Source organism: Polypterus senegalus, chromosome 2 (genome assembly GCF_016835505.1).
Source record: "Polypterus senegalus isolate Bchr_013 chromosome 2, ASM1683550v1, whole genome shotgun sequence".
NCBI classification, from domain to species: domain Eukaryota; kingdom Metazoa; phylum Chordata; class Cladistia; order Polypteriformes; family Polypteridae; genus Polypterus; species Polypterus senegalus.
In genome coordinates, this window is record NC_053155.1 from 13078841 (window position 1) to 13150929 (window position 72089).

At 40.9% G+C, this 72089-nt stretch overlaps 2 protein-coding genes across 2 annotated transcripts; both read left to right on the top strand.

The window, feature by feature from the left end:
* The first annotated feature begins 4999 nt into the window (after positions 1 to 4999).
* LOC120524166 (olfactory receptor 10A5-like) lies at positions 5000 to 26914 on the top strand. Its single transcript, XM_039746047.1, has 2 exons — positions 5000 to 5131; positions 26255 to 26914. The coding sequence occupies exons 1-2, from the start codon at positions 5000 to 5002 to the stop codon at positions 26912 to 26914; spliced, it is 792 nt and encodes a 263-aa protein (XP_039601981.1).
* Positions 26915 to 49952: 23038 nt separating this feature from the next.
* Positions 49953 to 50909, top strand: LOC120524167 (olfactory receptor 5F1-like). The gene has a single exon (XM_039746048.1). It carries the CDS (start codon positions 49953 to 49955, stop codon positions 50907 to 50909), a length of 957 nt encoding a protein of 318 aa, XP_039601982.1.
* Positions 50910 to 72089: the final 21180 nt, after the last annotated feature.

The following is a 72089-nucleotide window of genomic DNA, read 5'->3' on the forward strand; positions in this document are numbered from 1 at the left end:
GCCTGCCAATAGGAATTCGCCAGGCTGATACAGTAGAGCACTTTAAAACACTGCTGAAAACACATTACTTTAACATGGCCTTCTCATAACTTCACTGTCATTAAAATCCTGATACTCTGTATATCCAGCTCATAACTATTCATGGTGGCTCTAAAATCTGTACTAACCCCTACTCTCTCTTCTGTTTCTTTTTCCGGTGTCTATTTTGGTGGTGGCTCACCATGATGTTCCAACAGTGATGGATTAAAAGCCAGAAGTCTGAATGACCATCATCATCAAGAATGTCCAAAAGAACCCTAAATACAAAGAGGACTATTTTATTTATGTTAGGTGGAATGCCCAGAGGGGACTGGACGGTCTTGTTGCCTGGAACCCCTGCAGATGTTGTTTTTTTCTGTCCTTCCTGGCCATCGGACCTTACTCCTTTTCTATGTTAACTAATGTTGTCTTATTTTAATTTCTTATTTTGTCTTTTATTTTTCTTCATTATGTAAAGCACTTTGAGCTACTTTTTTGTATGAAAATGTGCTATATAAATAAATGTTGTTGTTGTCCTCAGCCTATGAGGTACCTGACTGATCCGCTCGCATTTACACATGAATGCATGATCAACCAGGCACCCCTATTAACCCTGGAGTGGTGATGGCATTGTCACCCGTTCAGAGCCTGCACGCTCCGGGGCCTGATTGCTTATTTAAAAATTATGCTTCATCACAGATCCCCTATCACAATTCTCTGTCAAATTTACAATTGATTTCTTTCCAATAGATGAATTTAGAATGCCAAAAGAACAAACAAAATTGCATGAAAATACTCTTTGCCAAGCCCCCCATTGCACAGCCATTTCATAAGCAATTTTGAGGACACCAGTCCCCAAGGTCCCTCCACTTTCCCTCTGTCGAGATTAGATGGATCTGACCATATTAATCTAAAAGGGGGACTCTCGTTTGGATGACAAACAACAGGAGACCAGTGCTTGATTTGCGCTGGAACCAGGGCTAGCTCTATGCATAGTCCGAGCAGGCAGCGGCCTAGGGGGTCCTAAAACCCCTCCTTGAACCTCCCCACCCCATTCTGGAGATGAAAGCCAATCCTGGGCTCAGCTGTTTCACATGAAATTTTAAGAATACCAATCTTTAAGAGACACCCCCAAACTTTTCGATTTGATATGTGATCTCAAGGGTTCTGATCTCCAATGGGGACCATCCTCTTCCTCCTTCATCAAGTTTAGTAATGAATCTAAAAGGAGGATTCTCTTTTGGATATCTCTTTTTAGGCTCTAGCAATCAACACTGCCTAGTTGCGCAATTGAGCAGGCTTGGCTAGAACTGACCGGATCTCAGCTCTGACACTTCTGAGCTCTGTGGAACTCCAAATGCACTCTGGGAATATTTGTTTTTAAAATTTTTTATAATGTTTAAATAAATAGCATTTATTACAAAGTTTATTTAACATGCTGACTGCCACAGTAAAAATAGGCAAATTTGATCCATATGCCAATGTAAAATCAGGATAGTTTTTTAAAAATATACAAATAAAGTATATTTTGTTGTTAATTCCTTGACAGCTGAATATTCTGAAAAGCACACAAACCAATGGTTTTACACATATATCAATATGCTTGCTGTGGCTGCTGTTGGCGCCTGTTCGGTGTCTCTGGTGGCAGAGGTGGCATGGGGGTGGCCCTATGGCCAACAGGAATGCGTGGTGGGTCGGCTGCGTGGTTGTCTTTGTGCCACAGGTGGACAGCAGTGACAGTCATAGTGTCACACAATCTGGTCTGTACCTCTTGTTATCATAAATGGCAGTCCTCCCAGGTGAACGTTGCCATAGGCGCATCAGCTACACGACTGTGTTCAGCACCACGAACGGCTAAGGAGAGATCAGCAGATGTTGGTACCTCACTTTCGTTTTCAATCTCCATCTCCACATCACTTGTATCAAAATCAGAGTCCAACAAGTCAGAGTATGATTTAGCAAAAACATCACCTACTGACTATCTTGCTTTGCGCATTCACTTTGGTCCATTTTAATAGTTGTTTGTTTTTATCCTACTCATTTACTTGTAGAGCATCAAAGTCAAATCAATGAAGCAAACTTTCCTTCTAGCAAAGAGAGTTAATTAATTAATTAAGTGAATTTATTAAAATGTAATGGCAAGTTTTTTCGCAGTTTACAGCTGATTACCATCCTCTACCCCAAATTTCAACAAAAATTGACATCCGCCCTGAACGAGTTAAAGAAAAACTCACAACAAAAATGTATTTTTAATGAAAAAAGTTTATTTGAGGTACATTGCAGTTAACATGTGGGTTTAAAAGAAGGAGACATTAGTGGTCACAATGCCTAAAGGTGATTGAGACAGAGTTACCGATTTACTGGCACTTTGTAGATGCTCCATATGTGCGTTACATGTATAGTTTAGCATATATTTACAGTAGGATATACATACATACCGCATGTCAACATGCCATATTTGAATTTGAAAATCAGTTTCATTGCAACTTGCTAGACCACCCAGATCTCCAAGCGACACCCCACCCCACTCTCACTCATCGATTTTGATATGCAATCGCGAGGTCACTGACCCTCATCCTTTGTCAATATTGGTTACAGATCAGACCGTATAGATCTAAAAGTGAGACTCTCTTTTGGATATCTCCTTTTTTTGGGTTCTTGCAACTAACACTGCCTAGGGGCACATCATATCCTTGAACTGACCCGAGTGGTGCTGACTGGATCTCAGCTCCACACCTCATCAGGTCTGTGAGTGAAAAAGAATGAGACATTATTGACCACAATTACGACTAAAGCCGCTTGAGATGAAGGTATCAACTTACCAGAGCTTTGCAGTTGCTCCCATTGCGATTGCGTGTGACAAGTACAGTTTAGCATATATTTACAGTAGGATATACATGCATACTGCATGTTAACATATTTGATTTAGAAAATCTGTCTCATTGCAATTTGCTAGACCACCCAGATCTCCAAGCGACACCCCACCCCACCCTCACTCATCGATTTGATATGCAATCGCGAGGGCACTGCCCCTCCTCCTTTGTCAATACTGGTTACAGATCTGACCGTGTGGATCTAAAAGTGAGACTCTCTTTTGGATATCTCCTTTTTTTCAGCTCTTGCAACCAACACTGCCTAGGGGCACATTGTACCCTTGAGCCGACCCTGCTGGAGCTAACCGGACCACAGCTCCACACCTCATCAGGGGCCTCATGAATAAAAGGTGCGTACTCACAAAAATGTTGCGTACGCCCGATGTATAAAACCTAAACCTGGCGTAAAGCCACACACATTTTCACTGTAGCTCAATCCTTGGCATACACAAGTTCTCCGCTCGGTTTTGCAGACTGGCGGCACACAGTGTCAAAGCAGTACTACTTTTCCTGTGTGGTTTCCCTTTCTTTTTTAGATCCACATCCCTGACCCGGCTTTATCAAATACACTGAAATTAACTGCATATTGTTTATTAGTTTAAGGCATCTGATTGTAGTTAACCAGTAACAATATAATGGTCCACAGGATGGTCAAGCTATTCCAAATACCATAGCTGCTTTAGCATTGTTACTCTCACTGCACCTTCTTCTTCTTCTTTCAGCTGCTCCTATTAGGGGTTGCCACAGCAGATCATCTTTTTCCATATGACTCTCACTGCACCAGTCGGAGTATTTATCCCACTGTATCTGAGTGGGGAATTACAGCTCTACAGCAGCTGATCAGAAAGAGAATTATCGGTATACAGCATCAAGCACACGCTGCCTTAGCCATGCTGACTATTTGAACTGCTCTCATACGACAAACACTTCAGAGCCTTTTCTGTACGGACCTCGCAGTTCAGAAACAGTTTCATCCCAAGAACTCTAAACGCACTCAATCAGTCCATCAAGTGTTCGTTGTAGAATTATTTGTACTTATAAGTACAATTACCTCACTGTAAACCTGCACTACAGTTATAATATTGCACAACCTGAGCCACTTTATAAAGCCCGTATTTACATATGATGACAATATCATTTTTAAGATTAAATACAGCAAAATATGTTTATTACATTATACAAATAAAATGTTAACATCATTGAAATAATCTATATTATTAATAATTAAACGTGAGGACGCGATGGAGAGCGGTAGCGAGGAGCTGGCGCACCGTTCAGGGATTGTTCCTGCCTCGCACTGTATGCTTGCTGGGGCTGGTGCGACACTGGAAGGATAGATGGATAGAATAATTAAACATGTACTATGAAGATATTTCAATGTTCCTTAAAAGTTCTTAAGAATCGGTGTTCTAAGCTTACAGATGGCTTAACGTCTATTACTGAGCTGATTGTGTGGTGATTGGGTACTTGGAGAAAGAAAAGGAAGGACAGGAATTGGGGGTTAGTAGGTTTGAAAGTGACAGTACTGCTGCAATAAATTATTTAATCGAAGGTTGCGTGCGCCGCAGCAAGCATCTTGCGTGAGGCAAGAACAATCTCTGGACGGGGTGCCAGATCATCACTATCACTGCGCCACCATGTTCCCATGTTTTAATAACATGTGTCACGCATGCTGCGAGTAGGAGGAGGCTCGCGACGGACCCGAAATCGCTTCGAAGGACGTTTGCCGGTAGGGAATGACGGGGTACTAACCTTTCTGCTCTCTCTTCCAGGAAAAAAGACGCTCCGCCATCGTAGCCTGACCGCACCACGTCCACTTCCGCCCTTCCTCCGCCATCTTCCCTGACGTCAGGAATCCCGTCATCCCTCACGCCTCCTTCCCAGCATTCCTCCACTTCCGGTTCCTCCTATATAAAAATGGCCGCCGACGCAAGTGAAGGCGTCGCGCATATGAACAATTGTTTTTGTTGTTTATGACAGTTGACCTTGTTTATTTTGCTTATTTACAGTATACGGGGCCGGAAACCCCAACCCTTTACGCTGTGTTCTGTCCTTATTCTTTACTGTGGCGTAGCCGGCAGGATTTACTGCACCGAAGAAGCAAAAACATGACTGAAAGGCAGGACCTCAACACCGTACTGCAGGGCATGAACGCCCAGATCCAGTCCCTGCAGCAAGCACAGGCTACTACTACCCGGGAACTGGGGGCCGCGAAGGCAAAATTCGTGGACGCCGAAAGGGTAAGGGCCGACCCGCCTCGTCCACAACCTCCGTCCCTTGTCCCGATGACGGAGGCGGACGACATTGAGTCCTATTTGGGGATCTTTGAGAGGACGGCCACCCGGAACGCAGCGAGCCTATTATGACCTCCCTGAGGAGGAGGCCGCAGACTATAAGCTCCTGAAACAGTAGATCCTGGCACGCTACGGCATTACGCCGAGCCAGCAGGCGAGTGAATGGCGGAGCTGGCAGTTTGACCCCGAGAAGCCGGCCCGAGCACAGGCCTTCGACTTCTGGGGAAAAATGGGCCGGTGGCTGCGGCCCGAGGGCCCCCAAGCCCGGAAGGTTGTGGAGCAGGTGGCCTGTGAGGGCCTGGTCAATGCACTGCCCGGCTCCCTCGCCCAGCAGGTTCAGCGCCACCCCTATACGGACATGCCAGGACTCCTAGAAGTCCTGGAGCGCCAGCTCGCGGTTTTCCGAGCCGGGGGGGCAGAAAGGCAAGCTCGCGGGAACCGGCCGGGACGGGCGGCCACCCCCGAGCCCTCTCGACACGCTGCAGAAGCACCTCCCAGACCCCGACAAAAGCCGGCCTCTCCGCGCTGTTACAAGTGCAGGGAGACCGGCCACCTGCTACCAACCTGTCCGCTGAACACCCCCATGGAGCCGATGGACTGCACCTGGACCTCGGCGGAAAGGTACTGTACTCCACCGCACCCCTTGGAGTGTCCGAACACGGGAGTGGTGTTGGTAAACGGGCACTCAGTGGTGGCTCTCTTTGACTCCGGCAGCAACATAACTATTGTCGCTCGCCGTTATGTCTTACCGGGACAGTGGCTGAGCAAACATGTACGAGTCACATGTGTACACGGAGAGACCAGGGCTTAATGTTCCGCAGCATGCTATCTTTCCTGGAGGGGAGAATTGTCCAAACTGTTGGTCGCGGTGTTGCCCGAACCCCCCTTTCCAGTGATCCTGGGACAAGACTGGTCACAAAGAAAAAGCGGTAAGGCACGCACCGCCTCCTGGGAACCTCACTGGGTCTGGTTATGGAGGGACAAGGCACCCTTCCCGCGGTCTCCACGCCATGCACTGAGGCAAGCCACAATGGCGCATGCACAATGGGGGAGGTTTCTCAGGCGTCGGGCTCTGAACCGGGACCTCCCACCGGCGAAGGGACGAGCCAAGGAACACATCCCCCAACCTCTCAGTAGATCCCCTGAGCAGCTTGGACCACCAATTTCGCTCCACGCCTGCATCATTCAAAAGAGAACAATGGAATGACGATTCCCTGCGGTTTGCCAGGAATGCGATTGTTCTGCCAGGCAGCTCACAAGCTGATGGTTCCATGCCATGCGGGCCCTTCTTTGTCTTGGAGAATAATCTGTTGTATCGGGTGGCAACTCACGAGGGCGAGGTGCGGAAGCTGCTGCTAGTTCCGCGTACCTTCCGGCGGGAGGTATGCGAGCTAGCTCATGCACACCTCTTAGGCACCCACCTCGGGGCCAAGAAAACGTTGGAGAGAATCAAGCTCCGCTTTTACTGGCCCGGGATCAACGAGGAGGTCCGGCGCTTCTGTCAACCCTGTCCGGACTGCCAGATTCGCCAGATTCCTAGGAGGGACCGTGCTCCTCTCGTCCCGATACCCTGATAGATGTACCCTTTGACCGGATAGGGGTCGACTTAGTAGGACCCCTGGAACCCTCCAACCGTGGCCATAAGTATATATTGGTCATGGTTGATTATGCAACCCGGTACCCAGAGGCGGTTCCCTGCGCTCCACTACCACCAAAAACATCGCACTGGAACTAGTCAACCTCTTTTCAAGAGTGGGTATCCCTAAAGAAGTCCTCACGGACCAGGGTACTCCCTTCACTTCAGATACGTTCAGGAAGGTTGCCAAATTACTGAGAATAAAGCACCTGAAGACGTCTGTCTACCACCCCCAAACAGACGGACTGGTAGAACGTTTTAACCAGACGCTTAAACAGATGCTTCGCAAGGTAGTCAGCGCTGACGGCAGGAATTGGGACCAACTCCTGCCGCTGGTGCTCTTTGCCTACCGGGAGGTGCCCCAGGCCTCTACGGGCTTCTCCCCTTTTGAATTATTATATGGGCGACAGCCTCAGGGACTTTTGGATATTCTAAAAGAAGGCTGGGAGGCTGAGGCCCTTCCCTCCTCTAATATATTGGAGTATGTAGCGCAATTGCGCGACAGGCTCACCAAAGTCAGGCCACTCCTTAAAGACCACGTGACTCATGCGCAGGCAGCGCAGGCCCGGTGTTACAACCGCAACTCTGTCCTCCGGGAGTTCCGCCCGGGGGATCGAGTGATGGTACTCGTTCCCACCTCCCACTCCAAGCTACTAGCTCACTGGCTGGGGCCATACGAGGTTAAGGAAAGAAAGGCTCGTCGACTATTTAGTCAAGCAACCTAATCGTCGACCGAGCGAGAGGATCTATCACGTTAATTTGTTGAAGCCATGGAAGGACAGGGAGTAGACTCCCGAAACACATAGATCCCTCTCCCTATTCGCTAGCACGGCTGCTCTTAACCTCAGTGACGAGCTAACACCCCTACAACGGCGGGAGATTACCCAAGCCATCTACGCCGTCCCCGAAGTGGTGAGCGAGTCACCAGGCTGGACCTCGCTGATTGCCCACGATATAGTCACGGAACCCGGAGTAGTCGTCTGGGAGAGGCCCTACAGACTCCCGGAGGCAAAACGCGCCGAGGTGGAACTGGAGGTACAGCGGATGCTGAACTCGGACATTATCGAGGAAAGTCACAGTCCCTGGTCCAGCCCGATTGTCCTCGTTCCTAAGCCGGATGGGTCCTGGAGATTCTGTAATGACTTTAGACGTCTAAACCAGGTATCCAAGGTCGATGCCTACCCGATGCCCTGCATTGACGACCTGCTCGAGCGGCTGGGTGCGGCTCGATATCTGACTACTCTTGATATGACAAAAGGGTATTGGAAAATTCCCTTAACGGCATCTGCAAAAGAAAAAACTGCCTTTAGCACCCCTAGCGGACATTGGCAATACAAGGTCCTCCCATTTGGGCTGCACGGGGCCCCGGCGACCTTTCAACGTCTGGTGGATAGAGTGCTGAAGCCCCACCAGTCCTATAGTGCCGCCTACCTGGATGACGTCATCATCTATTCCGGCACCTGGGAGGAGCATCTATTGCAGCTCTCTGCTGTCCTCGCGACACTGGCTAAAGCCGGTCTTCGCATTAACCCCCGTAAGTGTTTTTTTGGCTTGAAGGAGGCCAAGTATTTAGGCTACCTTGTGGGACGAGGACAGGTGAGACCCCAATGTTCCAAAGTCAAAGACATCCTGGAATGGCCCCGTCCGAATACCAAGAGACAGGTGCAGGCTTTCTTGGGGCTAGCGGGGTACTACCGCCGGTTCGTCCCCCGTTTCTCCGAAAGGGCAGCACCCTTGACTAGCTTGACGAAGAAGGGCGCTCCCCTGCATGTGGTATGGAACGACAAAGCGGAACACACATTCAGTGCTACCCTTTATCCTCCAGACCGACGCTTCGGACACAGGCCTGGGCGGCGTGTTGAGCCAAAGGGTTGATGGTGTCGAGCACCCCGTGATGTACCTAAGCCGGAAACTGCTGGACCGATAGACCAGGTACGCGGCGGTGGAGAGGAAAGCCCTGGCTATTAAGTGGGCCGTGACTTATCTCCGGTATTACCTGTTGGGTCGCGAATTCACTCTGGTGACTGATCACGCTGCGCTTCAGTGGATGTCCCTCCACAAGGAGTCGAATCCGCGGGTCACCAGGTGGTTCCTGGACTTGCAGCCCTATAAGTTCACGGTTACTTATCGCCACGGCGGCCTTCAGGCCAACGCCGATGCCCTCTCTCGCGTCCACGACCTCTCGGTTAGGTCTGCCCAACCAGACGGTCTTGGGCTGAGGGGGGGGTTGTGTCACGCATGCGTGAGTAGGAGGCCGCGGACGGACCTGAAATCGCTTCGAAGGACGTTTGCCGGTAGGGAATGGCGGGGTACTAACCTTTCTGCTCTCTCTTCCAGGAAAAAAGATGCTCCGCCATCGTAGCCTGACCGCACCACGTCACTTCGCCCTTCCTCCGCCATCTTCCCTGACGTCAGCAATCCCGTCATCCCTCACGCCTCCTTCCCAGCATTCCTCCACTTCCGGCTCCTCCTATATAAAAATGGCCGCCGACGCAAGTGAAGGCGTCGTGCATATGAACAATTGTTTTTGTTGTTTATGACAGTTGACCTTGTTTATTTTGCTTATTTACAGTATATGGGGCTGGAAACCCCAACCCTTTACGCTGTGTTCTGTCCTTATTCTTTACACATGCTTTAACTCCTATCATCATGAAAATGATATCAATTACGTATCAATTATGACGTTCTACTTTAATGACAAAATAAACTATGTGATTAAAGTGTAAATTTCGAGATTAAAGTTGACATTTCAAGCTTTTTTCCCACTGTGCGCCTATTTTTTTTTTTTCTCTCTGTACTCTAATATGCTTCCTTATGACTGTCAGACTGTGGTCTACGACTCGCCTTTTCATGGTGACTTTGATATCTGACAACTTCTTATTTATTTTGGGTACTGTGTGACTGTTTAAACCAACAAATAGCACATTTTTCCTTGCCTTGACTTGGTATTCGCTGAAATTCTTCTGTTTCCCCCCGTGCTTTTACCATTGCCTTTTCACAGAACGTTGAGCTTAAGGGCTACTTATATTGATTTGCTTTTTCAAAGAGGCGTAATTCTGGGAGGAGTATTGGAGTGGCAGCAAGTGTGTTAATGTGCGTTACTTTTCACGCTGACCAGGATATATGTAGCGGAAGATCGTGGAAGTTGGTGTTCGCAGTGATTTATGCATCTGTATTTTTTTGTGCCTACGCACATTTCCTCTGTTGTACATACGCCATGTTTTAGTGTGAATTCTACACACACCATTATGCATGAGGCCCCTGGTCTGTGAGTGAAAAAGAAGGAGTCATTAGTGACCACAATTACGCCTGAAGCCAGTTGAGGTAAAGTTATCAACTTTCCAGAGCCTTGCAGATGCTGCCATTATGATTGCATGCGACAAGCACAGTAGGGTATACAGTACATTCAAACTGCATGTTAACATATTTGAATTAGAAAATCTGTCTCATTTTCCGCAGAGAGCGGATCAGCGAGCGGAAGCAGAGAGCGGATCAGCGAGCGGAAGCAGAGAGCGGATCAGCGAGCGCGCAGAGCGGCGCCTCCCACAGGCACGTAGCCCTTCGAAAGCACCCGAGCAAGTTCACCTGAGGTAAAGCCGGCAGCTGACCAGTAGAAATAACCGGCAGTGAGAAATTAAAGTCGATCGCTCAGCGGGTGGTGGAAACTTAAAGCGACGGTGATTCAGCTGAACATGGAAAGTGCCGAAGCACCTATAAAACGGCAAAGATGACTTCAACACTTAATGTAAGTTCTATCTGCTCTCTGCACATCGAGGGCACGTTTATATGTTGTGTGTCCTGCAGTATGTACAGCTCAGGTTTTTCTGGCCGACAGTGCAGATAGCTTCACCTGCCAAAAATGTTTAGTTAATTTAGAGTTGGTTGGGAAAATACGCGAATTGGAGGACCGCGTTAGGAATCTGATAACGATTAGGCAAACCGAAAATTGGATCGACTCGGTTTGTTTAGACAATTCGGCTACATCTGATTCGGCTTCAGTCTCTCCAGGTCCCACTGTAGTCAGTGCGAGGCCGAAATCAGCAGCACCAATTCAGCCAAAGGGCGAGTGGGTAACAGTAAGACGGGGGTCTAAGAATCCAAAATTTAGTCCCCAGCACCCAGGTCACCAATTGGACCCAGAACAGGTTCTCAGCTCTCCAGCGGCTGTGGAAACTGAGAATAATAAAGTGCTCATAATTGGCGATTCCATAGTGCGGAATGTTAGAATTCCAAACTATGTTAAACCAGCAGTTAATGTTAAGTGCCTTGCAGGGGCCAAGATTTCTGGCATAAAGGCCGCATTGGACCGTGTTGCCGACGATGAAGTATCTACCTTATTGCTGCATGTCGGCACTAATGATATTTATTTACAGCAATCTGAGGTATTAAAGCGGAACTTCATCTCTATGCACCAAAGCTAAAACAAAATGTCGGAATTTAATTGTATCTGGTCCCTTACCAAGATTATATAGAGGGATGTGATTTATAGCAGATTGCATTCCTTTCACTGCTGGCTAGAAACCTGGTGTGCAAATAAAAGCATAGCATTTGTGAACTATTGGGATGATTTTTGGGAAAGGCCTGGATTTTTCAGAAGAGATGGTCTTCATCCTAACTGGAGGGATCTTATGTATTATCCCAAAATATGGCAGCAAAACTGCCTGGTTGACTGATTAGAGCACCATCCAGGCCGCAGTCATGTGATCTTAAATCACAGGCTGTTCTTTATCCCACCTGTTATTTTCCTGAAGCTGTTACCCATAATCCCTGTTGTGGGGCATCCAGTAAATTTAGTCTTGATACAAACCATAAATTAATTGATAACCAAAAATAAGGTGTATAATTAGACCAAGGGATAAAACCAGACACTCCACCAGGGGCATCTGTAATAGAAATTTAATTCAAATTAAAACAAAAAATATATCAGCAGTTCAGAAAGAACCATGCAGTTTTAAATGCTGTTTATTGAACATTCGCTCTCTTGGCACTAAAGCTGTTTTGGTAAATGATATAATATTAAGTACAAAATCTGATCTGTGTCTTCTTACTGAAACCTGGCTTAGTAAATGTGACACTGTTCCCTAGCTGAGGCGTCACCAGATGGATACTCGTTCCTTCATAAGTCTAGAGATTCTGGTCGAGGAGGAGGCCTTGGAATAATTCATTGTAACAAAATGCAAATCACTCCTAAAAATTTAGGCAACTTTACATCCTTTGAGGCATTCATTTTAAATATTAAAACAGATTCCAACACAATTATAGTGCTAGTCTACAGACCACCAGGGCCATATTCATTGTTCATGACTGAATTTAGCAACCTTCTGTCTGATTTGGCTATAAATTATGATCACGTAGTTCTGATGGGGATTTTAATGTACACATTGATGTGGAAACTGACACTTTTAGCAAATGTTTTACTTATTTGTTAAATTCAGTAGGATTTTGTCAGATTGTCAAAGGTCCAACTCATAATCATAACCATACATTAGATTTAATTATAACTTACAAAGTTGAAATTCAAAATTTAAATATTACTCCATTAAATGTAGTTATTTCCGATCACTTCTTAATTACGTTTGATTTAGTTCTGCCCATGCCAGCGCACTCACAGATTAAAACAAAGACAGTGCGACATCTAGATTGTAATTCTGCTTCAAAATTTATAGATACCTTGAGTAAGTCGAGTGTAATTGTGGAAAACCATTTAGATCAGTTAACATCAAATGTAAACGTGGCAAACAATTTAGATCAGCTAATATCACATTATAATGTGACCTTGAGAGATGCTCTGGACACAGTGGCTCCCCTAAAACAAAAGTGATCAAAGCACATAGAAACTCTCCCTGGTTTAATGAAAACACTCGAGCTCTTAAATTAGAGTGTCGAAAACTGGAGCAGATGGAGAACAACAAAGCTACATGTCTTTCAAATTGCATGGACAGAGAGTGTAAATAAATATAAAAAAGCCCTCTTTAAAGCTCGCTCAGAATACTATTCTACATTAATAGATAGCAATAATAAAAATCCTAGGGTACTTTTTAGAGCAGTGGCTAAATTAACAAATGGGAATTCAGATCAACAGTGCAAAATACCAACAGATATTAGCAGTACAGACTTTATGAACTTCTTCAATGAGAAAATTAAAAATATAAGATCCCAGATCTCAGCATCACAGTACAAACCAAATACTAGCTTAGCAGACCCTGTCACATTGCATTCAGCACTTTAATAATTTTAATCCTGTAACTCACCAGGAAGTCTTAACTTTAATTACTAAAATGAAGCCCACTACTTGTTCCCTAGATCCAGTGCCAACAAAACTAGTAAAAAGTGCAATGGATGTTCTTGCAGCCCTATTCTAACCGTTATCAATAGTTCATTACTGCATGGCACAGTACCTGATGCACTAAAAGTGTCAGTCATTAAACCTTTACTTAAAAAGTCAGACCTAGACCCACACATACTAAATAACTATAGGCCTATTTCAAATTTACCATTTCTCTCTAAAATACTAGAGAAAGTAGTCGCCAGTCAGCTTCAGTCACACCTTACGCATTACAATTTATTTGAGAAATTCCAGTCTGGCTTTCGCACTGGTCATAGTACAGAAACGGCACTAACACGGGTTGTAAATGACATTCTGATATCCTCTGATGAAGGAAATTCCACTGTAATTATGTTGTTGGACTTAAGTGCAGCATTTGACACCATTGACCATTCATTTTACTGCACAGGCTAGAAAACGATGTTGGGCTTACAGGCCCGTGCTCGCTTGGTTCAGTTCTTATTTATCAAATCGATTCCAGTATGTACAGAAATGTGTAGACAGTACTCCATCACTATACACAGAAGTTCAATATGGTGTCCCGCAGGGCTCAGTACTGGGACCTTTACTGTTTTCACTTTACTTGCTTCCACTGGGATCTCTCATTAGGAAACATAATGTTAATTTTCACTCGTATGCAGATGACATCCAGTTATACCTTTCATTTAAATCAAATGAAGTTTCTCTGATGTTGTCTTTAATTAGTTGTGTTAGTGAATTAAAGGAATGGATGAATGAGAACTACTTGTCTTTAAATACAGATAAAACAGAGATGTTAATTGTTGGAGGGAATGACGCTGATCACAGCAATATTTTGTCGTCATTTAACTCAGTTGGAATCCCAATTAATTTTACTGAATCAGCCCGCAATCTAGGTGTTATCTTTGACTCTAGCATGTCATTTAAAGCATATTACAAAGTCGTCCAAAACATGTTTTTCCATCTTAAAAATGTTAGGAAATTAAGGCGCTTTCTATATAAACAGGATTGTGAGAAATTAATTCATGCATTTATCTCTAGTAGGATTGACTACTGCAATGCGGTGTTCTCAAGATCTCAAGATGCCGGTCTGCTTAGGATTCCAAGGATTAATAAAATAACAGTGGGAGGTCGAGCTTTTAGTTACAGGGCCCCTAAACTGTGGAATGGTCTTCCTGCTTCCATAAGAGATGCCCCTTCAGTCTCAGCCTTTAAATCCCAGCTGAAGACTCACTACTTCAGTTTAGCATATCCTGACTAGAGCTGCTGATTAACTGTACATACTGCATCTCTGTTGTTAGTCATTAGCACTATAACATAAGTAACATGATAATTATATTTGAATACTAACCCTCACCTATTCTGTTTCTTTTCTCGGTACCCAAATGTGGCCATTGGTGCCACGGCCCACCTGCCAAGTTGTTTGGCTGCCTATGGTAAAGTCATCCCTGATGGAGGATCACAGGAATCATGGGAAAGAGGGGTCCTTTCATCGGAGCAACGTTTCAGCCGTGGCATGGCCAAATGGGGAGGCAGCTAGATGGATGAGGTCTCCAGGACTCTAAAAATATCCAAACCTAATTATGTCATACCATCTACCGTTAATACGTACTTCTAAAATTTTTATTATTATGCTGTCTTAAGGAATTGTTCTGTTGTGTATATTGTATTGTATTGACCCCCTACTTTTGACACCCACTGCACGCCCAACCTACCTGGAAAGGGGTCTCTCTTTGAACTGCCTTTCCGAGGTTTCTTCCATTTTTCCTACAAGGTTTTATTGGGAGTTTTTCCTTGTCTTCTCAGAGAGTCAAGGCTGGGGGGCTGTCAAAAGGCAGGGCCTGTTAAAGCCCATTGCGGCACTTCCTGTGTGATTTTGGGCTATACAAAAATAAACTGTATTGTATTGTAAACTGTATTTTGCTAGGCCAACCAGAAAGATGACATTTTTCCAACAGCCTGGGCTTACTGCACTGAGCACATGTTGCGCTACTGCAAAAATCCTAGGCTACTGGAAAAATATGACTTCCCATTCCAGATGGCATCGCACATGGCAAAGCACCGAGCCCAACTGCAATGAGACAGATATCCATTTTGCCTACAATGTAAACTTTAAGTTGTAAGTGTTTACATTTTTTCAGGACATTATATACATAGGACTGGTGAAGGTGATCATATACTATAAACAATGACAATGTGATGAAGGTGAACATGTTTTATAGGGTTATCGAATACTACATCTGGTCCAAAATTTGTATATAATAAGAAAACAGGTGTTGAATATTATTTTAGAATTTTAAATTGCAAAATCATGGAACAAATTTTCCATGGAACTCTTTTTAAAGGGAGGCAAAAAGTAATCACAACCATTGTAAAAATGACAGGCTCCGGTAGCTGAAAATAGAGTACACCCAATGGGAAAAACCAATATAATTAATCTCCGGTGTCTTCTGAAGGGGCCAATCCTTAAGGAGAAGACGGCCTTAAATAAGGTGCCATCCTCCCAGAAGAGGCGACTTTGATGAAGCTGTAGTTTAACTGAAGGGCGCCTCGTAAGACCAGTTACCTGTTTTTATAAAATACCATAAATCACCTCCAGACAAATGCAGCTTTCTTTGTTAATTTTTTATTTGAGGATTGCTAAATTTGCCCTCGTTAAGAGAACCTTAAAATATTTTTTTCATTTCTAAACTACAAACATCAGTGCCTTGATCTGCTACTGACAGCACTCACTATAGTGACACCAGTAGTGATGCTTAAAGGACAGCCGTCCACTGCTCTGGGCAGTCCGGAAATCTGTGAAAATTATCTGAAAACTGAAACGTCTTATCTGACCTCAATATATCTGCGGCAACATTTAAAATCCAAAAAGGGTCTACCAGACAAGAGCCTTCTTCAAAAAGGTAACATATTTAAATTAACTTTCTATAGAGCAATACCAAAAAGTGAAAATTTATTGAACAAGGGTTACAAGATTTGAGTCTATTATTGTAAATGAAGGAGCTTCCTAATAATTCAGAGGTATTTGCACTGATGCTTCCGTTATTTAACTTAGAGCCAGAATACAACACTATAGTACCTTAAAATGCTAAATAAGCATATTTGGGATAAAACAAAACAGGCAATCTTCATGTATTTGTATCTTATAATCTCATCTTTATTCATTCCATCCATCCCTCAGTCCACAGACACACACTTACACTGATTGGCACAGCTACATTTTCTTTTATTAATACGAAAAGCACCTACTGCAGTTGCCTGTGTCTATCTGACTGTTTACATGAAACAACTCAGCTCCCAGTGGACTGATATTGTTGAAATCTGACACAGCTCATCTCTAAGGAAATGTGTCCGGACAGTTGAATTTTCATTGAGATATTTCGAATATTGCGCGCTGCACAAAGTTCCAAAATTTCAAAATCTCCCATTGAAAAGAACTGGCGAATTTGCAAACTTGTGTATCTTAAAACAGAGAAACGTTCTGTGAAACTTGGATTACTTTACCGTTGCAGATTTACCTTGAGAGAGGTCGTTTAAGATTGAATATTTTTCCTCCTTTATTTTCCTTCCTATTTTATTATATTTTCCTACTGGCAGCAAGTTACAAGTTAGTGTAACGTTAGGTGTGTGCGTGTGCACAAGCTTATAGTACGGACACTCACTTCTCCTGGGGCTTGAAGTAAGTTAACCGTAAAAATAAAGAAAAACAAAGGTTACGTATCTTCAAATTAATGTAAGAGGAAAGGAATTATATAATCAGTATTTGTATGTTCTCTCCATTTAAACCACACTAAAAACTACCTCATGGCTGCATTATCTTCAAATTGTATATTTTTTCTGACACTTCGAAGCTCAGCAACTACTCTATGTCTTGGTCTGAAGCAGGCAACAATTTTATCCTGAGGTTTAAGAAAATATTTTAACTATTCATTTTCAAAAATGGTATGTTCAATAAATTTCAGCTACAAATAGCCGCAAGCTCTAATTGACAACTAACAACTGCACATCAATCGGTGCCATATTTACATCACTTGAATTGGAATCTGCCATCTACTGAGCCACCACAGGCCTATTTAGGCTACAATTTTAAATACATGACATTGGAAACTACTCTGTTTTTAATGTAGTCTACTAACGCATATAGAAAAGGGGGATCAGAAAATTCCCAGAATCAGTCAATACGTGGCAGTAGGGTGTAGTTATCTAATATGCCACTAGGCATCGTATACCAACAGTGTGTTTAATCAGTGTTCTGCGTAGCATCGTACTGAATTGATCAAATATGTATTTCTGTCATTTTGTTTATAATCGTGAATGTGACTTGGGAGATTTTGTTTCTTTCAGCCACAATGACAGATTTTCAGGAGACAATTATGATCACGTTTTTCGACATTGACTGACTTGTTCCCCATGGACAGACTGTTAATCAGCAGCATTACATTGAACTGCTCAGACGTCAACAGGGAAGCATCAAACAAACAAGCAGTGGCGCACCCAAAAAATGCAGTTTACTCCAGGGCAATGCATCTGCACACACCATCAAAGAGTTTTTAAACAAAAAAATGTAGTGGGTTTACGTGTTCTTCAATAACCTAGTTATTCACAGAAACCTGATTTCTAAAATGCCATATAAACCTGTTTTATGATTTGAGAAACTGGGTTATTGGCCTCGGAGAAAACAGGTAGATTTCTCTGCGAATAAACTGAGTATGTGGCCGTGTAATCTGGTTACAGTTAAGGATTTTGCATTCTGCACATGTCTGTTGCACTCTTTTAGCCCGTGCATGTATTCGCTTGACACTTTCAGCTGCCCACAGGTAGAAGCAACCACAAAATAAATTTACTGAAGCAAATGTTTAAGTGATTGTTTTTTTTCTTCACCTGGCTGAAATAATCTGTCTCAATAATTCCTTAGAAGGAGAACAGGCCAGGAGAACATTACCCTGAAGAATTTTTTGATATTGGGTTGAATTCATGCGACCCTCGACTTTAACAAGGGCCCCAGACCCTGAACTAACCACACAGCCCCACAGCATGATGGAACCTCCACCAAATTTGACAGTAGGTAGCAGGTGTTTTTCTTGGAATGCGGTTGTTCTTCCGCTATGCAAAGCGCTTTTTGTTCTGACCAAATAACTCCATTTGTGTCTCATCAGTCCAAAGCACTTTGTTCCAAAATGAATCTGGCTTGTCTAAATGAGCATTTGCATACAACAAGCGACTCTGTAAGTGGTGTGAGTGCATAAAGGGCTTCTTTCTCATCACCCTGCCATACAGATGTTCTTTGTGCAAATTGCGCTGAATTGTAGAACGATGTACAGATACACCATCTGCAGCGAGATGTTCTTGCAGGTCTTTGAAGGTGATCTGTGGGTTGTCTTTCACCATTCTCACAATCCTTCCTCTGCATATGACGCTCCTGTACTTTTCTTGGCCTGCCATACCTGCTGGGTTTAACAGCAACTGTGCCTGTGGCCTTCCATTTCCTGATTGCATTCCTTACAGTTGAAACTGACAGTTTGAACCTCTGAGATCGCTTTTTGTAGCCTTCCCCTAAACAACGAGACTCAACAATCTTTGTTTTCAGATCTTTGGAGAGTCGCTTTGAGGATCCCATGCTGTCTGTCACTCTTCAGAGGAGAGTCAAAGGGAAGGAAGCACAACTTGCAGTTGACCACCTTAAATACCTTTGACCACTCATGATTGGACACTCCTGTCTGTGAAGTTCAAGGCTAACAAGCTCATCCAACCAATTTGGTGTTGCCAGTAATCAAGATTGAGCAGTGACAGGCATTCAAATCAGCAAAATGACAAGGGAACCCACATTTGTGCACAGCCAGCTTTTCACATTTGATTTAATTTCATACAACTAAATACTGCTTCACTAAAAATCTATTATGTAGTGCCTTTCATATCTATCTATCTATCTATCTATCTATCTATCTATCTATCTATCTATCTATAGCATCTTTCATATCTATCTATCTATCTATCTATCTATCTATCTATCTATCTACAGTATTCTAGTTGTGCTATTTTTTGGTGAAAACTTGCTATTTTTAAGCCGTTCTTGGGATATAATTTTTTTAAGGACCCTGCATCCATCCCTGCATGTAGGCCCTCCAACCTGCAGGGAAAAACCTGGGTAATGGTTGCAGCAAATCGCTATATCAGCGCATGTTCCTAACACCACACCACCACCTGCAACCCTGCTGTATATTGAGATGTGGCTTCTCTCTAGACAGGCAGTCTAGACAAGCCATAAAAACTGTAAAAGAAAGTACCATTACACATTAAGGAGATCCCTGTTTAACAGCAATGATGCTCATTATCAAAACAAAAATAAAATGCAAAAAAATTGAATGTATTTGTACAGAGATCATTAGCAATCGAGGATAGTGTGATCCTATAGGTAGTCTGGCTCTGACAGTTCTGGTTTATGGAGTCAATGGCGACTTTTGGTCATGTCATTTTTTTTTACTCGGGTGACCAGAGTAAAAACCGCAGACCCAAGGCATTGTTATTAGTTTTTGAAGGGTTCTCCTCCACTCTAGGACTGGAAGAGGAAGAGAGATTAGTAGCTGCGTCTCCCTCCTATTTGTCTCCAAGTTTACCATGCAAGGTACGCACAGGCGCAGGTGTGTGACAATGTATGGAAAGTATGCAAGCTGAAGTGACCTTTCACAGGTTAAATTTAAAGCAGTAAATAAAGCTGTAATTGAAGTCCTTCAGATGTTTAAAGATTGGTGATAGGCAAGAATGAGTTGCTTAGGGAAGAAGGGTGATTTAATTATCATATATTTGATTTATCAACCCATTTACAATACTGTAGCTATGGCCTTAAAAAATGTTTTATGAAAAATTACCCCATATTTGAAATTTATTTTAATAAAACATTGTGGCCATGGTGAGGGGGTTGAGTCACTTCTTAAACTTCACCTATGGTTAAAATCGGCACTTTGACTCTTAAGATTTCTACATAGTTCTGCTTTTTTGCTTTCAAGTTTATAGGATAGCCATAGGCTCCATTTACGATTTTTGAAAATGCAATCTTGCTAAAATGTTGTGATTTTGTGCCTTCTGCTTGTGACACCATTGGCAGCGCCAATAGCAGCACTATTTTTAGCAAAAAAAAATTCTTGTAAGCCCCACCAAACTGGGATGAAGATTCAGTTTTTGGCGCCTCATTAGTTTGACTTCAGTTCTTTCCAGACTACATTCACTTCCCAATCCTTACCATTCAAATAATATCTCTCTACGAGATCATATATAATGTACTCAAACCAGAGGTTCTTCTTTAATCTAGCTCTTACACTTTTCTCATCATCCGTTTTTCTTCCTTCTCATCTGCCAGTTGAAATTTTGCCAAAACCGAAAAAGGTGTCGCTAGTTAAGCAGAGCCAATTTACGCTCCAAAACGCAGAGGTAGCCTGGCTCCCCACGCCTGATGTCACGCTACCCCCTCCCCTCTGGCCACTGTGTGTCTCTCAGATTAATGTGAATAAATCGGTACCACAAATTAACTATGATACTTAATGAGATGAAAGAAGTTGCAAAATAAACCGGAATGGTCAAGGAAATGACAGAAAAAATCCCGATCTAAATCCGTTAAGTAGTTCTCTCGTGAAAAGTGGGCATACATACAGACAGACAGATAGACAATGTATTTTATATATATATATATATATATATATATATATATATATATATATAAAATACCATATATATCAAAATACCTGCGGTGAAATACTGTCTGAATATTTTTATTAATAAAAAGTAAACATTTTAGACTGAAGGAAAATATGTAAAAAATTAATTGTTAAGGATCTCTCTGTATACCACGTTGTCAGTTTGGCCCTCTGGTTGTAATATGACTAAGCTGTGTGCTGAGCTCACTCTTGAGCATGCAACATACAGTTGGCCATGTGAAAAGCAATCCTGCCTCAAATCAATGCCAACCTTTTGTAGTGTTTGTCCCTGAGACTTTGCGAAGCAGAGCCTTACTGGAAATTGCATTGACGGTTCTCCAAAGGTGTAAAATATTTGCCCATTTCGGTACACTTGAAAGCGACAACCAAAGAATTCAGCGGCAGCCATCAACTCACACGCAAAACCATAGGTGAAGGGCTTAAGCATTTCACTCTTCTAGTGCTCCTGTGTAGTATAATTATCTCCTGTACCATCATCAGTCCACACTTTGAACTTCTCCCAGTCATTTAATACATAAGACAAAATGGATATCAAAAGTGAGCCTGATATGTCCGTGCAATATGTAACACAGAGAATGGAAAAGGCAGGCTCCATCTCCGGGCATAGACACCACTCGGTAAGTGATAGTTCTTTCATTGATGGTAATCACGTTGATAGACATTTTAATAGGGGTATAGTTGGAAGAATAAAGGGAATGATTACTTGATCAGTAAACAAAGTATAAAATACCTATACAATAAGTATAACAATCGTAATAAACTAACAATAAAACTGCGGAGAACACGTGGATTAAATAAAGGAAATGGGTATTTGAACAGTAAAGTAAGTCTAAAATAGCTACACAATAACTGTAACAATCGTAACAAATGAACAATAAAATAGGAGAGAACCCGTGAATTAAATAAAAAGGTTGCTTCGTTGGTGAAGCAAGGAAAAAGGACTTTCTTATATGTCGTTTGTTTTTAAAACAGTGCAGAAGCTGTGAGAAAGCTGCTTCCTTGGCGAAGCTCGTAAACGAAAGAAGACACCGCAGTGAACACAGAAGAGAACCCGTGGATTAAATAAAACCTACACAATAACTATAAAAATCATAATAAATGAACAATGAAACAGCGGAGAACCCGTGGATTAAATAAAAAGGCTGCTTCGTTGGCAAAGCAAGGAAAAAGGACTTTCTTATATATCGTTCGTTTATAAAACAGCGCAGAAGCTCTGAGAAAGCTGCTTCCTTCGCAAAGTAAGGAAACGACAGAAGAGACGGCGGGGACGCGGTAAGTGTTCGGCAAGGCAGCTGAAGCGCTGCATTATGGGATCTGTAGTTTATTGTGTTACCAGTGCTTCATATCCCCGGGCCATTAATAACAATAATACAGTATATAAAATGATCTTGCGGGCCGGATATAATTACACGCCGGGCCGGATGTTTCCTGCGGGCCTTGAGTTTGACACATATGGACTAAATAGAACTTGAAAAGATATATTTTTTCGTACATCGAGCCCGCGTGCTATTGTGGTTTTGCTTGCATGCCTCAATAAGTCATCCTCCCCTCGCTCTTACTTTTTACCGCTCATCTAATGAATACACTGAGTATGGCTTTACCAAAACAATCATTGATGGCGAATAAAGTATCCATTATTCGAGTATGTAGATCGGGGTATATATATACATATATATATATATACCCGCGTATCGCAGCTGAGACGTAGTGTGTTAAAGAAGCTATGAAAAAGAAAAGGGAACATTTTAAAAATAACGTAACATGACTGTCAATATACAGTAATTGTTTTGTGAGTTTTACTGAGTGTTGCTGTCATCAAGGATTTGATTATCATTATTTCTTTCAATCAGGTTCGTATTTGTAGGATGTGTTGTGTTCAAGTTACATTCCGTGTTTGTCAATCGTTGTAAAGATGACAGGTTTCATTCATCGATTCGTTTCTTACTGCATCAATAAACAGCTCGTCTTCTTCTTTATCTGAGACCCGACACACTGCATGCACGGGTTTTTTTACACTGTCTTCCTTTAGTGGGACATTGACTTTTCCACCGTGTGCTTTGTTTCCACAGTAGCTGCATTTATGAATATGCTTGTATGTATCAGACGCTTCATATTTTTTTGCTGCCTTTTCAATTGTGTAATTGTTTTTGTTCAGCTCTTTGGAACTGTTGCTTTTTGTCTGTGCACTGCGTCCAGTTCACGTGAGCCGCCGGTGTACATGCATCGAAGTTTCCCAGCTGTGCTGGTGCCATGTCGTGCTATGTCCATGGCTGTATTTAATGTTACCGAAGTCCCGGCACTTAAAACTTTCTCTCACAGTTTCGCTGAGTTTGTGCCAAACACCACCCTGACCATCTCATCTTCCTCTGCATAAGCACAGTCCTTCACCCGTGAATATTTACCCGTGGCAGTTTGATATTGGATTGCCGCTGACGGACAGCCTTATATGGGTAGGCACTAAATTACAAACGCCATAGGCAGCCTGTCTATGAACTTAATTTAAAGTGTAGGTTTACATCGTGCTTTGTTTCCGAAGTAGCAGAACTCATGAATATGGTTGTATATGTCACTTTCGCCGCTTCTTATTGTTTCGCTGCCTTCTCAATTATATAATGCATGTTTTCTTCAGAGCTTTTGGGCCTCTTCCTGGTTTTCTACGCATGCATGATTACGGGAAGGCGTGATGATGTCACACGAAACTCCTCCCCCCACGGGTTTCAAGCTCATCTCCATTACAGTAAATGGAGAAAACAGCTTCCAGTTATGACCATTACGCTTAGAATTTCGAAATGAAACCTGCCCAACTTTTGTAAGGAAGCTGTAAGGAATAACCCTACCAAATTTCAGCCTTCTACCTACACGGGAAGTTGGAGAATTAGTGATGAGTGAGTGAGTGAGTGAGGGCTTTGAGGTATATATATATATATATATATATTTATATATATATATATATATATATATATATATATATATATATATATATATATATGTACAGGGTGGTCCAGATCTAATTATGCAGATCCAGATCATCTGGATGACTTTGATTTATGTTCGGCGCAAAGACGATTCTTAATGTCATCAGTTCATACACTTCTCGATGGTCCGGGATTTTTTGGGTGATTTTCTATGTAATAAACGTAATAAGTTATAGCGTAATGAAAATTGCATAATTAGAAGATCTGGACCACTCTATATATATATATATATATATATATATATATATATATATATATATATACACAGTATATATTTAGGGCTGCTGTTGCTGCTGATTAAAATTTTTCATCAAATTTAACTACATATTAATCACAACTTATCGTATTTCCTTCAAACATATTCATATTTTTTATAAAGCAGAAATAACTCAGTGATGTATTTCTAATGCAAAACAGTTTTAATAATCTCTTGCCTATGCATTTTAAATCATTTCAGTTTATTGAACAGTTTTGTGTAACAGAAACAATGCGCAATGACCATCAAACCTCGTTTGAAATACTTCCACAAAGACAATGATGCGATAAATCTCTTGTCTGGAGTCCACATAACCAAAAAAGTCTCCAGCTATGCAAGATCATATTCAGGAAAGAACTTAGAGAATGGGTTTAGTAGACCATTTAACAGTCCTGCAGGCACAGGTTTTTTCTTTTGTTAATGAGTGACGTGGTATGCACTGCTCCTGCGTATGCTCAGTCATGTATTCTGTGGCCACCATGGAAACGAGTCTACTCCATTTTGTTTAATTTAACAACAGAGTCCAGACACTTACTCCAGTACCCTTTACTATTCCCTAAAGGAGAAAGAGAGACACTTACCCCGGATTTCTTGTTGTGGTGTCTTGTTTGCTGTCTCTAGTGTCTTTGGGGATAGAAGCGTCATTGTCATAGCTCCTATTTTGTCGAAACTCTCAGCTATTATTTCGCGGAGCTGAAACAAACAATAGACCGCTCACGGTAGCCTCACTATTCTCCTGGTTAGAGCCTGTAGGTTTTTCTTTATCACTTTGACCCCTCAAATTTACCTTTTCGCCTCCTGTTTCAAGGGGAGCCTTGTCGAAGAGAAAACCCCATGTCTTCTTGAGGAAGAACTCCTACTATTTGTGTGGGTCCCAGTCTCCCTGATTAAACAACATCCAGCTATCACCACAAAAGTCCATGCTCTCCTCTGGTGATCGCCAGTCCGCTGGATGTCAGTAAGTTCCCCATTTTAAGGTCTTTTATGGCTTATTTATGGCCCACTTTGTAGTATGTAAATTGTTTCTGAGTGTGTGGTATTTTTTTAAAAGGTTGAGGTCTAGTCACAATGAAAAGAAACTGCAGGTCCCTGCCAAAAGGATGGCCAGATATCCTGCTGACTATGCCAATTGTAACCAGTAGGAGGTGACTCCAAGCCCTACACCTCAGACACAATAATGCTTAACATAGTCACAGGTTCAACAATTGATTTTTTAATCCACCAAGCACTTCGTACAATACAGCACAACTAGTAATCACATGAAACATTGACTCTTTCCTCTCCTCAAATCGAGTGTCACCTGTTTTTATACTTGACACAGAACAGCTCCCAGTGATCAATCATGACTTGTAGGGAGCACTTATGGGCTTGTTTGAGAACCAGGGAGGTCCTCACTGACAGAGCCCTCTTGCAGCACCCAGGGACCCCAACAGGGTTACAATTTCTGACTCCAATTCCCATGAACCATCCAGCATACCACTGCCACCTAATGAATGGGGGAATGGAACTGTTCCTGGTTTTTGGCTTTTGCTGATCCATCCTCTGGCACCGTCCATGTTGTCAAGAGGTCATGCCATTGTCCAGCAGGGTTGACCGTCTGTCATCCACGGCACTCACATTACACATTTGATATCTACACCCCCTTCTGCTGTTCAATTGACTGATTCTGGGAATTTTTGAGTCCCCCTTTGTTTAATACTATTTAACTAGAATATTCAAGCAAAGAACCTGGCTGGTCCTTAAAATTAGAATAGTGGAAATATTGAGGTCCTAAACTTGAGTGGAAAGTCTTGAACTGAACTTATTTTGTAAAAAGAATTAATAAAAGAAGCATGAGATGCAAATGTATTTACCTTTTTCCATTGTATCCTTCCAGGTGCTACTGTTCATCTGAAACTATGAATTCCTCTCTTTCTTTATCTGAATTCGTTCTGGACTGCACCTTGAATTCCAGGCAGCAAACCTTCACAATTGCGATCCTTGGTTTAATTTATATGGTAACCCTATCTGGAAACCTCCTGGTGGTTCTAGTGATTATAATGAACCACAAACTACAAACACCAATGTTCATTTCCATTGGGACCCTGGCAGTGATAGACCTGGTTACCAGTACCAATCTTATCCCTAAAATGATGACGCTGCTCTTAACAAACTTTTCTACTGTACCTTATAATTTTTGTTTGCTGCAGATGTACATCATCCTGCATTTGGAGGTTTTCGAAACCCTTCTGTTGTCCATGATGGCAGTGGACCGCTACATTGCAGTGGTGCATCCACTTAGATACCCTTCTCTAGTTTCAAACAAAGTGATTTGGGTTGTGGTCTTACTGTCCAATGCTGTTGGTATCATGGTCATTACCCCGTTTGTCATGTTTGCTAAAGAGCTTCGTTTTTGTCACACTAATGTCTTGCCATATTGTTTTTGTGACTACACCACGATGGTTCGAGTGGCATGCAATGAAGATCCCAAGTATTTAATTCTTATATCTACAGTGGCCGCTATCCTTGGTGGAGTTCCATTGCTTCTCATCCTGTTCTCCTATGGCAGGATTGCTCAGGTGGCCCTCCGAATTTCTTCTACTGATGGCAAAAGGAAAGTTTTCAGCACTTGTCTCACTCACCTGCTGGTTGTGGAGCTTCTTTACATTCCTCTACTGACCTCGTACATATTCCCCGGGGCAGGAGTACAACTGTCTGCTGAGACCTACAATACCATGGTCATTGTGGGGAATATCGTCCCACCTATGATGAATCCCTTAATCTATAGCTTCAGGAACAAGGAGATAAAGAATGGCATTTACAGACTTTTTACAGGAAAGAGAACTTCACCTGATATGGACAAACATTAGCAGAATCCTGATCTCCTGCAGAGTACACCAAGTCTGGACATTTTATACATTAATATTTTGTTTTCTAAGAGATACCAAAATAAAAAATAATAATAAAATGGCAATGTTAAAATAAATAATCAAATAAAAAGTAGAACAATATATACAATTTGGCTGCCCCAAATCTTTATGATGTCTTTGACTCATTATTATCACAATATATATAAAATACCTTACCTTTCTTTGCAGAATCATTTCAAAATGGAGTATAATGACAATGATGAAGCTCGGTTTGGGAATTTCAGACTTGTCTTACTAACTCCATCCTCACACTGCATATCTTTTCCTACAATCTTCCATTGTTGTTTTCATTTAAAGATTCAGAATGAGTTGTAGAAAGTTTCCATGTGTGCCTATTTTGTAGTATCACAACACTTTTAACAGCCCATCCCATAAGAAGATGTTGCTGCTCAACAGTGGATTTTGGGTGTCTCATGAGATTTACATTTACTTATTTGGCTGACACTTTTATCCAAGGTGACTTACAACATTTATGATACGATTGGTGACATTTCTTTTAGTTTTCCAATCAGAGCACAGGCAGGTCATGGTACTGGCTCAGGGTCACACTGTGGTGTCAGTAGTGGGATTTGAGTTCACAGATTCAGAGTCTGAGGTCAAAAGCCATAACCATTGTGTCACACTGCATAGAGGTTCCCATTGACATTTCTTTTAAGAATCAACTTTGTCACAGATGTTTCTCCTAAACTTCCTCTGGAGTCATGGCTTCAGACAAAAAGGAGACACAAGATGCACTGGAGGTAAAAGAAGTCAAAATGGAGAGATTGGTTTGAAAAGCACGGTGTTTCTTGTGAGTCTCTTTCTAGTCTTGTTTCTGACTCTTTCGAGGCTCCGTGTTTTTCGTTATTATTGGACTGATGCCTTTATCCAAGGTGACTCATGACATTTCAGATATGATCAGGTCCATTTCTTTTGTTTTCCAGTTGGAAATGTTCTCTCAGTGGTGTCAGTAGTGGGATCTGAACCCATAACCTCAAGGTCTGAAGTCCAAAGCCTTAACCACTGTCTACCTTTGCTTCCAGAGTAAGTTAATTGGAGCACAACAATACTAACGAGAGCAACAAATCATATAATGTGGAAGCAAGGACCACAGTTCTGTATTCATAGTAAAGTGTTTTACAGTTACAGTAGGTCCATAAATATTTGGACAGAGACAACTTTTTTTTCTCATTTTGGTTCTGTACATTACCACAATGAATTTTAAATGAAACAACTCTGATGCAGTTGAAGTGCAGACTTTCAGCTTTAATTCAGTGGGGTGAACAAAAAGATTACATAAAAATGTGAGGCAACTAAAGCATTTTTTATCACAATCCCTTCATTTCAGGGGCTCAAAAGTAATTGGACAAATTAAATAACTTGAAATAAAATGTTCCTTTCTAATACTTGGTTAAAAACCCTTTGCTGGCAATGACAGCCTGAAGTCTTGACCTCATGGACATCACCAGATGCTGGGTTTTCTCCTTTTTAATGCTCTGCCAGGCCTTTACTGCTTTACTTTCAGTTGCTGTTTGTTTGTGGGCCTTTCTGTCTGAAGTTTAGTCTTCAACAAGTGAAATGCCTGCTCAATTGGGTTAAGATCAGGTGACTGACTTGGCCATTCAAGAATTTTCCACTTCTTTGCTTTAATAAACTCCTGGGTTGCTTTGGCTGTATGTTTTGGGTCATTGTCCATCTGTATCATGAAACGCCTCCGCCCAATCAATTTGACGTCATTTAGCTGGATTTGAGCAGACAGTATGTCTCTGAACACCTCAGAATTCATTCGGCTGCTTCTGTCCTGTGTCACATCATCAATAAACACTCGTGTCCCAGTGCCACTGGCAGCCATGCACACCCAAGCCATCACACTGCCTGACTCCACCGTGTTTTACAGATGATGTGCTATGCTTTGGATAATGAGCTGTTCCACGCCTTCTCCATACTCTTTTCTTGCCATCATTCTGGTAGAGGTTGATCTTGGTTTCATCTGCCCAATGAATGTTTTTCCAGAACTGTGCTGGCTTTTTTAGATGTTCTTTAGCAAAGTCCAATCTAGCCTTTCTGTTCTTGAGACTTATGAGTGGCTTGCACCTTGCAGTGCACCCTCTGTATTTCCTTTCATGCAGTCTTCTCTTTATGGTAGACTTGGATATCGATACGCCTACCAAGCCCTGGAGAGTGTTGTTCACTTGGTTGGCTGTTGTGAAGGAGTTTCTCTTCACCATGGAAATGATTCTGCGATCATCCACCACTGTTGTCTTCCGTGGACGTCCAGGTCTTTTTGCTTTGCTGAGTTCACCAGTGCTTGCTTTCTTTCTCAGGATGTACCAAACTGTAGATTTTGCCACTCGTAATATTGTAGCAATTTCTCAGATAGGTTTTTTCTGTTTTCACAGCATAAGGTTGGCTTCTTTCACCTGCATGGAGAGCTCCTTTGACCGCATGTTGTCTGTTCACAGCAAAATCTTCCACATGCAAGCACCACACCTCAGATCAACTCCAGGCCTTTTATCTGCTTAATTGATAAGACATAACGACGGACTTGAACACACCTGCCCATGAAATAGCCTTTGAGTCAATTGTCCAATTACTTTTGAGCCCCTGAAATGAAGGGATTGTGTTAAAAATGCTTTAGTTGCCTCACATTTTTATGCAATAGTTTTGTTCAACCCACTGCATTAAAGCTGAAAGTCTGCACTTCAACTGCATCTGAGTTGTTTCATTTAAAATTCATTGTGGTAATGTACAGAACTAAAATGAGAAAAACGTTGTCTCTGTCCAAATATTTATGGACCTAACTGTATTACCATAAGCAACAGTCCATATATTTCACTATATTTTTCTGAGTACACAATGTAGTGAGTAGTCAAGCAAAATGACCCCTTTTATTGGCTAACTAAAAAGATTATAATATGCAAGCTTCCAACATCTTGCCTGAAGAAGAGGCCTTGAATTCTCATTACATCCACAATGGCTAACATGGTACAACACCCTGGTATTACTGAGCACACAATGTAAAACATAATGTCAAGGCACTATTTGGAAGGTCTGAGCCCAAGGTGTGAGTTTGCTGAGATCTCTGCTGAAACCGAAGAGGGGACGCTTGCGAGGATACTGGGGTGTTTTTTCTCAGGAGAAAAACCTGAAGAGCGTGAAGCAAAGGACACCGTCTCGATTTTATTTTGTTCTGATCTCATTGCTGTCTAGGAGAAACCAAAAAGTTATTAAGGAGATCTCTTTCTTGATTTTTCATTCCTATGGGAAACAACTGTTTGCAGGAAACAACTGTTTGCAGTTTGCTATAACTTCTCCTCACTGCAAGTCGTAAATCATAGAGGTGCGCTCTTACATCCAATAGCCAATGGGTGTTCGCCTGACAGTACAACGCATACAATGCACGCAAACACTGAAGAATAATGGCAGCTGTGAAGAAAAAAGGAAAGAAGACTTTTGGACTGCGCAAACGAAGGAGAGGCTCATTGACTTTTGGAGCCAGCTAGGGAATCCATTCCCAGGAATTCGGGAATCCCGCATGTCATTCCTGGGGCTCCCGGAAATTACACCGTGAATGGGCATCTCACATGTAAATGGTTTTAGAATGAGCAACACTTATTTTTAATAAAACTACTGCAATATGTTGACACCAATAAAAGACTAACGTTATCTACAAGCAGTTCATGCTGTCATACAAGTACAGTTAGTTAGTTGCGGTAATAAGAGCGTAGAAAGCACATCGTGTCGAGCGTGCGGTCATCCAGGTGAATGCGCACCTTCATGCAGAGTACACCAGCCGCTGAGAAAGCACGCTTTGCCTCCACTAAAGTAGGCGGCACAGTCACGCAAAAAATGCTACCAAACTCCATCGTTTTTAAACTCGACAAACTCGGCCATTTGTACGAGGCTTTCAAGACAAACAACTGATGTTCCAACTGCCGACCGGACCTGAGCTCTGCTCCAGTTGGAAACTTGACACCAGCCTGTACTGTCAACAGCACGTGCCGCAGACGTCAATGAAGTGCAGAAGCTGCAGAGTGCAGACTCCTCTGGAGCTGGGAGACTGACTGCTGCTGGTCTGTTGTTGACTGAATTAATCTGCAACACACTACACCGTGGGCCAAAAAACTGTGCCTCTTAATTATTTTCAACTATAACGCTGTTATTTCTTGATCGATTTTTACACTTTTACACGCTAGATATGCAAGCTTGGCCGTTCCCAGAGCCAGCACTAATAGCTGTTTAATGTTTTGTGCTTAATTCCATGCAGTGATCTTTTTAGTTTTCTTCTGGTGGAGTCCATGCTGATCGGCTGCTAAAAGGAGACATCCTTGCGATACTTTTGAGGCGTAGTACGGCTTTTAGAATCGGGACAAAATGTCTTGAGGGAATCTCGTGATTAGCCGACCCTTGTGATTCACTGATTTAACTTGATAACCCTAAAGACAGCAAGATTCAGCTACAGCAATTGTTAAATTCAATGTGCTGTCCAACTAGAAGTCAAGATAAGTACTGCAAAATCTTAACGGGAAAAACCTCCTTATGTTGTAGCACCAGTTTAACTATGGAGTTTGGTTATTCTTTTCGCTGGATGTATATCTCATTCCCATGACGTAGTGTCATATACCTGATGGTGATTCCTTCTTCTATGATCTTACTACCTCCTGGCTGCAAAATATTTACAGTAGGCTTTTTCTGTGCAACAGAAAATCAAATTAAAGACATATAAAAATCGCTCAAGAAGGATGACATTCTATCTTCTTCATACTACCAACCATTAGTTCTGTTAAGATAACACCATAAGGAGATCAGGTTTTTAACCATAAAGTAGCATTTGGGAATTCTCATCTACTCAGGTAAATTATGCTGAACAGTCAGTCGGTCATTTGTTAATCCGCTTAGCCCTGAAAAGGGTCACGGGGGTCAACGTACTGTAACTGGGTTACCATCATATAAAACTAGAACATCCATCATCCAACCCGCCATATCCTAACTACAGGGTCATGGGGGTCTGCTGGAACCAATCCCAGCCAACGCAGGGCGCAAGGCAGGAAACAAACCCCTGGCAGGGCACCAGCCCACCACAGGGAACACACACCAAGCACACTTTACAATCGCCAATGCACCTAACATGCATGTCTTTGGACTGTGGGAGGAAACCCATGCAGACACAGGGAGAACATGCAAACTCCACGCTGGGAGAACACGGGAAGCGAACCCAGGTCTCCTAACTGCGAGGCAGCAGCGCTGCCCACTGCGCCACCATGCCGCCCAACCAGAACATTGTGAAATTAAAATAACTCATTTTTAATGTGCATATCTTCATATGTTCTGTCTGAAATCTCACTTTTTAAAATGTAATAAAATTAAATATATTGTATACTTATGAAATTTCTGTTGTTTGCTAAAAATAAATAAATAAAATAGCATATATACTCAGGTATAAGTAGGAAACCCGAAAAATCGATCATAAAATCAGACGCCCGTTTAAAATACTACACGTAAATGTTATTTTTTTTTTTACATCTTTTCGCCTCCTTCAATCTCGCACCAGTTTCTCAGATGCATCAAATTTTGTTGCAGCAGCGCAGTTGCCAATTTCCTTCGCTACTTCAACGACTTTTAATTTAAAACCAGCTTCATATTTTCTTCTGAGCGAACACTCCATCGTAGAAAAGGGATGCTCTTATGATAAAGGTGTATGAGGGAGTGAAATACAAAAGATTTTGCCTGCTCCTCAAATTAAACTTGGACTGAAGAAAAATTTTGTGAAAGCGATGAACAGGGAACGTGAATGATTTCCATATTTGAGACAGACGTGTCCATGGATAACTGATGTCAAGATTAAGGAAGGCAATTTTGTTGGTCCACAAATCTGACATGTCATCAGTGATAAGCGGTTAGAAGATCAGCTAGTGTGGCTAAAAAAAAGAAATCACATGGAAGGCATCTGAAGACTTTCTGGGCAACTACAGAGCATCAGAGTACGTCCAGCAGAGGCGTCAATCATACAAAGCCAGGAAGTGCAGCATCTCCCTAAAAAATGAAATTTCTGTGTTCACACATGGACTTCTTTCCTGCTAATCTTGGTGCAGTCATTGTTGAACATGGTGTAAGATTTCATCATCACATGGCAACAATGGAAAAATGGTATCATATCATAATCATTACTATTATTATTATTATTAATTTACTTAGCAGACACCCAAGGTGGTGTAGAATCTTATTACATCAAATATGTGACTTGCCTTATATATTCGCATATAAGTCGGGTCTTGAAACCCAAGACATCCATGATAAAATCAGACCCCGACTTATACGCCCGTTTAAATATACGAAACGTATATTGCCTCCTCCAATCTCGCACCAGTTTCTCAGATGCATCGAATTTTGTTGCAGCAGGGCAGTTACCAATTTCTTTTACCACTTCAACGATTTTTAATTTAAAACCAGCTTCACATTTTCTTCTGATCTAACGCTCCATCGTAGATAAGGGATGCTCTTACGATAAAGGACTACGAGGGCGTGAGATACAAAAAATCACAAATCGGTGCAAACATCACTTTGGAATAGTTCGGGTATTACCGTGTGATCACGTAGGCACAATAGTACCTGTGGTTACTCTCTCAGGTGAGCGTTAGCATATCGTATTCTCTTGGACCAATAGCGTGAGTTTCCTGCATTTGACTTATACGACCGACATTATAAAATACCGGAAATTATATATATTGGTGCCCCTTTCAGCTGTGAAGGGGGCTTCTGTCCCTCAGTTTCTCTGATACAAGTTGTCATGGAAGAGTGCCAGAGGATCGTATCACCTTCCAGGTTCACCTAAAGTATGTAGTATCCCCCTGGGAAAGAGAGGGGACACTGTCGCTAACAGTCATCACTCCTTTTTCATGTCCCTTGAGGGCAATGGAACCAGAGAAGCCCTATCCCTTCTGGTCTGCTAGGTATTAAAGGAAGATGTCCCCAGAAGGTGGCATCTCATTTGGAAATGAGAGCTCGGCTATCAGGGACGACTCTGAACCAGCACATTCTAAGAATGCCACTAGAGGGGAACAGAAGTCTATGAGCCAACTGTTTGTCAGGTCAAGTAGTTTTATTGTTATATCATTCATAAACAGTATTGTAGCACACAGTGGCATGAAATAATATTCCACAGGTCCGCCGTGCCACATATGCAACACATTTTGCACCAAATTTTTACTTACTTCAATAAAACATGGTTGGCCAGGTTGGCACCCCAACTGTTTTTCTGTCTCACTACTTGCCCCACTACAAAATCTAGAAGGTGCAAGCTCCACACTGGTATGAACACACCGAGTCAGAGGACCAAGAAACGTCACGAATACAGTCTCCATAAACTAATCCACAAAAATGCTAGAAAATGGTTTGTGTTGTCATTTGTTCATGAAGAAGTCAGTCAGCTCATGTGTTGGAGGCACAAAAATATCTCAGGAATCATTTTGTAATCACATATACATTTTTCTGGTGAGAACATTAGAACATTAGAAAAGTTGTAACAATTACACCCAGATGGCAAAGCTCCTTTTGGTAATAAAAAAATGAAAACACTAAATATAAAGTGTAACCACAAGGGGGAGCCACTGAGCCCCAAAAGCACAGACATAGTAATCCCTACCACAATTTGTCCTTTATATAACCCCTTAAGGGAACTGCTATATTTATGGCATAGCCTTTCTTTTTCAATACTGTTTCCTGTACCAAACTGGATCATAATATATATATATATATATATATATATATATATATATATATATATATATATATATATATATATATATATATATATATATATATAGGCCATTGTTCTTTTCTCTTCTTCAGGTTCACACAGCTCCTCAAAATAAAAATGAAAAATATACATTCAAAAAGTCACGTACATCATAAACAAACAGGACTATCAATCAAATTGTGGTCATCTAAGGTATCAACATCTGCCATGTCCTGTTAGCAACTAGGTGTAACCAATCATGTTAAAAGTTTTCTAAATTTGTAATGAACTCCTTTTAAAGAATAGTGACCTAATCAAAGAATTGTACAAATATAGCACTGAGGACATTTTTTTTACTTTGAAGCAATGTGACTAACATGTGGCTAACATGTAATACACTTGTTACCTCTTCGGCGATTTAGATAAAGAATAATGATTGATGATTTCTCCTACGTGTGTTTTATTGCTTAAATCGGGGCATTCCCGGGGCATTCCAGTGGGTGGGGTGTCTGTGTTCATAATTTTCTTCCACATATGAACACCATGAAAATACACAATACACAATTCTCTCCGTCCTTCTCCAAGAGCGTTGCCCTCTGCCTCCTGACTCTGACTTGATTTAAGTGAGGCAATGGGCTCTTCTTTTAACACTAGAATTACCAGAGCCTACGAAAAAATTCGTAATTCCGTCCCACCTTAAATCGCTTCTTAAATCCCTTCACACCTCTCCGCCAGCGTCCTTTGTCTTCTAAATGTGCTGATAAAGAGAAGCTTGGAGCAGCCGGCTATTCCATCCCCCCACCAATTTAGAACATGCCAAACTTCACTCAGCTCACGCCTTGATTGAGTATCTGGGAGTGAAGTGGAGTTTTAGAGTGGAAATAATAGATCGTTGTTTGGAACACACGCATTTCATGTCTGTTCCGTTTCTACAGTAATCTGTGTCAACACATTGTTAAAACAGAAACATTTTTTATATTCTAGTAGTAGATGACAAAATGTAGGCATAAACTATATAATGTATGAAGCCTGAAGTCCAAATATCAAAGAAACATTTTCACAAGAATAACACAATTGCGCTTTTATTCAAAAATATAACTGCAGAAACAAAAAGCCGCCTTAACATGCAACATTGACAGAAGTTTATTGTAACTGCCTCTGTGGTTCAATAGAATCTGCCTCTGCTTGGGAATCAAGAGGTCACGAGTTCAATCCTGCGGCACTCTGTTTTGAGAAGTAAACTGCTTTTAGTCTTACTGTTTTAGAATAAAAGCATACATTTGATTTCAGTCTGTAACAGCCGGTGCAATTTATGATCCTTGTAAAGGTTAGCTTTGTTTTTTTTATTCACTTTTCATTCTCTCAGTCGCGTTCAGAATCAATCCATACAACCCCATCTGACACGGCTGTTTTCACTAAAGCGCGCTATAGCTCTGCAGTGTACCACGATGCATACTAAAGCCCCCCCACCCAAGGCTGCTGACACACAAACGCTGGCGAAGCTGCCTTCTTCGTATCTCACCGTCACTTGCTTTTCTTTTTTTTCAGTTTTATTGAGTGTTCCTGCCAGTCCATGCATGTTGCTGTATGCTGTTTCTTTTGTACTCCAGGACATGCAGAAGAAAGAATGGTAAAGAGCAGTAACTCGGCACTATATGCAATCATCAGACACTCCCCATCTGCCCGTGTCGTTCAAACACAGGAACATATATTGGTGTAAAAATATAACAAAAGTGCACTTTTATTCAAGTGCACTTTTTCCATCGCCTTTTCCTGTGAGAACCAATGTACACACTTCTCTCTATGCTGTGGTTTCTATTACACACCTGAAAGAAAGAGACAATACATGTGAAAATATCCAGCATACAGCAACATGCATGGACTGGCAGGAACACTCAATAAAACTGAATAAAAAGAAAATCAAGTGACGGTGAGATACGAAGAAGGCAGCTTCGCCAGCGTCTGTGTGTCAGAACCGGGTGGAGGGGCGTTAGTATGCATCGTTGTACAGCACAGAGCTATAGCGCGTCTGTATTCTGTTTCTTTTGTACTCCAGGGCACGCAGAGGAGAGAATAGTAAAGAGCAGTAAGTTTGGCGCTATATGCAATCATCAGACACTCCCCATCTACCCGTTGTTTTGTTATACTTTTCAATACTTTTTATACTGCTCAAACGGGCATGTTCAAAAAATACACGTGTAATGGCACGAAAAGTGCACGCAGACACTTCATTTCGCAAACAAAACAAGTGCACTTTTATTCAAGACTACCTGTATAACCGAAGAAAAAAGAAAGCAAGTTACAGCAGGCGATTGATACGACAGCTTGTATGGTGCAATGCTAAGAAGTGCTGATTTTCATTGCATGCTATATAAAATCATCACATATTTAAATATTAACAGTTCCCACACCCCCAAGGACCGTCCTTCCTACATTTACGACACGTGTACTTGTTGCCGTGTACACAACTCTCTGTGCTATGGTTTCTATTACACTGAATGAGCACCTGACACTGTACTTTCTTCCCTGGGGGAAGGTCCCGCATCAGAGAATTTCCAGTTCCTGCATAAATTCACACCCGATCTGACGCTGTTCATTTTCAAATAATATTGCATTAGTGCGATTATATTTTCACATATATTGTCTCTTTCTTTCAGGTGTGTAATAGAAACCACAGCATAGAGAGAAGTGTGTACATTGGTTCTTACAGGAAAAGGCGATGGAAAAAGTGCACTTGAATAAAAGTGCACTTTTGTTATACTTTTACACCAATATATGTTCCTGTGTTTGAACAACACGGGCAGATGGGGAGTGTCTGATGATTGCATATAGCACCAAAGTTACTGCTCTTTACCATTCTTTCCTCTGCATGTCCTGGAGTACAAAAGAAACAGCATACAGCAACATGCGGGGACTGGCAGGAACACTCAATAAAACTGAATAAAAAGAAAAGCAAGTGACGGTGAGATACGAAGAAGGCAGCTTTGCCAGCGTTTGTGTGTCAGAACCCGGGTTGGGCGTTAGTATGCATCGTGGTACACTGCAGAGCTATAGCGTGTCTTTAGTGAAAACAGCCGTGTCAGATGGGGTTGTATGGATTGATTCTGAACACGACTGAGAGAATGAAAAGTGAATTATATAGTTTGTGCCTACATTTTGTCATCTACTACTAGAATATAAAAAAACGTTTCTGTTTTAACAATGTGTTGACACAGATTACTGTAGAAACAAAACAGACATGAAATGCGTGTGTTCCAAACAACGATCTATTATTTCCACTCTAAAACTCCACTTCACCCCCAGATACTCAATCAAGCTGAAGTTCGTGCACGTTCTAAATTGGTGGGTGGATGGAATAGCCGGCTGCTCCTAGCTTCTCTTTATCAGCACATTTAGAAGACAAAGGACGCTGGCGGACAGGTGTGAAGGGATTTAAGAAGCAGTTTAAGGTGGGATGGAATTACGAGTTTTTTCGTAGGCTCTGGTAATTCTAGTGTTAAACTAGACCTGGGAACCTCTACCTGTCTCCTGTGAATGTCGTGAGGAAATGAAGGTTGTACTCCCGCTGCAGTGCCCGCTGGTGGAATCCAAAGACCCCTACAGGGCTGTGTCTTCTGACTCCAACTCCCATGCCACCTAGTGGGTGTCTTAATCTGCTCAAGCATTGAGAAACACTGCCACCTGTCATGTGGTGTAATGAACTGCTCCCTTTAAGCCTGTTTGTCCAATCCGTTCATTATGTCCTCCTGACCAGGTATGAATCCTTCCTTTTTCCATCCAGGGTGCTTGTCCTTCCATCCGGGCCCTACAAAAAATAATAGTGAGATAGTGGTGAGTTTAAATTGACCAAAACCCAAACCACTAACTAGAAAATTCAGTCAAACAAAAACAAAAAAAAGTCCTCACTCCTTGAAAATGTTAGAATGATAGCTAAGCATGAAAGGTTAGATACAAAATCCATAAACTTGGACAACAGGAGTAGCACATCACCATTTTAAATAGCGATCAGTCCTTATGGCAACAATGCGGCTCTGTGGCTAACGAATGCAAATGCTTGAAAATAAACAACATGGAGGAAACTGTGGGTCGGAAACAATAAGCTGTTTCAAAATATTAATATTTTTAAATGAAATCAGTATTGAAAAATAAGTGGACCAATTAATTCAGCATGCTGGAAGGTTCAGTGCAGTGACGTGTGTCCCTCACCGGCATCGTTCGGCCTTTGGTGGGGACCCCATGAGTCCTACTCCTTTGTACCGCTGCCATCTCTCACAGTTTTCAGCAGGAGCACATTCTGAGTGGTTGGTTGCTGTTGCCCCTAGGGCTCACTGGGGTGACATTAACTGCCATTGCCCATGGGGCGTCAGTCCCAACCATTTGATATTCACTCCACTACACCAGCTCCGCCATGATCCTCTTATTTTAACTTTAATGAGGGAAAATCTGCAGAGAGCAGCAGATGAGATCCCTGAAGACTCCGTAGCTGTGATGTCTGCGACAAGATCTCAAAAGGAGGAGGAAGAAAGGCTTTCACAACTTATAAAACCTGCGGTGAGGCAGACGATTTTAGGAAGGGTTTCATCTTTAGCAGAGACTTTCAAGTTAAAGAGGACAATTTAACAAGTTTTAGGTCAGGCTTGTTTTTGATGTAAGTGCCGACTGCAGAGTTTAAAGATAAGGCGAAGTAAATATGTGGAAAGCAAATGAACAAAGAGTTATTTATGTGGTGAGCTGGTCAGGCGACATCTGAATTAACAGAAAATCGGACAGAAGGGCGCACTGCCTGTTCTAGAAGGATCCAGCTTTGAAGGTACTGTGTGTGAAGGAGTGAACTGATGATGCTGAATGCAAACACTTTTACAAATGCACTCTGCTTGTTTATCATTCATAGTCTTTGGTCTGTTTATTCTTCATTATTTTTTATTTTTTTGAGATGCCTTCTGGGAGTGGGATTTGTTTATAGAGTGGCACAGTGGTCACCCAGACAGAAATAAAATACATTTTAAATATATTGATCTGTGGTGGGCTGGCACCCTGCCCAGGGTTTGTTTCCTGCCTTGCGCCCTGTGTTGGCTGGGATTGGCTCCGGCAGACCCCCGTGAGCCTGTGGTTAGGATAAAGCGGGTTGGATGATGGATGGATGGATATATTGATGCCAATATGAAAATATTTCAGAATATTTTATAATGCACTTCAAAGATAATTATATTTGCATATCTTGTAGTTTACTGATACATATACATGATTACCAATATCATATATTTCAAAATATGTAAAAATATACTTCAAGGGTAAATATATTGCAATATCTTATAGTATACTGATACATATGCACTGCCAGCAATATGACGGTATTTCAGAATATGTTATAATACACTTTAAGGGTAATTACAGTATATTATTCTGGCCATCGGACCTCACTCTTATTCTATGTTAATTAATGTTGACTTATTTTATTTTCTTACTGTATCTTGGATTTTTCTATTCTTCATTATGTAAAGCACTTTGAGCTACATTTTCGTATGAAAATGTGCTATATAAATAAATGTTGTTGTTATTGTTATTGTAATATCTTGCAGTATACTGACACATGTTTATTGCTACCAATATCATATATTTCAAAATATGTAACAATATAGTTCAAGGGTTAATATATTGCAATATCTTGTAGTATACTGACACATATTCATTGCTACCAAAACCAATATATTTCAAAATATTTTACAATATACTTCATGGGTAAATACAGTATATTGCAATATCTTGCAGCTTACTGATACATAAGAATTGCTACCAGAATGAATATGTTTCAGAATATGTTACAATATACTGTACTTCAATGGTAATTATATTACAATATCTTGCAGTATATTTATACTTATTTAAAATATATGCATCTTTGTATCGGGTGGCGCACGAAAAACCGAACCATCTCCGACTCGATATCGACGTACATTTCTTAGCCCATACACGAAACAAAAGATATGCAATACAAAAATCCAATTGTAATTGTTTGAAGGAGCCATGTGCAATAAAATACACATTTTTCCTTGTCGTCATCCTTCAGTTCTTGGACACAAGTCATTCTGTATGGCTTCATGTGTAGTGAGTGCAACACACGTTGACAAGACCTGCACGAAACATTCGCTTATTGCACCAATTCACGTGTCGATTTCCTAGGGCTTCTGGCCATCCGTTCCTGAATATCTGCTGCGACTGCAGGTGTACGAACGGATGGGGCCCGATTCTTTTTGCAGTTTGCAACTGACCCAGTCTTACGCCACTTCTTCACCAACTCGTGAATACTGCTCTTTGCTGGTAGGTTTACTCCAGGAAACTTCTGTGCGGAAATGTCCCACGTTTCCATAAAAGAACCGGTAGACACATACGACTCCACTATTCCAATACTTTGAATACACCTTCCGGATCTCTTTCACGCACATCTGTATCCACTGGCTCACAGCTTCCTTACTAATGCACAGTTGGGGATGCTTACCCTGTTGTGACAAACGAGGCTTCACAATCGCGACGGCACCCACCTGTATAATAGCTCGAGCCAGTCGGTCGGAGACGGTTTGGTTTTTTGTGCGCCACCCTGTATATTGCAATATAGTTTACAAAGAAGTTGCACAATATATTTGAAAATAATAAAAATAATACACTGTAAACAACATATATTACAATATAAATTTTATTGTAATATAAATTCTAGGTATCATATATTACACAAAGTATTTTAAGATTATATGGCGTTTTCAGTGTATTTTAACATATTGTATATTTGCCATGGTTTCCACTAATAGAAATTTTTCTCAAGAACAGATGCTGTAAAATTCCAGTTGAATTTACAAATAACATTGTTAGCCCGGTAATAGGTTTATTCATCCATTAAAAAAAACTAAAACTGAAGAGATACACGTTTAACAAACTGTTAGCATTGTGACTTTCTTGAACTGTTAAAAAATCACATTTCAGTGTGGAATACAGCGTAGCCTGAATTTGAAATGAATTTGATCCATTCAGAAGTCCATGTAAATGTAAACATAACTTAAACCATAAATGATCTCATACAAATGTACATCTGAACACACAGGACACTGCATGTCTTATACACCATGAATTAACAAACATGTTTGTTGCAACATATTGATTGAAATATATGTTTGACTATATTTAATAATAATTATAATAATACTTTTTACTTATATAGTTGCTTTCCCATTCTCAAGGAGCTTCAAATATAATCTTTAAAATATATACTTGAATGACTCTGCATATTTAGTCCATTATATTACAAGATATGTTCACATATTTTTCAGGTATGTTGCAATATATTTCATTTTTTTTGTAATTTCAGTTGTTCTGCCTCACAACTCCAAGAAGTGAGGTTCAAAATCCAGTGTGGAGTTTACTTGTTTTTCTTGGGCACCTTATTTTCCAAAGATGTGTATGTTAAGCTGATTGTTAACTCCGAATTGGGCTAATGTGACAAATTATACACAAGCAGGTCTGGTGGTAGACCAACATGGATTGGCACGTATAATGATGCTAGAAGTATACAACTGTCAATCGAGGGTCTATTGAGCTGAGAAACATGAACAAATATCACTCATCCATGCAGTTCATTATCAATAAAATATAATCAATCTGGTGTAAAAAATAAACAAATTAACAAAGAAAAACTTAAACTAATATGTTATAAACAAATACAAATATTCAGGCACAAAGTAATAGGCAACAATTCAAAGACCCCAGTCCATATCAGTAGAAGTAACAAATCTACTGACGCACAATCACAGTCAGGTTGCAGAAGAAGAAAAGTCACATTGAAAAAAAGTAGCGCAGCTCTAACCCAACAGAATTCTGAAGCCTTCTACAGTCCGAAACATACAGACAAGGCAAAGCTTCAGTGTGAATTACAGTGCTGAACAAACCTCTGCCACTGATCACGACTGCACATCACTGTATTTGTTACTCCTCTGAGACTTCAGTAACGCTGCTACAATAAATGCAGACTTGAGATTATCCTGTACTGGAATAAGCAGCTTTAGAAAAATAACAAATGACTTCCATGTCTATAGGTCACCCTCCTGTGTGCAAGTAGTGAAGTAGTGACCTTAGAAAATAGATAGATAGATAGATAGATAGATAGATAGATAGATAGATAGATAGATAGATAGATAGATAGATAGATAGATAAGGCAGATGGTTATTGGGAAAAACATTCACTATGAATATGTAAAGTGCCACTGACTATGACTGTTTAACTAAGACATTTTGTGTCATTTGTACCAGCACATAACCATAAAGATAAGATCATATAACATATTAACTGTTTTTCTTTGTTTACTAATAGAATTTACATATAAGAAGTCTTATTCAATGAACCAGATATTTGCCAAAGTACTGTTTAAGTTTTGTGAGCTTTGAATAGTATTAACACATAGATGTGTTAAAAGAATATACCATTTATCAGTTTGATGATTGGTGCAAACTGAAACACTTCTTGATTGTGATATGCAAATGAACCTAACAGTTTTAAGACACAGCTTTTTTAGATTAGGCAGTCTTGTCTCGGTGCACTGAGCAGGATTGATGTAATAAAGGACGTCCATCTTAAAGTGACTCATATAGATAGATAGATAGATAGATAGATAGATAGATAGATAGATAGATAGATAGATAGATAGATAGATAGATAGATAGATAGATATGAAAGGCAGTATAATATACTGGACTTGGCAGTCCCAGGCCCAGTGAGGGATAATTCATTGGTAAGTTGGAGTTGACGTCGTGTTTCTCGATGCACTTCTGCTGAAAGTCCTCAGTGTTGGTGTGTCACAGAGAGGATGTGCAGCTTTGCTCATAATGACACTCAGTTTTATTTTTAACTTTCTCCTTTCCTACTATCTCCAAGGGGTCCAGAGTGCATTTCATAACTGCCTTCCCATTTAATTAGCTTATTGATTGGTGGTCCTCTCTTGAATCCGAGAGAAATGCAGCGGGCCGTGGGGACGAGCCCTTCTCACTCACTCACCAGCCTCAGGGCGTAACATTACTTCAACTTAGATAGAGAACAACAGAACTACTTATCGGATTTCGATCAGGTTTTTTTTTCTAGAATATTCTTGAACATTCCGGTTGATTTTGCAACTTTTCTCATCGTATCATAGTTTGCATGTAGTACCAATTTATTAGCGCGAATTCGAGAGAGACGCAGCGGGCCGTGGGGATGGGCCCTCCTTACTCACTCACCAGCCTCGGAGCGTAACCTTAATTCAACTTAGATAGCGAACAACAGAACTACTAAACAGATTTTGATCGGGTTTTTTTTTCTAGAATTTGCTTGAACATTCCAGTTGATTTTGCGACTTCTCTCATCGTATAATAGTTCACTTCGGTACCCATTTATTTGCGCGAATCCGAGAGAGACACAGTGGGCCGTGGGGATGGGCTGTACTCTCTCGTGTGCCAGCCTTGGGGCATAACCTTAATTCCACTTAGCTAGCAAACGAGAGAACTGCTTAACAAATTTTGATTGATTTTTTTTTTTTTTTCTAGTATTTGCTTGAACATTCCAGTTGATTATGCGACTTCTCTCATCGCACTAATTATCATGATTTGCTTGCAGGAGCGATATATTCGTGCAAATCCGAGACAGACGCTGCAGGCCAAGGGGAGGGGGAAGCGTGATGTTAGGAGTAGGGAACCAGGCGAAGCCCTCCTCACTGTCCTGTTTCACTACTACGTGAGCAGAGCCACAGGGGACTGCTAGTTAAATATATTTAACATCACATTTGTTTTTAGTTTCTGGATTTAAACATGGCTGGTATATATTTTAAGGTGCCCAGAAAAATGCACCCTGCCATTGATCTTTTAATCCACGGAATCACTTGGCAGTTTACGCATACATCTGATAACCTGCTTCTGGGTGCAATTCAAAGCTGGCTTGAGCCTTTTTGCTGCCTCAGGCAATTCTCTGGTCTGAAAAAAAACAAGATTTGTGTCGGGTCTGGAGAAAAGCAGGCAGTGCTCATCACCTGTGCGAAATCATCCAAATGACGAAGTGTGGTGGTGGCTGGCTCAAGCTTTAGGGTTGTTTTTCAGCGGCAGGGACTGGAAGACTAGTCCGGGTTGAGGGAAAGCTGAAAGGAGGAAAATTCTGAGGTTTCCTTAATGAAATCTGTTCAGAACACTCTGGATCTCACACTGGGCAGATGGTTCACCTTCCAACAGGACAATGACCAGAATCACAGAGCAAAGACAACAAAGGAGTGGCTCGGGGACACATCTGGGAATGTTCTTCAGTGGAACAAAGCTAAAATTAGAAATGCACATTAACCTGCTTGTTCTTAGTAAATCCACAATACAGAGTGCACAGGAAAATGAAGTATGTAAACAGAACAATTAAAAATGATAAAGCATTAATCAATCATTGAGTACAGATGACCTAATTTATCAATGCTAAAAACACATACCAAAAACCCAAAATCAGACTATCAACTCAAATTGAATTACAACGAGAAGCATGTAGAAGTGAAGTCGAACCACAATCAACATATATTCATACAAGGTTCAAGTAAATTGATAAAAATTGATCATTTTCCAATGTACTCTTTTCACTATTAGGGACTTACTACTTACATTACGACTACTAATGGGATTTTGTGTAAATCTTAACTATTTCAACTATTCCAATCAGGTTATCGCACTGAAGCTTTGGAATATCTTAACACTTTGAACGCAAGGTACAAGTTAAGTCGTATGATGACGACACACAGCTGTACTTATCAATAGCACCTGATGACCCTGATTCTATTGATTCACTAACAGAATGTCTGACTTGTATCTCAGAATGGATGAATAGTAATTTTCTCAAGTTAAATAAAGAGAAAACTGAAATTTTAGTGATCAGCAATAATGGATACAATGAGGCTATTAGAAATAAACTGGATACATTAGGATTAAAAGTCAAGACGGAGGTAAAAAGCTTAGGGGTGATTGTTGACTGTAATCTGAATTTTAAATCACATATTAATCAGATCACTAGGACAGCATTTTTTCACTTAAGAAACATAAGTAAAGTTAGACCTCTTATATCACTGAAAGATGCTGAGAAATTAGTTCACGCGTTTGTTTTCAGTCGACTAGATTACTGTAATGCACTCCTCTCAGGACTACCCAAAAAAGATATAAATCGTTTGCAACTAGTGCAGAATGCAGCTGCTAGAATCCTAACTAGGAAAAGAAAATCTGAACACATTACTCCAGTTTTGATGTCACTACACTGGTTACCTGTGTCATTCAGAATTGACTTTAAAATTCTGCTTACGGTTTATAAAGCCTTAAATAATCTCACCCCATCTTATATATCAGAATGTCTGACATCTTATATTCCAAATCGTAACCTCAGATCCTCAAATGAGTGTCTCCTTAGAATTCCAAGAACAAAACTTAAAAGAAGTGGTGAGGCGGCCTTCTGCTGCTATGCACCTAAAATCTGGAATAGCCTGCCAATAGGAATTCGCCAGGCTGATACAGTGGAGCACTTTAAAACACTGCTGAAAACACATTACTTTAACATGGCCTTTTTATAACTTCATTTTAATCGTAATTTAACTTAATCCTGATACTCTATATGTTCAATCTCCTCAAAATAACTATTCATGGTGGCTCTAAAATCGGTACTGACCCCTACTCTCTTTTCTGTTTCTTTTTCCTTTTTTACCTGCGCCTGCGCCACCACCACCTACTCAAAGCTTCATGATGCTCAAACAATGATGGACGGATTAAAAGGCAGAAGTCTACGTGACCATCATCATCATCAAGCCCTTCCGTGAGAATCCTAAATCCAAAGAGGACTGTTTCATTTATATTAGGTAGAATGCCCAGAGGGGACTGGGTGGTCTCATGGTCTGGAATCCCTACAGATTTTATTTTTTCTCCAGCCGTCTGGAGTTATTTTGTTTTTTCTGTCCCCCCTGGCCATTGAACCTTACTCTTATTCGATTTTAATGTTGATTTATTTTGTTTTATAATTGTGTCTTTCATTTTTCTATTATGTAAAGCACTTTGAGCTACTGTTTGTATGAAAATGTGCTATATAAATAAATGTTGTTGTTGTTGTTGTATCTCATTGAGCCTGTTAAGACACGACATATGACATAACTCGTACCTCAGTATACAGTCACTATAGACACAGTCAGCTTGCTGGTGAGCTTTGCTGCCATATCTTAGTTATCTACTGTAGTGCTGCCATCTAGTGGAAAGCTGTAGAATTTTTTGCTTTGCACCCTACCCCACCATAACCTGTCAACTATGGGGGAAGAGCGAAAGCTTTAGATTCGTCAAAAATTTCGATCTCAGATTGTTGAATGGATCTCGACATTTTAGGGTCCCCTGATACCGAAAACATTGATATCTCGACAATGGGTGTGTGTCTGTGTCACAGTTTCTATAGTGGGGGCTGGGCGGTCTCGTGGCCTCGGAACCCCTGCAGATTTTTTTGGGTTTTTTTCCCAGTCCTCCTGAATTTTTTACTTTTTGTTTGTGTTTTAAGCCCTCCCGGCCATCAGACGTTTACATTATTCTTCGTTATTTAGTATTGCCTAATCTTATTTTAAAATTTTTATTTTTTAGAAACTTTTCTTTCTTTATTTTGTAAAGCACTTTGACTTACATCATTTGTATGAAAATGTGCTATATAAAGAAATGTTGTTGTTGAGGACGGTCGAGTTAAAATGGCTGAATGGAAAAACTCCAAACTCGAAACCTAAGCCTATTATTATTATGAGATAACAATGTGCTGATTAGTTTTTGGGTGTAATCATACAAGAGAAAGAGGAGCTCTAGAGGAACCCTCAAATACCATAATTTTGAAATTCATTAACAATTCTTCTCGTCAATTGCTATCATAATGACCTATTTTATGATCAGAAAGATCAGCATCATAAATTACTGAAATGTTAAAGATTAGTTGGGGTAACCTGGTTCCTAGGGCATAAAGCCTACTGACACTCGTGCCAAATCTTCTTTTTTAGACCCAAAAGCTTCCAGAGAATAGTGCTAGTAAGCAGACAGTCAGTAGATATGTTGTCGCAAAAAAAGTATAAAGCTGCCAATATTTTGAAACAACTAGATTTGTTGCACGATGAATATTTTGAGGATAATAACCGTGATCGGAGATAGTGACAATCAATTGGATGATGTGGAACCTCTAGGCTCTGGTACTGATGCAGAGCGTTTCCCTGAAGGTGTTTCTTCATCACAAGACATCCAACTTGTCACGACTGTGATAATAGCACTACAGGGACATTCTACTGCACACTGAGCGCAAGCCAGTCAAGAACATCTAAATGTGTTCTGTGCAACAAGTGTGGAGAGCGCAAAGAAATGCTTTATATTTGTGACTCACGTGTTTATAAGCCTGTGCTCTTCATGCTGCCATCCTTCAAGGACTCTTATTCAAATGCAGACTTTTAGTTGTGTTGCTGCTTAAAATAAAGTAATCAACAATTAGAGTTACTGTTGATAATATTGCTTTCTAACACATTTCTACATTTTTTACACATTTTGATAGAGTTCTTTATTTATCATCAATGCATAGCCCAATACTGCTGCATCCTGGTAAATAAATGGTAAAGTATTAACTGTTTTAAGATCACAGTTTCTCTCAACCACTTCTTTTTGTTTTTTCTGGTATTGTATGAGGAAGTCGGGATTGGGAGAATAGTATGTAAGAGTGGTACAGGATATGTATGATGGAAATGTGACCCTGTTGTGGTCTGCGGTAGGAGTGATGGATGCATTCGGCATGGAGGTGGGATTACATCAGGTATCGGCTCTGAGCCCTTTCTTATTTGCAATGGTGATGGACAGGTTGACAGATGAGATTAGACAGGAGTCCCCGTGGACTATGATGTTTTTTAATGACATTGTGATTTTTAGCAAGAGTAGGAAGCAGGTTGAGGAGACCCTGGAGAGGTGGAGATATGCTATAGAGAGGAGAGGAATGAAGGTCAGTAGAAACAGACATGTGTGTGAATGAGAGGGAGGTCAGTGGAATGGTGAGGATGCAAGGAGTAGAGTTGGCGAAGGTGGATGAGTTTAAATACTTGGGATCAACAGTACAGAGTAATGGGGAGTGTGAAAAAGAAGAGAAAAAGACAGTGCAGGCAGGGTGGAGTATGTGGAGAAGAGTGTAAGAAGTGATTTGTGACAGACTGATATCAGCAAGAGTGAAATGGAAGGTCTACAGGACAGTAGTGAGACCAGCTGTGTTTTATGGGCTGGATGGCACTGACCACAAAACAGGAGACAGAGCTGGAGGTGGCAGAGTTAATGATGCTAAGATTTGCATTAGATGTGATGAGGATGGACAGGATTAGAAATGAGTACATTAGAGGGTCAGCTCAAGTTAGATGGTTGGGAGACAAAATCAGAGAGGTGAGATTGTGTTAGTTTGGACATGTGCAGAGGAGAGACGCTGGGTATATTGTGAGAAGGGTGCTAAGGATATAGCTGCCAGGTAAGAGGAGAAGAGGAAGACCTAAGAGGAGGTTTATGGATGTGGTGAGAGAGAACATGCAGGTGATGGGTGTAACAGAACAAGATAACAAGGACAGAAAGATAAGGAAGAAGAAGATCCACTGTGGCAACCCCTAACGGGAGCAGTCAAAAGAAAAAGAAGATATATAATAATTTTCCTGTTTACTGCATATTGTGAATGTTCTTGAGTGGCTCAGTCAGATCCCTGAATTGAACCCAAGAAAATATCTTTGGGGATTCCTAAAAAATAGCTGTTCACCAATGGTCTCCATGCTACCTGACAGAGCTTGAGAAGATCCTCAGGCAACAATGGAAGAAAAGCTACAAATCCAAGTGTGTGAAGCTTGTCATGTCAGACCCAGGAAGACCCAGGCTGGAATCAACTAAGCACCGACTAAAGGACTGAATACTTGTGTCAACATGAAAGTTCAGTTTTTGATTTTTCCTGTTTTTGCTTTGTCATTTTTGGGTACTGAGTGTTGCTTGATGAGTTAAAAAAATGAAGCCAAATAATTTTACAACAAGGCTGCAAACATAACAAAATTTGAACAAATCTGAATACTTTCTTAATCAAGTGCACATGAACAATATTTGATAAATTAAAAAATATATTTCTTATTGCCTATCAGAGTATGAATTCTACCATCCAAGAAACTGTTACTACAAATCCTTGTCCTTCTTCTTTATTGTTTCAGCTTAAGGAAGGGACTTACGGAAATGAGCAATGCAACCGTCTTTGTGTCCGAGTTTGTACTGCACTGTGCAATCAATTCAGAAGATCGAAGTTTTACAGTTGTCGCCCTGGCCATCATCTATCTAGTGACCCTTTTTGGAAACCTTTTGGTCATACTGGTAATAATCCTGGATCCTCATCTCCAAACTCCAATGTTTTTTTTGATTGGGACCCTGGCTGTTATAGACTTGCTGAACAACACTAACCTCATCCCTAAAATGATGGCTCTTCTTCTGTTTGACACGTCTCCTGTGCCGTATGGTGCCTGCTTGGTTCAGATGTTCCTGGTCTTTCATCTTGAGATAGTAGAATCACTTCTCTTCACTCTTATGGCGTGTGACCGCTATATCGCTGTGATTTACCCGTTGAGATACCCTCAGCTTGTTACGGGAAGAACTGTCTGGGCAGGCATCTTACTATCCAATGTTATCTCAGGCATGGCAATGACAGTGTACATGGTATTTGTCACTGAACTTTCCTTCTGTCACACTAATGTCCTACCTTATTGCTTCTGTGACTATGCCACCATGGTTCTAGTTTCTTGCACTGAGAATCCTAAATACTTAAGTCTTCTCTCAACCACGGCCTCGACATTTGGCATTGGACCTTTAACTATAATCTTCTTTTCCTACAGCAAGATTGCCCATGCGGCCCTTAAGATTTCATCAGCTGAAGGCAAGAAGAAGGTCTTAAATGTTCTCGTCACACACCTCCTCGTGGTGTTACTGTTTTACTTGCCACTGATGACTGCTTTCATTTTACCTGGAATTGGAGTAAAACTGTCAGCCGAAGCCTACAACACTTTGGTGATGGTTGCGACTATCGTCCCCCCGATGATCAATCCCATCATATACAGCTTCAGGAACAAGGAAATAAAAAATGGAATTAAGAAAATTTTCTTGAGGAAAAGAACAATTCCGGAAATCAACAACCGTATGTGACTTCAGCAAGGAAAATGTGACGGACGTGAATTTTAAAAGTTAATTTAGGGGCATGAAAATATTCATAAAACCATGGATATAATAGTAAAGGACCTCATAATATATTGTGATATTGTATATGTGATTTTTAGTCTTTGCTAAAGGTATACGTACACTATTCGTTAGATTTCAATCTGTACTATATAATAAAACCCTAAGGTCTGTGTGTCCGGTCCCTCAGAGCAATCTGATTGGTCAGTTTCTCTTTGGTGTGATTGGTCAGTTTGGCTTTGGCGACACGATGAAAGGCGAAGTGTGAATGTGAGACGCATGAGAAGAAGTAAAGTGTGCACTCCGAGAGAGTCACCTTCATAGTAGGAAACTGCAAAACCTGACAACAGGCATGAAAAGGAACGCACTCGAGAGACAGAGCACCAGGTAGCATCACCTTCAAAGACTGAGAGTATAAAACTGGAGAGGAGGTGAGATGAGTGTCTCAAAAATAACGACAAAGCCTGAGAGGCAGGTTTTATGGGAACACGCTCGAGAGAAGGAGCGTCACTGAAGAGATGTTAGTAAAGGTGTTGGAGGCCTTCAGAGATGTATAAAACCAGACAGGAGACTAGAAAAGGCTCCTCGAAAACAGCAACATAGTCAAAGAAGGTGGCTTCACTGGAATGGGAGGTTCAAACGCACGCAAATACAGAGGAAAGTACGTGAAGAGTTAGAGAAAGCAAATATATATTTTTTTATGAAATTTTATTAATTTTATTGCAATCATTCCATACAAATCAATCAATTTTTACAACAAGTAGAATTGAGAACAAGTCGACGACTTGAAGCTGCTGAGAAAGCAAATATTTTAAAATGAGTCTATTACCTGCCTTTGACTGGTACTGTGATCATTTTGTTCCCAACGCATACTTCCTAAATGAAATAAAGTTCCACAAATCTTGTAAGCCTGTAAAATAAGTTGTGTCTAATTTTTTTCAACTTCTCCAAAGGACAAGAGCATGAAACCCTTATTGGTGACAGCTTATATTAGGCCTGTCAGTAGAAGCTAAACTGGATCACTGCCATCTCTTTGTTGTGTAAGATCTGATTTATTGGCATTGTTTTATTGTCCATTTTTTGTTTTTCAGGTTGGCATCATTTGAACAATGAGTCAGACCACCTTACATTATTCAAAGGATCATCAAGCATTAGGGAGTAAAATATGAATTTGAAAATGGACCAGGGGTGTGAAGAATATTTTGTAACACCATACAACCTATAAAAATTAAATTACATTAGATAAATTTAGGGCGGCACGGTGGTTAAGTGGGTAGCGCTGCTGCCTGCGTGGAGTTTGCATGTTCTCCCCGTGTGTGCGTGGGTTTCCTCCGGGTGCTCTGGTTTCCTCCCACAGTCCAAAGATGTGCAGGTTAGGTGCATTGGCGAACCTAAATTGTGCTTTGTGTGTGTGTGTGTGTGTGTGTGCCCCCTGGTGGGCTTGGGACCTGCCCAGGTTTGTTTTCTGCCTTGCGCCCTGTGTTGGCTGGGATTGGCTCTGGCAGACCCCCATGACCCTGAAGTTAGGATATAGCGGATTGGATAATGGAAGGATGGAACTAACACGCTAGCACATAAACACTTTAAACATAAAAACATTTTAGCATTTAAATTTGTATATTAAGGCTTATGAACAGTTCAGATGATCAGATTAAAAGCAAGCTGTTTTGTGTTGGTTAGGTTGAATTATACAGAAGTTTTAAGAATTGATTATCAAGGTTATCCCCTGTACTGTATGTGGCTGAACGTCACTGGCTGATGACGCAGCTGCCTTTGCTCTCAGGCTGCAACATTGGCCTGTATACATATATTCTATATATGTATCTATATATATAGATTGGCGATCCTAAATTGTCCCGTGTGTGTGTGTGCCCTATGGTGGGTTGGCGCCCTGCCCAGGGTTTGTTTCCTGCCTTGTGCCCTGTGTTGGCTGGGATTGGCTCCAGCAGAAGCCCATGACTCTGTAGTTAGGATATAGCGGGTTGGATAATGGATGGATAGATAAACTTTATTAATCCCAAGGGGAATTTCAGATGCTTAGAGCAGCAGAAACATAAAAACAAAGACACTGACTCACATGACAAACAATACAGCCAACCAATTTATCAATAAAGAAAGAAAGAAAGAAAGAAAGAAAGAAAGAAAGAAAGAAAGAAAGAAAGAAAGAAAGAAATGTATATTTTGCAAATATTTCAAAAAGGTATTTCAAAATTAACTTATAGGCACTATATAATAAAATGTATTATGATTATTATTATTATTATGATTATTATTATTATTAGTAGTAGTATTAGTATTAATATTATTATTATATGAGTACCCCAAAAGGAAGCTTTGAATTGCCTTATTGCAAAGGGCAGAAAAGACCCCCAGAGGCTCTTAATAGCACTCCATAGTGGAATGAACCTGTGGCTCCAAGACAGCGCCTCCTGGAGGGGATGAAGGGGATTTTTCATGATGGTATCCTCTTTTCTATAGCAGCCATCCAGTGTTCAGGGTCAGCCAAAGGGTTAAGTCTGGGACCTCCAAAGTCCCTGGTATCGCCTCTGATTGTCATTAGTGAAAAATGAACAGAAGACTTGAAGTTTGTGTGTTGCATCCCAAATTCTGGGTTTTAAATCCATGGCTTCGACTTTGTTTCCAGCCGCTGACTTATTAGGTGATTTTGAGCAAATCTCTTAATCTACCTGTACTCCACTTTTAAAAGAAATACATAGAAACACCATGATGTACAGTATACTGATCTTGTAAGCCACCTTGCAGAAAAGCAGCAGCCCCAATTTTGAGCGGTTTGTTGTTACGGTCAACACTCTCTCCTCACAGGCAGACACACTGCTGATGGCCATACCCAAGAGGTCATTAAAGGCCTCAGGCTCAGACACTCAGACTCCTCACTCAGTGATCTCGAGAGCTCCGATCAGAGCCTCCATTGACTCTGCAAAGATCACAGTATCATCAGCAAAGTCAAGATCAGTGAATCTTTCTTCAACAACAGATGCCCCACAGCCACTGGACCCCACGACATTACCCACCACCCAGTCCATGCAAGCAATGAACAGAGTAGGAGCAGAACAACACCCTGACGGACACTAGAATCAACTGAGAAAAACGCAGTTTCTGCCTCCACTCTGCATAACACTCACAGTACCAGTGTATAGGCCGGCCATGATATCTAGCAACTTTGTGCAGATCTCGCTAAGTCTCAGGATGTCCCTCAGGGCAGTTCGATCAGCTGAGTTGAGCGATTTATTAAAATCAACAAAGAAACTCTGCTGATGTTTGCGTTTGCGCTTGATGAGAAACCTCAGTGCCAGGATGCAGGCAATGGTAGACTTTTTAGGTGTAAAACCAGACTGCTCCAGTCACTGGTAGGAGAGCGAGTGATCATGGATCCTATTGAGGATGACCTTAGCGAAGTCCTTAGCGACATCGAGAGCAGTCTTATCCTCGTATAGTTGTCACAATCCAGGCGATCACCCTTCCTTTTCCAGATAGAGACGACAAGTCCCATTTTCCAGTCAGTTGGGATGACGCCTGTCTCTGGTGACTCTTCCTGTGAAGTCAGTATACAGATTGGGAGAGCAAAGGGGTCATGAGGTCACTGGAAAGGGGTGTGTGGCACTCTCAATATCTTTGTAAAAGGATGAAGGTCCAAGTCTTTAGAGTCCCAGTGTTTCCTTTCTTGCTATCTGGTCGAGGGACATGGACGCTCTCTAGTGACCTGAGAAGAAGACTGGACTCCTTTGGTACAGAGAATCCTTGGGTACTGCTGTTTTGGCTGTGTGTTGAAAGAGCGGTTTCTCACTGAGTCCCACATGTGGCAGATTACCTGCATTGTGAGAGAGCGTCAGTTATGTGGCCCGATTCACAGCAGGTGATCCAGCTCACAGTATCCTCATTGTTCGCCAAGGGGACACCCAAGTAAACCTGACTGTGGCAGATAGAGAGTCAATTCCAGAGGGGGGGGACTGGACCGCGTCTCTGCCCTGAGGGGTTGCCAATCGGGATCCTGAGCTGTTTCGTCATGTGGTAGGTGCGGAAACACGCTGTGCCAGTGCATGCTCCCTGACCTGGCCTGACCTGACCTATCTGTTATTGCGTTTTGTTCTTTCAATAAAAAGTGCTCTGCACCTCTTCAGGAGAGACTTGTGTCACTGTTTATTAACCAAAATTCTACGTCAGTACCAATTTTAAAAACTGAACATCTGCAGAGAGCAACAACTGCCATCTCCTGGGGGTCCTCGCCTGTGATGTCTGCAGCGAGATCTCCAAAGCGAACAACTTTATATACAGTAAGGAGGTATAAACTTAAGAGGAAACTGGTGAGAGGCTTGAGAATTGCGAAAACGTTTATCATCTGTAGGAGTGTTAAATAAATGCAACTGACAGACGAGATTTCAGAAGACTTAATGCAGCGTTGTTTTCATTGACTACAACATTTAAAAGTAAGATCATATAAATAAGAAGCATTTACATGAGCACAGCTTTGTTCATATGTGTAGTCGATTAAGTGATAGCTGAGTTAAAACACAAGAAGAAGGACGAGTGTGGTGTCCGTTTGGGAAGGCTCTCGTTTTGAAGGTACGTCACTGACAAACATCACAGATAGAGATAGTGAAATCACAATTTGTTACTTCTCAAAAGCATGCTGCTATTTTCCCTTATGAAAATATAATAAATTGTAATATGCCTCAAAAATATGTGAACATGCTGCATATTTCAATATAATGTAGCTTAAATATATATTTTTAAAATTATGACTGGAATAGAAAAGAAGCATATTTTCCTTAAGCCCTGCGATGGACTGGCACCGTGTCCAGGGTTTGTTCCTGCCTTCCATCTTCTCTTAGCTGGGATGGGCCCCGCAACCCAGTTTGGAATTAGGCAGGTTATAAAATGAATTCCTGTAAGAAACATATTTATAGATACTGTATATTGTGTATGAGACCTGCAATATAGTGTGTGTCCACACCAAAGACTTGACTCAGGTCAAGTAGTTTTATTGTTATATCATTCATAAACAGTCCTTTAGCACACAGTGGCATGAAATAATGTTCCACTGGACCACCGTGCCACATATACAACACATTTTGCACCAAATTTTCATTTACTAAAACAGGGTTTGCCAGGTTGGCACCCCAACTGTTTTTCTGCCTCATCACATGCCCCACTACAAAATCTAGAAGCACCACACTGGTATGAACGCACCGAGTCAGAAGACAAAGACACGTCACAAATACAGTCTCCATAAACTAATCCACAAAAATGCTAGACAATGGTTTGTGTTGTCATTCATTCATGAAGAAGTCAGTCAGCTCATGTGTTGGAGGTACAAAAATATCTCAGGCATCATTTTGTAGTCATCTATACATTTTTATGGTGAGAACATTAGAACATTAGAAAAGTTGTAACAATTACACCCACATGACAAAGCTCCTTTTGGTAATAAAAAAATGGAAACACTAAATATAAAGTGTAACCACAAGGGGGAGCAACTGAGCACTAAGCACAGGCACAGTAATCCCTACCACAATTCTAGGTTCAGATATAGGGTTTTATTTGATAAAAGTAACACCTTCTTCATTTGAACACCAGGAAAATACACAAGACACAATTCTCTCCGTCCTCCTCCAAGAGCGTTGCCCTCTGCCTCCCGACTCTGACTTGATTTAAGTGAGGCAATGGGCTCTTCTTTTAAACTAGACCTGGGAACCACTTCCTGTGTATCCAAAGACCTCTACAGGGCTGCGTCTTCTGACTCCAACTCCCATGCCACCCTGTGGGTATCTTAAGCTGGTCAAGCCTTGAGAAACACTGCCAGCTGTTATGTGAGGGAATGAACTGCCCCCATAAAGCCTGTTTGTCCAATCCGTTCATTATGGCCTCCTGACCAGGTATGAATCCTTCCTTTTTCTGGCCAGGCTGCTTGTCCTTCCTTCTGGGCACCTACAATAAATAATAGTGAGATAGTGGTGGGTTTAAATTTACCAAAAGCCAAACCACTAACCAGAAAATTCAGTCAAACAAAAACAAAAACAAGTCCTCACTCCTTGAAAATGTTAGATTGATAGCTAAGCATGAAAGGTTAGATACAAAATCCAGAAACATGGACAACAGGAGTAGCACATCACCATTTTAAATAGCGATCAGTCCTCACGGTAACAATGCGGCTCTGTGGCTAACGAATGTGAATGACTGAAAATCAACAACTTGGAGGAAACTGTGGGTCGGAAACAATAAAACTGAATATTAATATTTTTAAACGAAATCAATATTGAAAAATATGTGGACCAATTGATTCAGCGTGGTGGAAGGTGCAGTGCAGTAACGCGTGTCCCTCACCAGCATCCCTCGGCCTTTAGCGGGGACCCTGTGAGCCCTGCTCCTTTGTCCCACTGCCATTTCTCCAGTTTTCAGCAGGAGCACATTCTGAGTGGTTGGTTGCTGTTGCTCCTAGAGGCTCACCAGGAGTGACATTGACCGCCATTTCCCATGGGGTGTCAGTCCCGACCACTTGATATTCATTCTGCTGCACCAGCTCTGCCATGATCCTCTTATTTTAACTTTAATGAGAGAAAATCTGCAGAGAGCAGCAGGTGAGATCTCTGAAGACTCCGTAGCTGTGATGTCTGCGTCAATATCTCTAAAGGAGGAGGAAGAATGGCTTTCACAACTTATAAAACTTGTGGTTAGGCAGGCAGTTTTAGGAAGGGTTTCATCTTTAGCAGAAACTTTCAAGTTAAAGAGGACAATTTACCAAGTTTTAGGTCAGGCTTGTTTTTGATGTAAGTGCCGACTGCAGCGTTTAAAGATAAGGTGAAATAAACATGTGGAAAGCAGATGAACAAAGAGTTATTTATGTGGTGAGCTGGTCAGACGACATCTGAATTAAAAGAAAATCGGACAGAAGAGCACCCTGCCTGTTCTAGAAGGATCCAGCTTTGAAGGTACTGTGCGTGAAGGAGTGAACTGATGATGCTGAATGCAAACACTTCTACAAATGCACTCTGCTTGTTTATCATTCATAGTCTTTGGTCTGTTTATTCTTCATTATTTTTTACTCTTCTGAGGTGCCTTCTGGGAGTGGGATTTGTTTATAGAGTGGCACAGTGGTCACCAAGACAGAAATAAAATACATTTTAAATATATTGATGCCAATATGAAAGTATTTCAGAATATGTTACAATGCACTTCAAAGGTAATTACATTTGCATATCTTGCAGCTTACTGATGCATATGTATTGCTACCAATATCAATATATTTCAGAATATGTTACAATATACTTCAATGGTAATTATATTGAATATCTTGGACTATATTTATACTTATTTAAAATAAATGCATTATTGCCATCTTTGTATAATGCACTATATTTTACAAAGAAGTTGCTCAATATAGTTTAAAATAGCAGAAATAATATACTGTAAAGAACATATATTACAATATAAATGTTTTTGTAATATAAATTCTAGGTATCATATACTACACAAAGTATTTTAAGATTATATAGCTTTTTCAGTATATTTTAATATACTGTATATTTGCCATGGTTTCCACTAATAGAAAATGTTCTCAAGAACAGATGTTGTAATATTCCAGTTGAATTTACAGTTAACATTGTTAGTCCGGTAAAAGGTTTATTCATCCAAAACAAAACCAAAGCTGAAGAGATATACTTTAAACAAACTGTTAGCATTGTGACTTTCTTGAAATGTTAATTCACATCACATTTTCAGCATGAAATACAGCGTAGCCTGAATTTGATTCATTCAGAAGTCCCTGTAATCTTAAATATGACTTAAACCATAAATGACCTCATACAAACACACATCTGAACACACAGGATATTGAATGTCTTATACACCATGAATTAACAAACATATTTATTGCAATATATTAATTGAAATATATGTTTGAATATATTTAATAGTAATAATAATAAAACTTTTTACTTATATAGCATCTTTCCCATGCCCAAGGTGCCTCAAATATAATCTTTAAACTATATACTTGAACTAGTGTGCATATATACTCCATTATAATGTAAGATATGTTCACATATTTATCAGATATATTGCAATTTATTTCATTTTTTGTAACTTCAGCTGTACTGCCTCACAACTCCAGGAAATGGAGTTCAATCCATTGCATCCACTTAACAGTGTCATCTCCAGACAGAGCAGCTTCAATGACAGACTGAGGAGATTGTTTCTCCCCCACACTATGCGACTCTTCAATTCCACCCGGGGGAGTAAATGCTAACATTAATTTTATTTTTATTTTTTTCATTTTTTATTTTATTTTATTTTTTTTTCATTTTTACATTTTTATTACTATTTAATTTTATATTGTTTCTTTGTATCAGTAAACTGCTGCTGGATTATGTGAATTTCCCCTTGGGATTAATAAAGTATCTATCTATCTATCTATCTATCTATCTATCTATCTATCTATCTATCTATCTATCTATCTATCTATCTATCTATCTATCTTCAAAATGCAGTGTGGAGTTTACTTGTTTCTCTTGGGCACCTTATTTTCCAAAGATGTGTATGTTAAGCTGATCATTAACTCCGAATTGGGCTAATGTATCAAATTATATACAAGCAGGTCTGGTAGTAGGCCGACAAGGATTGGAGCGTAAAAGGATGCTGGAAGTATACGACTGTCAATCGAGGGTCTATTGAGCTGAGAAGCATAAATAAATATAATTGACACAAACAGTACATCTATACTAATAAAAGGCAAAGCCCTCACTGACTCACTCACTCACTGACTCATCACTAATTCTCCAACTTCCCATGTAGGTAGAAGGCTGATATTTGGCAGGCTCATTCCTTACAGCTTACTTACAAAAGACAGGTTTCATTTCAAAATTCTACACGTAACGACCATAGAGGTAGATAACGATCAACAACGTCCGCCATGTTGAACTTTCTTATTTCGGGCCTTATCTTCACGAAATTTGGTTGGAGGCTTCCCTGCGCTAACCGAAACGATGTACGTACTTATTTCGATGGTATGATGCCACTGCCATTGAACTTTCCAACGTCACTAATTCTCCAACTTCCCGTGTAGGTAGAAGGCTGAAATTTGGCAGACTCATTCCTTACAACTTACTTACAAAATTTAAGCAAGTTTTATTTCGGAATTCTATGTGTAATGGTCATAACGGTCAACAATGTCCGCCATGTTGAAATTTCATATTCATGGCCCCATCTTCACAAAATTTGGTAGGTGGCTTCCCTGCGCTAACCAAAACCGATGTACATACATATTTCAGTGGTATGATGCCACTGTCGGCCGTCATATTGAACTTTCCAATATCACTAATTCTCCAACTTCCCGTGTAGGTAGGATGCTGAAATTTGGCAGGCTCATTCCTTACAGCTTACTTACAAACGTTGAGCAGGTTTCATTTCGAAATTCTACACGTAACGGTCATAACGGTCGACAACATCCGCCATGTTGAACTTTCTTATTTGTGGCACCATCTTCACGAAATTTGATAGACGGCTTCCCTGCGCTAGCTGAAACCAATGTCCATACTTATTTCGGCGGTATGATGCCACTGTCAGCCGCCATATTGAACTTTTCAACAATCTTTGTTACTTATGGGCCTATCTTCAAGAAATTTGGTACGCGGGTTCCCAATGCTAACTGAATCCTACTTACGTACAGTACATATATACAACAACAACAACAACAACAACAACATTTATTTATATAGCACATTTTCATACAAACAGTAGCTCAAAGTGCTTTACATATTAAAGAATAGAAAAATGAAAGACATAATTATAAAAAAATAAATCAACATTAACATCGAATAAGAGTAAGGTTCAATGGCCAGGGGACAGAAAAACAAAAAACTCCAGGCGGCTGGAGAAAAAATAAAATCTGTAGGGATTCCAGACCATGATACCGCCCAGTCCCCTCTGGGCATTCTACCTAACATAAATGAAACAGTCCTCTTTGGATTTAGGGTTCTCACGGAAGGGCTTGATGATGATGATGGTCACGTAGACTTCTTCCTTTTAATCCGTCCATCATTGTTGGAGCATCATGAAGCTTTGAGTAGGTGGAGGTGGCGCAGGCCACCACCACAAAAAAACGGAAAAAGAAACAGAAAAGAGAGTAGGGGTCAGTACCGATTTTAGAGCCACCATGAATAGTTGTTATGATGAATTGAAGATACAGAGTATGAGGATTAAGTTAAATTACGATTAAAATGAAGTTATAAAAAGGCCATGTTAAAGTAATGTGTTGTCAGCAGTGTTTTAAAGTGCTCTATTGTATCAGCCTGGCGAATTCCTATTGGCAGGCTATTCCAGATTTTAGGTGCATAACAGCAGAAGGCCGCCCGCCTCACCACTTCTTTTAAGTTTTGTTCTTGGAATTCTAAGGAGACACTCATTTGAGGATCTGAGGTTACGATTTGGAATATAAGGTGTCAGACATTCCGATATATAAGATGGGGCGAGATTATTTAAGGCTTTATAAACCATAAGCAGAATTTTAAAGTCAATTCTGAATGACACAGGTAACCAGTGTAGTGACATCAAAACTGGAGTAATGTGTTCTGATTTTCTTCTCCTAGTTAGGATTCTAGCAGCTGCATTCTGCACTAGTTGCAAATATACATCCATAGCCTGCAGCTCGGTCACCGTGTGAGGCAGCGTTGGGTCCCCCATCCCAACGCCTCCCACGTTGTTGGCTGCCTGCCTATAAAAGGCCGTCCATTGCTCCAGTCTCTACATTGCCTTCCTTGCTTCGCCACGGGATTCATGTCTCCCTACTGATAATTACAGCCTTTTTATTTAATCCACGGCTTCCCCGCTGTTTTATTGTTCATTTATTACGATTATAGTTATTGTGTAGGTATTTTAGACTTACTTTACATTGTTCAGGTACCCATTTCCTTTATCATACCAACCATACCCCCATTAACATGTCTATCGAGGTGATCACCATCGATCAAAGAACTGTCACTTACCGAGTGGTTTCCATGCCCGGAGATACCACCTGCCTTTTCCATTCTCTTTGTTACATATTGCACGGCCATATCAGGCTCACTCTTGATATCCATTGTGTCTTATGTATTGAATGACTGGGACAGGTTCAAGGTGTGGACTGATGACAGTACAGGAGATAATTAGACTAGACAGGAGCACTAGAAGAGTGAAATGCATAAGCCCTTCACCTGTATATCTGCATGTGAGTTGATGGCTGCTGCTGAATTGTTCGGTTGTTGCTTTCAAGTGTACCAAAACGGCCAAATATTTTACACCTTTCGACAACCGCCAATGCCTCTTAAACATCTTAGATTGACAGGTGACGATTTCAGCAGTGGACACTTTGATGTTTATTAATGTTTAAACTCTCAAAAGCTGGATGTGAAGTTATCGATGAAACCGGTTGTATACTTACAACGTTTGACAGATGCCGAATGTCTCTTCAACAAAAGTCCTACAAATACTGTCGAAATTGAAACAAACCATGAAACTCAAACCGATTATGACAGCAGCAATCCAAGCAGTGAGATTTGAGACAAGATTACTGTTCACATGGCCAACTGTATGTTACATGCTCAAGAGTAAGCTCAGCGCAAAGCTTGGTCATATTACAACCGGAGGGCCGAACTCACAATGTGGTATACAAATTAACAAATAATTATTGGCATATTTTCCCTCAGTTTAAAAAGGTTTAATTTTCTTCTTAATAAAAATTTTAATGCAGTACTTCGCCGCTACGAAGTGTGGGTATTTTGCTAGTTATCAATAAAATATAATCAATCTGGTGTACAAAATAAACAAAGAAAAAAAAATAATAATAATCTTAAACTAATATGTTATAAGCAAATGCAAACATTCAGGCACAAAGTAATAGGCAACAATTCAAAGACCCCAGTCCATATCAGCAGAAGTAACAAATCTACTGACGCACAATCACAGTCAGGCTGCAGAAGAAAAAAAGTCACATTGAAAAAAAGTAGCGCAGCTCTAACCCAACAGAATTCTGAAGCCTTCTACAGTCTGAAACGTACAGACAAGGCGAAGCTTCAGTGTGAATTACAGTGCTGAACAAGCCTCTGCCACTGAACACGACTGCACATCACTGGATTTGTTGCTCCCTTGGGACTCCAGTTATGCTGCTACAATAAATGCATACTTGAGGTTATCCTGTACTGGAATAAAAAGCTTTAAAAAATAACAAATGACTTCCATGTCTATAGGTCACCCTCCTGTGTGAAAGTAGTGAAGTAGTGACCTTAGAAAAAAGATAGATAGATAGATAGATAGATAGATAGATAGATAGATAGATAGATAGATAGATAGATAGATAGATAGATAGATAGATAGATAGATAGATAGATAGTTTATTAATCCCAAGGGGAAATTAACATACTTCAGCAGCATACTGATAATAAACAATATTAAATTAAATTAAATTAAAGTATGATAAGAATGCAGGTTTAACAGACAATAACTTTGTATAATGTTAACGTTTACACCCCCTGGTGGAACTGAAGAGTCGCATAGTGTGGGGTCTCCTCAGTCTGTCAGTGGAGAAGGATGGTGACAGCAGTCTGTCTCTGAAGCTGCTCCTCTGTCTGGAGATGATCCTGTTCAGTGGATGCGGTGGATTCTCCATGATTGGCAGCAGTCTGCTCAGCGCCCGTCACTCTGCCACGTATGTCAAACTGTTCAGCTCCGTGCCCACAATAGAGCCTGCCTTCCTCACCAGTTTGGCCAGGCGTGAGGCATCCCTCTTCTTTATGCTTCCTCCCCAGCACACCACCACGTAGAAGAGGGCACTCGCCACAACCGTCTGATAGAACATCTGCAGCATCTTATTGCAGATGTTGAAGGACGCCAGTCTTCTAATGAAGTATAGTCGGCTCTGTCCTTTCTTACACAGAGCATCATTGTTGGCAGTCCAGTCCAGTTTATCATCCAGCTGCACTCCCAGGTATTTATAGGTCTGTACCCTCTGCACAGTCACCTCTGATGATCATGGGGTCCATGAGGGGCCTGGGCCTCCAAAAATCCACCACCAGTTTCTTGGTTTTGCTTGTGTTCAGGTGTAAGTGGTTTGAGTCACACCATTTAACAAAGTCCTTGATTAGATTCCTATAATATTCCTACTCCTGCCCACTCCTGATGCAGCCCACGATAGCAGGGTCGTCAGCGAACTTTTTCACGTGGCAGGACTCAGAGTTGTATTGGAAGTCCGATGTATGTTGGCTGAACAGGACCGGAGAAAGTCCAGTCCCCTATGGCCCTCCTGTGTTGCTGACCACAATGCCAGACCTGTAGTTCCCAAGACGCACATACTGAGATTTGCCTGTAAGATAGTCCACGATCCATGGCACCAGGTATGAATCTACTCCCATCTCTGTCAGCTTGTTCCTAAGGAGCAGAGGTTGGATGGTGTTGAAGGCGCTAGAGAAGTCCAGAAACATAATTCTTACTGCACCACTGCCTCTGTCCAAGTGGGAGAGGGATCGGTGTAGCATATAGTTGATGGCATCCTCCGATCCCACCTTCTCCTGGTATGCGAACCGAGGAGGGTCGAGGGTCGTGGCAGACCTGCTGCCTCAGGTGGTGAAGCAGCAGCCACTCCATGGTCCTCATCACATGTGGCATAAGAGCGACAGGTCGGAAGTCATTCAGCTCATTTGGACATGATACCTTTGGGACTGGGGAAATATAAAATGTTTTCCAAAGCCTTGAGACTCTCTCCTGTTCCAGGCTCAGGTTGAAGATGCGCTGTAGAGGACTCCCCAGCTCCAGCGCACAGGCCTTCAGCAGTCGTGTTAATACTCCGCCTGGACCCACTGCTTTGCTGGAACAAAGTCTCCTCAGCTGTCTGCTCACCTGTGCTGCTGTAATTGTGGGTGGGGATGTCTCTCCCATGCTGGTATCAGCAGAAGGATGGGTGGAGGGTGCAGTACTCTGAGGTGAGAATGGGTTAGGGTGGTCAAACCTGCTAAAGAAGTTGTTCATTTGGTTTGCTCTCTCCACATCTCTCTCTATGCTGGCACCCCGCTTTGAGCTGCAGCCAGTGATGATCTTCATCCCATCCCACACTTCCTTCATGCTGTTGTTCTGCAACTTCTGCTCCAGCTTTCTCCTGTACTGCTCCTTCACCGACCCTGAGCTGGACTCGGAGTTCCTTCTGAACGCTCTTGAGCTCATGCTGATCACCGCCTTTAAAAGGCCTTTTCTTCTGGTTCAAAAGGCCTTTGATGTCACTTGTAATCCATGGCTTGTTGTTAGCATAGCAGCGTACTGTTCTTACTGGAACTACAATGTCCATACAGAAGTTGATGTAGTCAGTAGTGCATTCAACAGCCTCTTCAATGTTCTCACTATGTGACCCCTACAGGATATCCCAGTCCGCAGTTATCTACTATAGTGCTGCCATCTAGTGGCATGCCGCAGAATTTTTTGCTTTGCGCCCTTGCCCATAATATCCTATTGTCTATGAGGGAGAAGCGAAAGCTTTAGATTCCTCATAAATTTCCATCTTTTCGGTTTTTAAACGGATCTCTACATTTTAGGGTCCCCTAATACCGAAAACACTGATATCTTGATGATGGGTTTCGGTGTCACAGTTTCTATAGTGGGGGCTGGGCAGTCTCGTGGCCGTGGAACCCCTGCAGATTTTGTGTTTTTTTTCCCCATCCCTCTGGAGTTATTTTTTTGTGCTTTATGTCCTTCAGGCCATCAGACATTACTTTATTCTTTGTTATTTAGTATTGCCTAATCTTATTTTTATATTTTTATTTTAAACTTTTCTTTCTTCATCTTGTAAAGCACTTTGAGCTACATCATTTGTATGAAAATGTGCTATATAAAGAAATGATTTTGTTGTTGTAGAGGACGGTCGAGAGTTAAAATGGCTGGATGGAAAACCACAAAACTCGAAACCTAAGCCTGTTATGAGATGACGATGTGCTGATTAGTTTTTGGGCGTAATCGTACAAGAGAAAGAGGAGCTCTAGAGGAACCCTCAAATATCGAAATTCAGAAATTTATTATCAGTTCTTCTCATCAATTGCTATCGTAATGACCTATTTTATGATCAGAAAGATCAGCATCACAAATTACTGAAATGTTAAAGATTGCTTCCTAAGGCACAAAGCCTACTGACGCTCACATCAAAATCTTCATTTTTAGACCCAACAGCTTCTGGAGAATAGTGCTAGTAAGCAGACAGTCAGTAGATATGTTGTCGCAAAAAAAGTATAAAGCTGCTGATATTTTGAAACAACTATATTTGCTGCACGATGAATATTTTGAGGATAATAACCGTGATCGGAGACAGTGACAATCATTTGGTTGATGTGGAACCTCTAGGCTCTGGTACAGATACAGATCATTTCCCTGAAGGCGTTTCTTCATCACAAGACATCCAACTTGTCACGACTGTGAGTATAGCACACACTGAGCGCAAACCAGTCAAGAACAACAAAATGTGTTCTGTACAACAAGTGTGGACAGCGCAAAGAAACACGTTGTATTTGTGACACACATGTTTGTAAGCCTGTGCTGTTCATGCTGCCGTCCTTTAACACTAGAATTACCAGAGCCTACGAAAAAACTTGTAGATCCGTCCCATCTTAAATCGCTACTTAAATCCGTCCGCACCTCTCCCAGCGTCTTTTGTCTTGTTAATGTTGAGATTAAGAGCAGCAAGCAGTCGGCTATTCCATCCCCCACCGTCGCAGAACATGCACAAACTTCTCCCTGCTCTTGCCTTGATTGATTATCTGGGCGTGAAGTGGAGTGGAAATAATAGATCCTTATTTGGAACACACGCATTTCATGTGTGTTCAAACCCTCATTCACAAAAGATTCAAAACTAATACAGTAACTCCTGTGGCGTAGCGGTAAGATTTGCTGTCGTAGCACATCTACCGAGCCTCAGAGACCTGAGTTTGATTCCCTGTTGGTGACAAACTGTTATTACTTTTTTCTTTTTAACCTCAAACAGACATAAAATGTATAAATTGGTATGCACTATCCAGTTGATGATATCGTTATATTTCGTTGTGGGATGCTCCTTTAAAAATATTTTTAACAACTGAGACTGCAATTAACATGAACAAGTGTCCTTATAACTGTTATTTTTAAGATCCATAACACACAGACAGACAGAGCACTGCGTAATAGAGAGACAGACAAACAGGCAGAGAAGTCACTAAATAAACAGGGAAAGTACTGTATCAAAATAGATATATCAAAAAACAGCGAAGGGAAAAGTTTTATAGATAGATAGGAAGGAAAGGCATTATATGATAGGCAGACAGGGAAGCTGCTATATAATAATAAAATTACTGTTATTACTATATAGATAGACGGAGTTCATAGTATAATAGACAGACAGAGAAAGCACTACTAAATGAAAAAAAGGCGGGCTGGGGGTTAGAGCGTGATCGTCATTGAGAAAATAAAACTCAAAAAAGGAGAATTCAACATCGTCAAGCTTCTGTTCCAAGACAGCCGCTTCCCCAGGAAAGTACACTGTGTCAGTGTCAAGTGCCCTTTCAATGTAATAGAAACCACAACATATAGAAAATTGTGCGCATTACAAAAGGTACACACGTCGTAATGTAGGAAAGACAGTCATTGTACGCTCTAACTCCCCCAGTCTAACCAAAGGATTCTGACACACAAACGCTGGCGAAGCTTCCTTCTTAGTATCTCACCGTCACTTGCTTTTCTTTTTTTCAGTTTTATTGAGTGTTCCTGCCAGTCCCCGCATGTTGCTGTATGCTGTTTCTTTTGTACTCCAGGACATGCAGAGGAAAGAATGGTAAAGACCAGTAACTTCGGCGCTATATGCAATCATCAGACACTCTCCATCTGTTGTTCAAACACAGGAACATATATTGGTGTAAAAGTATAACAAAAGTGTACTTTTATTCAAGTGCACTTTTTCCATCGCCTTTTCCTGTAAGAAGCAGTGTACACACTTCTCTCTATGCTGTGGTTTCTATTACACACCTGAAAGAAAGAGACAATATATGTGAAAATATCATCTCACTAATGCAATATTATTTGAAAATGAACAGCGTCACATCTGAGAATTCCCTGTAATTTGCAGCTCTATTCTATCTCTAGCTCTATTTATCTCAAAACACCACGCACATTCACAGTAATTCCCAGTTATGTCCACCACTCACACCCGCGCCCACAACCATACAGAACTGATCCCACATCAGAGAATTTCCAGTTCCTGTATAAATTCACACCCGATCTGACGCTGTTCGGGGCGTTAGTATGCATCGTGGTACACTGCATAGCTATAGCACGTCTTTATGTGAAAACGGCCGTGTCAGATGGGGTAGTATGGATTGATTCTGAACGCGACTGAGAGAATGAAAAGTGAATTAAAATAAAAAAAACAAAGCTAACCTTTACAAGTATCATAAATTATACCGGCTGTTACAGACTGAAATCAAATGTATGCTTTTATTCTAAAATAGTAAGACTAAGAGCAGTTTACTTCTCAAAACAGAATACGACAGAATCGAACTCGCAACCCTTTGCTTCCAAGTCAGTAGACGAATGTATTGCGCCATGGAGGCGTTCGTAATTAATACATGTCAATGTCACATGTTAAGGTGACTTTTTTTTCTGCAGCTAAAATTTTGAATAAAAGCACAATTGTGTGTCTTATATTTGTACCTTTTGTGAAAATGTTTCTTTCATATTTGGACTTCAGGCTTCATACATTATATAGTTTATGCCTACATTTTGTCATCTACTACTAGAATATAAAAAACGTTTCTGTTTTAACAATGTGTTTACACAGATTACTGTAGAAACAGAACAGACATGAAATGCGTGTGTTCCAAACAACGATCTATTATTTCCACTCTAAAACTTTTCTTCAATCCCAGATACTCAATCAAGGCATGAGCTTGGAGAAGTTTGTGCACGTTCTAAATTGGTGGGGGGATAGAAAAGCCGGCTGCTCCAAGCTTCTCTTTATCAGCACATTTAGGAGACAAAGGACACTGGCGGAGAGGTGTGAAGAGATTTAAGAAGCGATTTAAGGTGGGACGGAATTACGAGTTTTTTCGTAGGCTCTGGTAATTCTAGTGTTAAGGGCTCTCATTGAAATGCAGACTTTTAGTCGTGTTGCTGGTCAAAATAAAGCAATTAACAATTAGAGTTGCAGTTGATAGTATTGCTTTCTAACACATTTCTACATTTTTTACAGATTTTGATAGAGTTTTTTACTTATCATCTCTGCGTAGCCCAATACTGCGGCATCCTGGTAAATAAATGGTAAAGTATTAACTGTTTTAAGATCACAGTTTCTCTCAGCCACTTCTTATTGTCTTTTTGTGGTATTGCATGAGGAAGTCGGGAGTGGCAGAGAAGTATGTAAGAGTGGTACAGGATATGTATGAGGGAAGTGTGACCCTGGTGAAGTCTGCGGTAAGAGTGACAGATACATTCAGTATGGAGGTGGGATTACGTGGACTATGATGTTTGATGATGACATTGTGATCGTTAGTGAGAGTAGGGAGCAGATTGAGGAGACCCTTGAGAGGTTGAGATATGCTCTGGAGAGGAGAGAAATGAAGTTCAGTAGGAACAAGACAGAATACATGTGTGTAAATGAGAGGGAGGTCAGTGGAATGGTGAGGATGCAAGGAATAGAGTTGGCAAAGGTGGATGAGTTTAAATACTTGGGATCAACAGCACAGAGAAATGGGGATTGTGGAAGAGAGATGAAAAAGAGTGTGCAGACAGGGTGGAGTGGCTGCAGAAGAGTGTCATGAATAATTTGTGACAGACAGGTATCAGCAAGAGTGAAAGGGAAGGTCTGGAGGATCATAGTGAGACCATCTGTGTTGTATGGGTTGGAGACGGTGGCACTGACCATAAAGCAGGAGACAGAGGTGGAGGTGGCAGAGTTAACAATGCTAAGATTTGCATTGGGTGTGATGAGGATAGATAGGATTAGAAAGGAGGACATTAGAGGGTCCGCTCAGGTAGGACAGTTTTGAGACAAAGTCACAATGGTGAGATTGCATTGGTTTGGACATGTGCAGAGGAGAGATGCAGGGTATATTGGGAGAAGGATGGTAAAGATAGAGTTGTCAGGCAAGAGGAGAAGAGGAAGGCCTAAGAGAAGGTTTATGGATGTGGTGAGAGAGGACTTGAAGGTGGTAGGTGTACCAGAGCAAGAGGACAAGCACAAGAAAATATGGAAAAAGATGATCCGCTCTGGCAAATCCTAATAGGAGCAGTCAAAAAAAAAAAAAAAGATATATAATTGTGTTCATTTTCCTGTTTATTGCATATTGTGAATGTTCTTGAGTGGCTCAGTTGAACTAAAGAAAATATCTTTGGGGAGACCTAAAAAAATAACTGCTCACCAACAGTCTCCATGCTATCTGACAGCTTGAGAAGATACTCAGGCAACAATGGAAGAAAAACCTCAAATCAAAGTGTGTGAAGCTTGTCACGTCAGACCCAGGAAGACCCAGGCTGGAATCAACTAAGCACCGACTAAAGGGTCTGAATACTTGTGTCAACGTGATAGTTCAGTTTTTTATTTTTCATGTTTTTGCTTTGTCATTCGGGGGTACTGAGTGTTGATTGATGAGTTGAAAAAAAGGCTGTAAACATAACAAAATTTGTTAAATTAAAAATATATATTTCTTATTCCCTATCAGATTATGAATTCTCCTACCATCCAAATACTGTTACTACAAATCCTTGTCCTTCTTCTTTATTGTTTCAGCTTAAGAAAAAGTTTTCGGAAATGAGCAATGCAACAGTCTTTGTGTCTGAGTTTGTACTGCACTGTGCAATCAATTCAAAAGATCGAAGTTTTACAGTTGTCGCCCTGGCCATCATCTATCTAGTGACCCTTTTTGGAAACCTTTTGGTCATACTAGTAATAATCCTGGACCACCATCTCCAAACTCCCATGTTTTTTTTGATTGGGAGCCTGGCTGTTATAGATTTGCTAAACAACACTAACCTCATCCCTAAAATGATGGTTCTTCTTCTGTTTGACAAGTCTGCTGTGCCGTATGGTGCCTGCTTGGTTCAGATGTTCCTGGTCTATCATCTTGAAATAGTAGAATGCTTTCTTTTAGGTCTTATGGCGTGTGACCGCTATATCGCTGTGATTTACCCGTTGAGATACCCTCAGCTTGTTACGAGAAGAACTGTGTGGGCAGGCATCTTATTATCTAATGTTATCTCAGGCATGGCATTGACAGTGCACATGATATTTGTTACCGAACTTTCCTTCTGTCGCACTAATGTCCTACCTTATTGCTTCTGTGAATTTGCCGCAATGGTACTAGTTTCTTGCACTGAGAATGCCAAATACTTAAGTCTTATTGTAACTACGGCCACAACATTTGGCGTTGGATCTTTGATGATAATCTTATTTTCCTACAGCAAGATTGCCTATGCAGCACTCAAGATTTCATCATCTGAAGGTAAAGGAAAGGTCTTCAATGTGCTCGTCACACACCTCCTTGTGGTGTTACTCTTCTATGTACCATTGTTGACTGCTTTCATTTTACCTGGATTAGGAGTAAAGCTATCAACAGAAGATTACAACACTATGGTTATAATCGGTACTATTACACCCCCAATGTTCAATCCCATCATATACAGCTTCAGGAACAAGAAAATAAAAAATGGAATTAAGAAAATTTTCTTGAGGAAAAGAACAATTCCGGAAATCAACAACCGTATGTGACTTCAGGAAGGAAAATGTGACAGACATGAATTTTAAAAGTTAATTTAAGGACATGAAAATATTCATAAAACCAAGGATATGATAGTAAAGGAACTCATCATATATTGTGATATTGTATATGTGAATTTTAGTCTTTGATAAAGGAAAATGTAAACTATTTGTTAGATTTCAATATCTACTATATAATAAAACCCTATAGTCTGTGTGTCTGGTCCCTCAGAGCAATCTGATTGGTCAGTTTCTCTTTGGTGTGATTGGTCCGTTTGGCTTTGGCGACACGATGGAAGGGGATGTGCGAGTGTGAGACACGCCCCAATCAGAGCCTCCATTGACTCCGTGAAGATCACAGCATAGTCAGCAAAGTCATGATCTGTGAATCTTTCTTCACCAACAGATGT

Excerpts from the sequence above, each read along its gene's own strand:
- LOC120524166 (XM_039746047.1), top strand. The coding sequence starts at position 5,000 with ATGACTGAAAGGCAGGACCTCAACACCGTACTGCAGGGCATGAACGCC. Across the intron at positions 5,132-26,254 it reads AATTCGTGGACGCCGAAAGG|ATGTACATCATCCTGCATTT; the intron begins GTAAGGGCCGAC and ends TGTTTGCTGCAG.
- LOC120524167 (XM_039746048.1), top strand. The coding sequence starts at position 49,953 with ATGAGCAATGCAACCGTCTTTGTGTCCGAGTTTGTACTGCACTGTGCA.